Source organism: Chlorocebus sabaeus, chromosome 23 (genome assembly GCF_047675955.1).
Source record: "Chlorocebus sabaeus isolate Y175 chromosome 23, mChlSab1.0.hap1, whole genome shotgun sequence".
Classification (NCBI taxonomy): domain Eukaryota; kingdom Metazoa; phylum Chordata; class Mammalia; order Primates; family Cercopithecidae; genus Chlorocebus; species Chlorocebus sabaeus.
In genome coordinates, this window is record NC_132926.1 from 17026811 (window position 1) to 17098899 (window position 72089).

Consider the following 72089-nt stretch of genomic DNA (forward strand, 5'->3'; position numbering starts at 1 on the left):
GTGTTATATAATTTTCAATTAGGTCAAATTGTCTGGCTAGTTCAGATTTTCCATAGTAATATTCTATCTACTTATTCTAGATTTTTTAGATATGGTACAAAAAGGAGAAATAATTTTAAAGGTAATAAATTAGATTGCATGTTTAAAAATGTACTTTTCAAGCCACCATTAAGAAAGTGAAAACACAAGCTACCAATTAGGAAAAATACATATACAAAATGCATTTCTGATAAAAAAAAAATTGTACCTCAGATAAGAACTCTTAGAACTCATTAATAAGACAAATAACCAATTTAAAAGTTTTTGAGTATTTGAATAGACATTTCACCAAAGGCAACGCACACATGAAAAGATGTTCAATACTGTTAGTTGTCATGGTAATGCAAATTAATATAAGGAGATAACATGTTACTTCCAACAGAATTCCTTCAATTTTTTTTAAATAATTAAAAATTAATTAAAAAATCTAAAAAGCAAACGGTAACAAGTGTTTACAAGGATGTAAAGAAACTAGAATCTTGTACATTGCTAGTCCAGAATTAAAATGGTACACCTGTTTTGGAGAACAGTTTGGTAGTTTCTTAAACAATTAAATATACATTTACCCTAAGACTCAGCTTTCCACATCTAGATATTCTCCCACAAGAAGTGAACATATATACCCACACAGAGACTTGTATGTGAAAGTTCATAGCACCATTATTTATCACAGCCAAAAAGTTGAAACAACCCAAACAACCACAACCTGATGAATAAATAAAATGTTGTGTCCTTACAATAAAATACTATTTTCTAACTGCTATAGTCTGAATGTACCAAACAAAACTCGTTGAAATTTAGATGCCAATTTTACAGTACTGCGAGGCAGAACATTTAAGGGGTAATCAGATGGAATAATGCCATTATTGTAGGAGTGAATACTGATTGAAATGATAAATTTGGTTCAATTTCTGTCTCTTGGGCTTGCTTGCCCTTCTACCGTATTAAATATGTTGTAGCAAGTAGGACCTTGCTAGTTGCCAGTAGCATGCTCTTGGACCCCTCGGCCTCCAAAACTGTGAGGTAAACACACTCATTGAAAAAAATAAGTATTCACTCATTATAGCAGCACGAAATGAACTAATAATAAAAAAAAGTTCTGATTCTTATTACAACATGAATGAATCTTAAAAGCATTTTATTAAGTAAATTAAGTCAGTTTCAAAGTAGCACATATAAGTATGATTCCATTGACACGGCACACTCACAACAGACCATCTATAACAATGGATATTAGGTAAGAGTTTCCTGGGGCTGGGAGGTGGTGAAGTGTTAGGGAGTGATTGCTAATGGGCAGAAGGGAACTTATTGGCATGATAAAAATGTTTTGAAATTGAATTGTGCTGATGTATACAACTCAGTAACTTTACAAAACATAATTGAATTATATACTAAAAATAAGTACATTTTATTGAATACAAATTATTCTTCAATAAAGTTGTTCTAAAGCATGTAAATACAGCAAATAAGAAAACTGGAATATATTCTAAATATTAGATATTAGAAAAATATTAATTTTTTATGTGTAATTATATTATGAATTTGTATAATAAGGCAGTTATTAAAATGAAGTATGATGTCTGTGACCTACTGTCAAGTGGTTCGGCAATATATCACATATATAGGTAAAGGAAATATGCTAAAATATTAATAGTTGTAGAACTACATAGAAATTATACAGGTATTATTTGTATTAGTATTCAACACCTCAAGCTGAAATATTTTATTTTAACTTTTATTTATTTATTTTTTTGAAACAGAGTCTCACTCTGTCACCCAGGCTGGAGTGCAGTGGCACAATCTCAGCTCACTGCAACCTCCTCCTTCTGAGTTCAAGCGATTTGCCTGCCTCAGCCTCCTGAGTAGCAGGGATTAAAGATGTGCACTACCACACTTGGCTAATTTTTGTATTTTTAGTAGAGATGAGGTTTCACTATGTTGGCCAGAATGGCCTTGAACTCCTGACCTCGTGATTTGCCCATCTCGGCCTCCCAAAGTTCTGGGATTACACACGTGAGACACCGCTCCCAGCCTATTTTATTTTTTCTCTGGAGATAAGGTCTCTTTATCTTGCCCAGGCTGGAGTGCAGCAGCACAGTAATAGTTCACTGTAGCCTCAAACTCCAGAGCTTAAATGATCCTCCTGCCTCAGCCTCCTGAGTAGCTGGGACTACAGGTGCGTGCCACCACACTTGGCCAATTATGTAAATTTTTTTATGGAAACAAGGTCTCACTGTGTTGCCCAGGCTGTTCTTGAACTCCCGGGCTCAAGCAGTCCTCCCATCTTGGCCTACTAAATTGCTGGTATGATAGGCATGAGCCACCATGTCCAGCTTAAAAAATCTTATAATAGACACATTGAAAAAATGTTGTATCATATTAAACGCTGGAAAAGCATCAGGAAAAATTAACCAACCAGCCATTCTTTGTGGAAATTCTAACTAAAGTAGAAATAGAAGTAAATGGCTTTACATTTAAAGAAAAAAAACCCAATTGTTATAAACTCTAAGCACATATTGTACTAATATTGTTGAGATATTAAACCTATTTTACAGTAAATCAGAAACTAGAGAGTAATATCTGCTAATATAATTTTAATATTGTATCTACATTTTTAAATGCAATGACAGGAAAATTAATAATTAGAACACATATTGAATTCTTTAATTTTTTCTGGTGACCCAATGACTTCAGTAAAAACGACTAGGTTTAATTTAAAAAATGTGTAAGATGGCTGAATAAAAGTAAAATATAAAAGCAATGAGAGCATTTCTCTAGTCTTATAATAAGTGCTATAAATCAAAGAGAGAATAATTTCATTTATAATAACAAGAAAAACTATAAAATTTAAAAGCCTATTTAAAGGAATATACTAAGGAAAACTGTGTAGGAATTTATCATGAAATAGTAATTTTCCCCAGATTAGCATATAAATTCAATGCAATTTCTATTAGAATACAAGAAGTGGGTTGGGTGTGCTGGCTCATGCCTATAATCCCAGCATTTTAGGAGGCCAAGGTGGGTGGATCACTTGAGACCACGGGTCCCAGATCAGCCTGGCCAGTATGGTGAAACCCGGTATCTACTAAAAATACAAAAATTAGCTGAGTGACATGGTACACACCTGTAATTTCAGCTACTCGGGAGGTTGAGGTGGGAGAATGACTTCAACCTGGGAGACAGAGGTTGCAGTGAGCAGAGAGTGCGCCACTGCACTCCAGCCTGGGTGATGTAGTGAGACTCTGTCTCAAAAAAAAAAAAAAAAAAAAAAAAGAAAAGAAAAAGAAAAGAAAAGAAAAGAAAAAGAATATCAAAAGCGTATTTTGTGAACAACTGAATAAAATAATTTTGAAGCTCAAATGGAAGAGCAAATACCTGTAAATAGCCAAATAAAGCACAAAAAGAAAAATGAGGGAAAAAATTACCTTCCCAGGCAACAGAATATGCTGTAAAGTGTCCGGGATAAATTTAATATGGTGTTAGTATAGAATAATACATATGGATCAGTGGAACTGAGTGGAGAATCCAAAGTTAGACCCCATATATAAGAGAGAGATACACACACACACACACACACACACACATATATATGTGTATATATATGAGCTTTGGTGGTTATTCAACAAGAAAATACTCTCAGTAAATTGTATTGACAAAGCTAGCTGTCCTTGGGGTGAGGGGTGTTCAAATTTCTTATTTCTTACATTTACAAAATTAAATATTATGGATGGATTAAAATAAAACTTTAAATAATATACAATATTAAACTCTTGCAAAAAATAATCATAATAAGGGTGATAGGTACATGGTACACAAAGTGAGACAGAGTATGAGACTGGAATTCCAGAAATTACAAAATAAACAGAGCCAAATTTGAAAATATACAGCTTAAAAGGTACTGACAAACAAACTGACAAAAATTCATACGTAAGTAAAAACATTAAAACAATTGAAAATCAGATGACAAAGGTTGTGACTATAATACCTGAAGAAATTTTCATTGACAAGTTGCACAAAAGAACTCATTTGAGATATAAAGATCATGAATAAACCTTTCACAGAAGAGGAAAAGCAACTAACGTATTAAAATGCTATAATTTACCAGTAGTCAGATAAAACTAAAGTGATATAATTTTTTACAACTACCTACTTGACATAAATTATAAGGAGCTATATAACACTCCATGGTAGGAATGTGTAAAAAGGCATACTCCTGAATTGATAGTGAAAATATAAACATATAAATATGAACGCACTATATAGAAGTGTAAACTTAAGTATGTATACATAGTTGTGTGTACATGTAGGAATAGATAGTAGTGCTTGTACAGCTGTGCATCCCATAACAATGTTTTGATCAACAACAAACTGCATATAGGATGGCAGTCCCATAAGATTATAATACCATATTTTTACTGTATCTTTTCTATGTTTAGATATGTTTAGATACACAAACACTTACCATCATGTTACAATTGCCTACAGTATTCAATACAGTAACATGCTGTACAGGTTTGTAGCCTAGGAAAAATAAGCTATACCTATATCACATAGCCTAGGTGTGTAGTAGGCTATACCACCTAGCTATATGTAAATACACTCACCTGATGTTCCCACAATGATAAAATTGCCTAATAATGCATTTCTCAGAATGTATCCCTGTCATTAAGCAATGCATGACTGTATTTACAGAAAAAATATGCAGACTCATACACTAGGAATTATGAAGGATGGGGTCAAGAAAATAAGACTACACGAAGAATACAAATCCAAATGCATAAGCACTGCTTGCATTCATATAAACTTTCTTCATATTTCTTACTGAATAAAAAAATTAAAAAGGAAAACACACACAGTATTAATATGCAATGTAATATGATCCCAGTGATAATTATTTCATGCCTCTATTATTCCAGTTGCCCTCTAGCACAACTTTTTGCACTCAATCACTTCCCACTTAATTTCATTGCTTGCACCACAGGTTAAGTCTCCTCCAAATCTATTTTCACATTATCATCTTTCTACAAATGGCATCAGAGGTGTTATACCATCTGCAAATCCAGTTCAACTCACTCAAACTATGGTGGAAGATTTTGTATTATCATCTCTCTAAGACATCTTTTTTGTTCCTCAGTTTATTTTACACATGCATTTCTAACCTCAGCTCCTCAGTATTATCCTCACTCCCACCAAATCAATGTTTGCTGTGCCAAATCGCATAGTAGGCTTACTGCTATTTCCTTGATTATTATAGTTCTTTCAAATAAAATATTCCCCAGCCTCCCCCTCAGCAGCTCATGTCATTGATGTTCCTTAAAATACCACTTTATTGCAAATTAAAAGACTTCACCCATCCTTATCCATTGATCCATTTCTGGGAATAGTCATTGAGGGTCAAAAAGATTTAGTGACTAAGATGTTCATTGAAACTCTGTTTATAATAGACACAACATCAGAAACAGCTGTACTATTAGAAGAGAATAAGTTAAATAAATTCCAGCACGTCAATACAACACTAAAGCAGGCATTAAAAATCATGACTATAAAAATCATGGCAGTAAATATTTTAGTGTTTATTCTTAAATTTAGAAAAAAAAGATTTCAAAACATAGTAATTGTTTAATTGATGAAGTTGTGTGTTATGCAACACTACAGAGATAATTTATAAGGAAACGTAGTAATTAGTTTCACAGGGTGGTTTCTTATTATATTCTTCATGAATGAATGATGGTGTCACTGCCAAGACCAATTTGCGAAAAGCAATTCAAAGATACTTTAGCGCACACACACAAAAAAAGGGAGTAGGAGAGTACATGGTGCTAAGCTGGATGGCTTATTTACAGAATAGAACTTGAAGATTTGGAATGGGCAGGTCACATTTTTCAGTAAAGCCTTCCTAAACATTGGTTCTCCTAGTCACAGTTATGTTTAATTATGAATATTTACTTAGAGACAGTGAATTGGAGATTATATTATCTGGCATGTCTGGAGGGCAGATACTTTCTGCTATCAGTTAAATGCAATCGACAGAATTTATGTGAAATTTACATTATCAGGTAAAAATTGTAAAACCTGATGTGATAGATGCCAACCCAATAGCCCTTGGCAAACTTTTTCTTCTGATCTTTAGAAGCATAAAGTCTGGAAAACTAAGTACTCACTTTTACAGACTTCTTTACAGCTGGGTTTACTTATGCAACACAGTTATATACCATGAGATCTAAGTAGAAGTTCCTTGGGATTCTGGGAATTTCTGCTTCCTTGATAATAAGAGACAGATACACCCAGCACTGTCCCTTCCTACTTTCTTCTTGCCTTCAACACAGAGATGATGCCTGGAGCTTTTCAAGCTTCCAGGAGGGAAGGGCCAAGGGGACTCCAGATATTAAACAGAGATTTGCTCAAATAATTTCAAGTGTTATAGTTTAGAGAAGTGCCTCACAGGAAAAATAAAGAGTCTCCAGCTGGTGCTAAAACATTTGATCTAATAAATAATAAACATAACAAAATATGTGAACGCATTTTCATGATAAACATCCAAATAATACTGAAAAGTACATTAAGTGAAAAACACATACCATACAACTTTCCTTAACCCAGATGCAATTCCCTTATCAAGAGGAATAGCTGAAAATAACTAGCTGTTCAAGATCTCTGTATAAGAATTTACATCCCATATATGTATATATGGTTTAGTTTTATATGATTTAGCCAGAAATGATAATGTGTGTACCATTTTGAAACATTTCTTCATCATTTATTAATGTGACATGAAAGTTCAGATGTGTCCATACAGGTGTAATTTCATTCTTTTTATTTGCTATATTGTAACTCATACTATAAAGGCACCACTGTTTTATATTCCACATTGAATGAAACGTAGGAGATATTCAAGTATTTCATGCTATTCAAAATGCTGCTACATTAAACATTCAAGCACATATATTTTTTGTGCATATGTATGTGTAACTCTTTGGACTATGTACCTAGCAGTACAATAGTCAGTGGATGATTAGATAAGCAAATTCTAAATTTTGATAGTTACTGTAAATGCTTTGTAAGTTTACACTTTTATTGATAAATAAGATACTGTGGTTTACTACAACCTTAACAAAACTTGATATCATCTATTATTTTTGGTTATTCCTGTGAATGTAATAAGCAAATTAAACCTACTTTAGTTGGCATTTCTTAAATTATTTTGTCAATTAAAATATATTTTAATCTTTTGCACATAGACTATTCATATATTTTGTCTTCTTTTATATAACTGTCAGTTTCTTATTAATCTTAGTAGCTCTCTTATATTATTGATATTAATGCTTATCTATTTAATAGAGGGGAAATAGATATTTTACCCGAATCTGTCTTTAAATTTTATCTTTGTCAATATGTTTCATTTCTACAAAGTGTTTAATTTCTATATAAATTTATCAATCCTTTTCTTTAGGATTTCAGGTGTACTCTTTTTCTTAGGCAGGCTTGCTCTTACCAGAAGATCACAGGAGGTATTCAAAACAAAGTATTAAACATCCTAATACACTTTTATGTAAATCGTGCATTACTGCTAGCCACCATGAATATTATATAGTACTACACATGCTTGACTGTACATAGCACATATCCTTACATATTTACCAAGAATAGTTCCACAACATGCTTACAAGCAAGCACTCTAATGAACCAACCAACTATAGTACATAACATCAAGATCCAAAGTCCTTTCTATTGTCTTCATATTATGGCCTTAAATTAAACTCTTTAGCCCATTTGGAAAGTATTTTTATATATATTGTAATTTAGAATTTTGACTTTGTTTTCTAAGTAAAAGTTTGGTTGGTGCATTTTTTTAGTTATTATGTCATTATGAAATATTTCAGACATCCAGAAATCACAATGAATATTATAGCAACCAATTAGGTAGCCGCCATCCAGCTACATTTTTAGTCACAATATTTTTTGTTTGTTTGAGATTACAGGAGAAAAAATCCAGTATACATACTAGTTCCTTCCATTTTTTGATATTATTCCCATCTGTATTTAGAGATTATTACTCTTCTGAAGCTGCTGGGCATCATTCCCATTCATATGATTATAGTTTTTCTGCATTTGTATGTAGCCACAAAGATTAAATAGGAGAATTCTCCATGATTTTCAGATTTACATTTAAGTTAGACAGACTTCTAACAAAACTCCAGAATTTCCCTCCCCACCATTTTATTTCCTTGAAATGTCTTGCAGATTATTATATTTGACTACTGAATGACTTTTATGTTTAATCATATCACTGGTTTCTCTGCTTTTTTATTTTTCTTGTTCTATAATTGTCTTTTGAATGTTTAAATCTGTCTTGCTAACCCATATTTTCATAAAACGTTTTAGAATGTGTCTGTGGGAGGTAAGGATTCTCAGTTCTTGTATCACTGAAACTATTTGTGCTTTTCATTCTCTCCTGAATGTTGCTACAGTTCAGTACAGAATTCCATTGTCATCTAACATTCAGTGGTTGTCATGATTCTGCTGGGACACTCTTATTCTTTGTAGTTCATTATTTTGTAAATTCCTTTTAGAAATCTTAAGATTTTCTCATCATTCTTGATTTAATGACATTTCTGCACAACATATATGATGTAGTATTTCATCTACTTTCCATGAGAATTTGCAGTCCCCTCCCGTGAATAGTTATGACTTCATTAGCTTGTAATGTTTTTATGCTGCCTCTGATTATTTCTTTTTCCATATTTTTAATTTCTCTTCTTAGAAATCATGTTAGATAAATAATGATTTTTCTTTCCTTTCTTCATGTAGGCACTTCAAATTCTTATATCATTAAACTTTGTTCTTCTTTATTTTTAGTAAGTTTCTTCTCATTTTCAGGTTTTTAAAAATTTGTCTATTCTATCCATGGGCCTAATTAAATGTTTTCCTATTTGATAATATTTTTATTTCTTCAAGATATTGATTTGCAGGCTATGTGCAGTAGGTCATGCCTGTAATCACAGTGCTTTGGGAGGCCTGGGTAGGAAGATTGCTTGAATCCAGGAGTTCGAGACCAGCCTGGTCAACACAGTGAGACATCATCTCTTAAAAAGTAAATAATAAATAAAATTTTAAAAATATATGTATTATCTTACTTTTAAAATAGTCATTCCCATATCCCTAAGGATATAATATCCACTCCGAATGTTTGAGAATATAAAATAAATTTTTTAAAAAATTTGCATTGGCTCTGTTAACTTTGAGGCTTTGGACATTCTTCCATTTTTCCGTTTGACTGTTTATGTTTTAATTCATCAATTTACTCCTTCAAATGCTTGTTAATTTTGGGTTAGGTGTTAATATTTGTATCTGGGATTCTATATACTCCTGTTCTGGGGTGCTATTTCTAATTACCATATATTGCTTTTAGTGAGTAAGAGTGGACCCCGATTGCTATTAAACAGCAATGTGCCAGTAGTTTGAATTCTGGCTGTGGAGATCCCCGAGTCCCTAACTACTAATAATGTCAGTTGGCTGGCTGGATGCAGAGAATTTTTAAAAATTATTTCAGTCCAGGGATAAATGTTATTCACAGCTTGGCATGGAGGAGGACCAAGGTTTCAAACCAGCCATGTAGCTTGACTGGGATATTTTTCCCAAATATATTGACAGGTTCCCTAGGACTCTTATTGTGCTTCTTATAAACACTGCCCATGAGTGAATGGTTTAAGTCATATGTGGCATCGGAGTCATTTCTTTCAGGTTCAGGCTTTCAGTGTCATGGAAAGAACGCCCATTTGAAAAATTAAACACTATAATATAAATCCTCTCATACTACTTGGGGTAGCCATGTGGCCATGGGTAAGTAAGTTAACACTTCTGAGGAACAATTTTCTTATTTGTAAGAAGTATAATAGTTTTAACACAGATTTGTAGTGAGGGTTAAAGATACTACATGTAAAATATCTTAAATAAGATTTGGTGCATAGCACCTGCTTAAGAAGTGCCCCATTATATTTAAATGCATTAAATATGGTAACTGGTGAACAGTTGTCAAACAATATTTTTTGTTTTGTTTTGTTTTGTTTTGTTTTTTTGAGATGGAGTCTCGCTCTGTCACCCAGGTTGGAGTATAGTGGCGCACAATCTCGCTCACTGCAACCTCTGTCTCCTGGGTTCAAGGGATTCTTCTGCCTCAGCCTCCCCAGTCGCTGGGATTACAGGTGGCCGCCACCACACCTGGCTAGTTTTTGTAGGTTTAGTAGAGACAGTTATTCACCATGTTGACCAAATTGGTCTCCAACTCCTGACCTCAGGTGATCTACCAGCCTTGGTCTCCCAAAGGCTGGGATTACGGGCGCGAGCCACCGCACCTAGCCAAGATATTAACAAAGAGTTTACAGCAAATGTTTGCAAAAATGTGGGTACCATATAGGTAAATGTTATTGGGTTCAGAGACTAAGAAATATTCATTGTATGAGGTGCATTGAAAGCTTCAATGAATAACAGTTTAAGAATTTGGAACAGGCAAAAAACAAAAAAGAAATCCTGCTTTTCAGCATTGACTTTGTATACTGTCTTATCTAAATGCATATGTAAGTGATTGACATTATTACTGCTTTCACCCCAGATTTCATGAAGATAAGCAAGTGTTTGTGATTAAGTATTCTTACTGTGATTTAAAATAATTCATAGTTTATGCAATAACTTTGGATACCTAGCTGAAAGAGTAGGAGAGAAAGTCGCTCAAGAAGCAGTGATTTATGCAGGTAACTACAAAGACAGGTAGTTTATTTGGAATCCAAATACATTTTTCCTCACTATCATTTCGAACTTTCTACAATGTATAGACAAGGGTCAGTTTCTGAGGCTGCACGGTAGATTAGATGCCATGATAGAACTGATTCACTTCCTCCATGGTCAATGTGATTCATTTTTCTAGAGCAAACAAAATAAATAGACCAATTGTGCAGATGGTTTGTGATCTAGATAATCTCACTATCTCAACCAGACCAATAGGTTAGTATCTAATCCATTTTATTAGTTTAATTTACAGAACAGTTTGAAAATATCAATTGGATTTCCAATTTGCTAAATTGTTTTACATGGATTCAGTTACTATACAATTTCTGATTCTACTAAGCACTTAAAAACCAAACAAGAGAAACTACAAACTTTAAAAAATGTTGATAATATGCGTAAATCACATATTTTAAATAGCACATGAATCTGTTCTTTCAAAAATGAAGTGAAAAAACTAAACAACTTTTAAAAATTAAAGAAAAAATGATGGTAGAATTATTGGCTGTTTATGTATACTAGCTTTGAAGTCACATTATGTGAATAAGAGTTTGGATTTACCTATTTAAAAACCGTATGACTTTAAGCAATTTCTCTAAACTCTCTAGGTTAATTTTTTATCCAGTCTGTAATATAGAGATAACAATAAAACACTGCATAGGGTTGGGGTGAGAGCTAAAGAAGACAAGGTACACAAAACATGTTAATACAGCGAAAATAATAAGCACTGAGTAAATATTAGCTATGATTATTTTACTTGCATCCATTAAGCCCTTTTCATTCCACATTTTACAGTAAGAATAATAGACAAGTTTGACACATGTTAAGCAGATTTTGTTTTGACAAATACTTAAACCCGGCAAAGAAATCTCACCCAAAGATGGGCAGGTTTTCTGTATATTTTTTTTCATCCCTGAACCAATGTAACGTAAGAATTGAAGAAAAAAACAAACCCTCTAATTTGGTTCTCCATGTAATCAAGACTGAAAATTAGATCAGCATTTTGGAAAAATAAGGAATTTGTGAAACAAATAAACAATTGATTAGCAAGTAAATAGAGACATCAACTTCTTTATTTTTTGATCTTTTTAACTACAAGTTAAGTTAGAGATGATCAGAGAAGTTAAAATTTAGGATCGGGAAATCTTTATTATCCTTAATTATAATACAGAAACTTACATGCTAGCCGACCTCCTAGTATACAAAATCAAACTATGTTTTAAGTTAAATTTATGTTGACTGGGTCTTTTTATTGTAACTAAGTTCTTTTCACTGTTTTCATTTCTTCTAAATAGCACTGAACACTAAATCACTAAATATAACTAAATATTTTGAGTAGATTCAAGGACTGTATAAAAAACCAGGCATATAAATAATTTATTTTATATATTTTAAGTTCTAAAACAATTGCCGGATGTGAGTTGTTGACACTTAGAGTATAAAACTGTGATGGCTGTTTTTCATGGTATCTTAAAATTTTAAGCTCTTATTTAGTTCCCGTATTTTTGCTTTGTCAGGAAGATTTGTTATTTATATATGATAATGAACTTAATCATTATTTTAACACTTGAGTATAAAGAGAAGAGGACCTGAAGTCTGTCAGGATGATTTAGACAGGTGTTTATACCATATCAGGAGTCAGAGACATTTCCTTCTTCATTTAAGTGTTCACTCCATGAACTGTTCGTGCCATAGAGACCATCAAAAGTTATTCAGTCTGGTATTGGGGGGCGGGGGGAACAGAAAAGGGCTATTTGTAAAACAGAAAGTTACATTTCTCAATTTCCTGAAACTTTACTTAATATTCATTTAGACAATACCTAAATCAGCCATTATTTAGTCATTTTAAAAATACCTTTAGCTTTACTGTTAATTTTTTGATATTCATATTTTTAAAAAATTTTCATCACTTCACCAGCCTCCAGCTTTAAGTACATTAATTTAAAAAGTCCTGCACATAATGAAGCAGTTCGGAAGAGACCAAAACTCCACTGAGAACAACTAAAAAAGCTGAATATATTTTTAAAAATATTATTGGATGCTTAGGAGTACAACTAAAGCAGGCAGAAATGGAGGGCTCAAGACAATAGAGAGAAGATACAACAATGAACCAGGAGTCTACGCTCAAAACTGTTAAGCATATTTAAAGTACTGAAAAAAATTAAATAACATAGAATTCTATATCAATAAAAAGTGGCCTTAAAAAATAGGAGTGGCTCCACTTCGGGGAAAACAGTATGAGGGGCTATGCAGACTTAATTCTCAGCGAAACAAGAAAGCTGATGAAAACTATAAAAAAAAATGCAAACAAAACCCCAAACCCAACAATTTAATATATCTGGCATGGTTTTAAGGGCACAGGGCAAATTGTAAAACATGTATTAATGAAAATCTACTAAAACATGGTTTAAAAAAAAAATCAAGAATCTGTGGTATTTTAGCCACAGCATGATCTCTGCATTTCCACTCCCAACTCAGTTTGATACAAGCTTCATTATGGGAAGATGCAGCCCACAAAACAGAGCATTCTTCCCCTTTACTTCCCAGTCAGGGTTAACTATATCTCACTTGGAGCAGTAAGATACCAACATTTCTTATATCTTCTAACTCTAGGTTGAAGAGGCTAAACTTCTCATGAATACAGCTAAAGGTTTGGGGTTTATTTCATCTACCCAGCTTCCACCCACAGGACAGAGACTTTGTCTCCAAAAATAATCCTAAAAAGACACATAGAAAACAAAAGCTAAGATGGAAAATATCAATCCAGTGATATCAATAATACCATTAAACATGCATTCAATAAATAATTAAGTCAAAGATTGTCAAACTAAGGACAAAAATACAACTATATACTGCCTACAGGAGACCCACTTTAAATTCAAATACACAAATAGGTTGAATTTGCCACTCTAGCAAAGTAACTGAACCCAAAGTCATGGGAAATCCAGCTTGAAGCCGGTCAATCAGAAATTTAGGAGGCCCAGAATTGTGACTGTTGCTTGGGGTTGTGGGGGACAATATTGGGGACCGAGCTCCCAGGCTGTGGGATCTGACACTCTCCAGGTAGATGATGTCAGAATTGAATTAGGGGACACTCGGCTGGTGTTCACTGCTCAGAGTGTGGGAAAAAACACCCAGAATTTTAGTCATGGAAATCTTCTGTGTTGATGCATGTGGTGTAAGAGTAGAGGAAAATCATGGTTAGAGAGAGCTTTATCTACACAATAGTTAAAGGGAAAAAAGAAAGCTGAACCTAGAAATATCCTATGGCTCATCGATTTCAGTTGAGGAGAATACTAAATAGAAATCTGTAAATAAGTACTTAAAAGGTATATGCAAGAATATTCAGAGCTGTGCTATTTCTAATAGTAAAACCTCAAAAATACCTGTATCTATCAGCAGTAAAATGGGGAGATAAATTGCTATATGTTCACACAAAGTATTCTACAGTATGAGAATGAAAAAACTATTTTCTTTATGCAACATAGACAACACTCTCAAACATAATATTGAGTGAAGAAAGCCAACACAGCAAAGTTTATAAATAGATAGAACTAATCTATGGAAAGCAATGTCAGAAGCTAGCATAGTGGTTTCTTTTTAGGTAAATAGGACAGGGACTGAGACAATGTTTAAGTGTGGCCTCTGACATTTTGGTCATGCTCTAGTTCTCAGTCTCGTTGATTGTTGCATGGTGTGTTCATACTGCAAAAATTAATTGGATTTATCATGAGTAAATTCTTCTGTATATATGTCAAAAAAATTCACAGATAAAAATAAATTGAACTGGCTGGGCTCCGTGGCTCACACCTGTAAATCCCAGCACTTTGGGAGGCCAAGGCAGGCGAATCAACAAGGCCAGGAGTTTGAGGCCAGCCTGGGCAACATAGGAAAACCCCATCTCTACTAAAAATACAAAAATTAGGTGGGCATGGTGGCATGCATCTGTAATACCAGCTACTTAGGAGGCTCAGACACGAGAATCTCTTGAACCTGGGAGGTGGAGGTTGCAGTGAGCAGAGATCATGCCACCACTGCACTCCAGCCTAGGTGACAGAGTGAGACTCTGTCTTGAATAAATAAATAAATTAATTAAATAAACTGAACTTATTAAATATATCTACTGATATATTTTACACTGAAGTTTAAAAATATATATTCTTTTGGCTTTTAAGATAAAGCTCACCAATGACTTAATAGAGTTCTGGTGTTTGTGAAAACGGTTACTAAACAACAAGTAATGAACTGGACTTTCATGGTTTCATACTGTTAATATATCTACATTGAGCTATGTTTAAATGATGCAGGCTTTCATAAAAATATAAAATATATCTATACATATGCCTCATTAGATATTTTAAACATTATAGTGTACTTAATTACAAAATAAACTGTCTTAAAATTGACATATTTAGTAAATATATTTTAAATAGTATTTTAAATTAATCACATTGCTTCATAATCAGATCCCTAAATAAAAGGGATAGTTTAAAAAAATGTAAAAAACATACACTAAAAAATAGCTTTCAAGTTGCAGAAACACACATTTTAACTCAAGTATCTACTCAGGGGCATAATCCCAGGTCTTTTATTCTAATTTCTATTCTAATAGATTTTGTGAACAAAATATATACATATATATGTGTGTGTGTGTGTATATATATATATACACTTTTCTATCACCACCCTTAACTAATTCTTTTGAATATGTTAATATTCAGAAGTGTAGTTTATTTATCTGATTTCATTTTTTCATTTTTTTGTTTCCTCTCCCTTCCTCCCTCCCACTCTCCCTCCCTTCTTTCCTCCCTTCCTTTCTTCCTTCCTCTTTCCCTCCCTCCAAGCCTCTCTTCTTTCCTCTCCTCCTTCCCTCCCCACTTCCTTCCTTTCTTCCTTTCATCTTTCCTTCTTTCCTTTCATTAACCTTTAATCTTTTGGTTAAAGATTATTGTCTACAGATGAGGAGGGCAAGATGACAGTTAGCATATACAATGACTTTCTGTAAGTTATCAAAAAGCATCATTTTCTCTGGGGTACATGGTCCAGATCATCTTTGCAGGAAGCAAACAGACTGAATTCAGCTACATTGCCCCCTCATTTTGGTACCCAAGTGAAGGACACAACTAACTGCTGTCTCTGACAGTGATGAAAAGAATGGAGACAAAGCATTGAGAGAGAACCCTTTTCCCCCAACATGTGACTACTAAGTAATTAAGTCACTGGTGATTCTGGGAATGTAAGCATGAAATATAGACTATGACTAGCAAAAACATTAATTAGCAGAAGAATAGAATTTTTGAAATGTCAAAAGCAGAGAAAAATAGAAAATCTACAGAATACTTGAAAACCTTGTTAAAACCCTGGGCAGAAGGACCATAGGATACTGGTCAGAAAGGACTTGAAAAGATGCAAAAAGCTTCCAAATGTGTTTGGGAAGTAAAAATACACCACCTTAAAGGAAAGAGTAATGTGAGGTGAATATAGAAACACACATGCAATTAGACATGAAAATACACCACCTTAAAGGGAAGAGCAGTAAACGTGAGGTGAATATAGAAACACATATTGTGTGAATGCAATTAGACATGAAAAATGGCCAATAAAGTAAATCGAGTGGTAACTTTACAACGACTTCAAAGTCAGCAACACAATAATCTTTATATACGATGTAGCGAAACAATGGGGTCATTTGATGATCCTGGAATGAAAGGTGCAGTAAGGGATAAAAATAGTATAGCCAAAAAAAATTAATTTGCTTCAGTGTACATTGAAAGACTTGAGTGTACGCCAAAAAGAGAAAAAAGGCTTTTTGCTAAATGTGCAGAAGATGGAGTAGATACACCTGATGTAGATAAATCACAGCATGTAGACGGCACACACACAACCATTTTGAGGAAACTGAAGGGTAAAATTTTTACTGTTACATAAAAGGTATGTCTGGTCCTTACAGCCAGGCTAACAAGCTGGAGACATGTGCTTTGCCAATGTAACACTAATCCATAAAAATGGTTCTGGAATGGCTCTTGAATGCCAGAGCCATTCTTTCTTTATTTAATTGCAGATTCCTCTGCACAAGGCAAGCTGGTGGGATCTGCGATTAAAGAAAATGTGGGAGAAAGGCACATACATTTATAAGGAAAAATTTTGTTACGCCTATTATTCATAATTTGATTATGTTAATCCACTTATATAATCATAATTTTATTCTCTATAGTGTTATAGTCTATAAGAGAGGGATTTGTAACACAGTTTAGAGATTTCCAGAAGGGGGATATGGTATAAGAAGAAACATATTTAGTCTTTATTCCTGGCACAAGGCTTCTAAAAGCCTTGGAATTTTCTGAGTGATGAGTGTCTTTTATTATTCATAAAGACTCCTTTTGATCACACCCGAGTTTATGCTAATATGGTAAATTAGGGTGGGATCTCTAGATTATTTCAAGATGAGGATGGTCACCAATTGACTAAAGGGTTGGAAATTTCAGCTTCACCCACCAACCTCTGGAAAAGAGTAGGGGGTGACTAGAGATGAAGCTCTAAAAAATTTTGAACAGTGAGATTTGATGAACTTCCCAGTTGGTGTACATGTCGTGATGCTGGGAGGGCAGCACACCTGAGAGGACATGGCAGCCCTCTACTTCCCACCCATACATCTTTCCTACCCATCTCTCACTTGGGTGTTTGTGAGCTGTATTCGTTATAAAAACAGGAAATGGTAAGTAAGGTGTTTCCCTGACTTTGAGAGCCATTATAGCAAATTGTTGAACCTGAAGAGGAGGTCCTGGGAATATTCGATGTATACCCAATTTAGACAAAAGTGTGTGTAATCTGGGGATCCACTACTTGCGACTGGCATTGGAAGTAGGGGGCAGTCTTGCAGGACTGAGTCCTCAACCTGTGGGACTGCACTAACTTTGGGTGGTTAGTATCGGAATTGAATGGAATCATCAAATACCCAGTTGGTGTTCACACAGTTGGACAACTGGTTGTTGATGTGAAATAAAACCCACACATTTGGTGTCAGAACTGTTGTGAGTAGAAAAACAATGATTCCATTAGAAGATATTACAGCTTCTCCAGGTAAGTAAAGTATATATTCTAAAGCAAGTATTTGACCTGAGTCTTAACGCATAGGATGTATTCATCCTTGGACAGTCTGGAGGGCATTTTGTCAAAAGATAATGGTTGAAAAAATGAGAAATGTAAATATGAAGAAAAAAAGACTCAAATTTATCACTGTCTTTTGTTGTATTTTCATCTTTCCACATATGATACAGTTGTTCACCTAAACAAAAAATAAATTCACATATTTTATAATTAATAACTTGATAGAAGGCTAAAAGATACCCATATCAATAGCTGTCTTAGAAATCATCAATAACCAATTAGACAAGGTATTGAGTAAAGTAGAAATCTAACTCAGAATAGCGACAGAATTTAAAAAGTCATAGAAACAAACTGAGTAAGTGATGTGCAAAATAGAAAACTATAAAACTGGAAAAATAAACATAGATGCAATAGAATTAATGGAGGGTCTTGTCAAAGTAAACAGTAGTAATAATTAAGATAGGGATATTTGAATTCTCCCCTAATTATTTAAATAGAAATCATTGTGAGCCAACATCTCATTTTTTGGTGGAATGTGGGAGTATGCAGTATATGAAATGTATTCTAAATTTCATCTGGAATAATATGTGATTAAGGAATGTCAGAAACATTTTCAAAAGCAATAATAATGAGAAATTGTCTCCACTACTATGATTGTACCAGAAACACAAGTATTGACAGAAGAAAAGTTTCCCAAAGGAGTGGAGGGATGGAAGAGGGGCTCGTAAAAGAAGTGAAGACGGGATGCTGGTTCTATAGAGACGTTAATATTCACAACAGCGTTGTTCACTGTTTCTAGGCATCTGGAACAAAATATTCTTTCAGTACGCATGTTCAGCAATGATAAAAAAGATATGATCTTAAACAAAAGTCAAAATAAATTACTCTTAAAATGGTTGTGCATGGTGGCTCACACCTGTAATCCCAGCACTTTCGGAGGCAAAGGTGGGCAGATGGCTTTAATCCAGGAGTTCTAGGCCAGCCTGGGAAAGATGGCTACAAAAAAATACAAAAAAAAAAAAAAAAAAATTGTGGCATGGTGGTGTGTACATGTCACCCCAGCTATTTGGGAGGCTGAGGTAGGAGGATCCCTTGAGGCCAGGAGGTTGAGGCTGCCATGAGCACTGATTGCTCTACTGCCCTCCAGCCTGGACAATAGAGGAGGACCCTGTCTCAAAGAAAAGTAAAATATAAATTATTCTTAAAATGGACGGAGCCTAAACCTAAGAGGGATTAAGCTTATCAATGAGAAAACATATTGCATCATTAAGATAAACCACAATGTTTGGGATGCCTTCCTAAAATACAGATATTGATGGAAAAGAGATTAAATCGACCTCATGTCTCCTGATGTGGCATCAGAAATGGTTAGATAGATTAGGTATTTCTTCTTTTAGGATCACGTTGCAGTGAAGATGTCTTATGGAACTCTCAGATGAAGCTCAATGGGGAGAAATCATCCCGATGTGTCCCCTGCACTTGGCAAGAAAGAGATGTGGCATTATAACATACTTAAATCATGAAACTCATTTTGGCTGAGAAAGCTGGGTCTTGAAATGTGCTTGCCAAGAGAGTAAAATGATACAAATATGCATGCTGAATAATACATAAATATGAATATATACATAGCCACCCCCACATACCATGTTTGGGTGATAAACAGATGAAAGATTAGTATGGAGCTCCTCAGTCAAAGGGTAGTCCAGGAGGGCTCAGAATGCATTGTTCTTCAGGAAAACAGTAAGTCCCTACACACAATATCATGTTTTCCAGAACCCATTTAATCTGGGTTCAAAGGGATTTGAGGCTCTTGAACTGTTAGGACTTGAAAGATGAGAATGGGCTGCCTATGACACAAGTCACAAATCTTGAGCATATGGAAAGGGCTGACCTGCTGTGCTCCACAAATGAGAAATTTGTCTCTCTTGGCTTTTTAGGAGGTGCTATGTGCTGAGACACTGGGAAACAACAGCTCTACCAGCAAAGCCTGAAGTGACGTGTGTCTTATTCACAACACCTTGCAATTTAAGTTTGAGGCTGAGTCTAATGTGCTAGGAAAGAGGTCAGTTGTCACAAACAGAGGGGAAAAGAGCCCCACAGCTGTAACTTTCACCATCAAACTTCTCAACCAGATTTATATTTCAAATGGGAGGCAGAAAAAGGTTTGAGGAAACAGTCTAGTTTCCCTCTAAACAAGACAAAAGGAAAATATTATGGTGTATTCTACCATGTGAAACTGACAACCCACACTGAGAATCATTACCTTTGAAAGCTTTGGATTTACCTTTGAAAACTTTGGGAGTGGGGTGAAGGTGGGATCTGGTTTATATAAAAAGGATTTGATTTTACTTTATTTAAAAAAGTAAAATAACTAAAGATCAAACGACAAACAATGCTTAACTAACCATTTTCATTTTCTCTTTTACTTGTGATGGTTTACATTCTTTGCGTCTCCTCTCTGAGCCTATAAAATATACAAAATGTTAGTGAGCTGAAGAAGCTGAACTATGTTTGCATTAATAGCGCCTGGCATCAACTTCGACAGGTGACACTTGTTGCCTTATTAGGTAACAGTGGAAATCATTTGGATCTCTAATTGCTCTCAGGAACAAGAGGAAACACCTGCACCCTCAGTCCTTCCTCATCTCTAAGGCAGGCTTGTGGGATTCTTAGCAAACTCACCAGGTTTGTGACTCCTCAGATCAATAATTGCAGTCCTTAAATTCTATTCCCTATGGTGAGTATATTCCCCCGCCTCATAAAGTCATCCTTCACATGTCCCTCTGAAATATATATCTTAATGAAATAATCGGTCCAAACAAATGAGTTTGTCTTCGGATGACACACTGGTCTGCTTTGCCGAAAAGATGAGGTAAAACATGAAGGCGGTGTTGATGATAGTGATTAAAACACCAGCTTGACAGGGCAATAACTATAAAATCTCGCTGCTAGTAATAATCTCTACAATACAACTGCAATACCAGTGCACCATATGTCGCAGCATCGCAATCCATCTCTCCGTGTGTCACTTACTTAAGCAGGTTCCAGAAGAACCTATCATTATTTTTAAGTAGGGGGAAAGGACACAATTCCATCGCTGTACTACATTAGTCACTCTGATTCTAGCCTTCAGCTGACTTATTTATTTTCATGAGAAGGGATCTATAGACTTCAAGCTATTCGATCAGATATCATGAGATGTGTATTCTTCAGATCATTTATTTCTTATTCAGCAGTCTTCTAGAAAGCGTAAGCTTGCTTTTTAATTATGTTGAAAGGGAACAACCAAAAAGTTTCTGAAATTTGTTAGTAATTATTCAATCAACTATATATACATAGTTGGATGTAAGAGGTACTCAGTCCCTACAGCCGGACTAACAGATAGGCTTTAAGACCAGAACAGAAACCAGCAGCACCAGAAAGACAAAACAACAAATTGGCGAGAATCTTCTTTAGAACTTAATGATGATAATGGTAACTTGTCTTTAAGTTACGTTGGACCGTGATGAGGGCAGTCTCTTGACTATAGTAACTATCTCTCCAGGTTCCACATTTGCAAAGCAAGAAATGTTGATAATGAATAAATTAATTGTGTTACTGGAGTGAAAGGGGAAAAAATAATTTTCTCTGGCCATTGTTTGTTGAAAATACCATCCACAAGCTTTTATGCAGTTTATAAATTTAATGTTTTTTGTTTCAGAAAGACCGGTTTTACTTTGTGTATTACATATCATGTTAATAAATTATTGGAGGTAATGGGGCCAGTTGCTTAGTGTTTTGTGACTCAGTTTCTTCCTGTGTAAAATAAGGATGATAATAGTAAAACTCACCTCAGAGGGTTGCTGTGATAATTAAATAGTTAATATATAGTGCAGCGCTTAGAAGAGTTCCTGGATCATAGTGAATGTAATGCAACAGTTGCTACTATTTGTTGTTCTTGTGATTATTTAAGAATTAATTATGGAGTCAGAGGAGACTGAGTTCAAGTCCTGGGCCACCAATTGTTAGCTGGGTGATAGTAAGCCATTTTAAGCATCTGTAAAGTGGGCATAACAACAGTATCTTCCTTAGGCTGGGTAAAAGTAGAAGAGAACACGTGTGATAAGCCACTCCTGTGTCTGGCACGGAGTAAGTTTAGCTGTTTACCATGATGACAATGAAAACATTTTTCAGTTATACTTTTTGTCACATTAAAATAAGAAAATCAATCTATCTAAGCAAATAAAATTGCCTTGTGTTTTCCAAACTTTTAAATTCACAAATTCTACCCAACTCAGTTATCTTTTCACTGAGTACATCCAGATAATCCCCCATTGCCCACATCAGAAATGGGGCTTTCTCAGGATTTGATGCAATGATCTGAAACAACTGTGTATCATGTTAAAGGAACTGGTGCAAATATTTCTAGTCAAATGTAAGGTACAATGTAGCTGGCTTCTAAGGAGGAGACAAGTGGCAACACATTCTTTATGCACTTCTCCAGCAAGGTAGTATTTCAAACTCCCCAGCAGATGGGCAGAAAACATGCAGACAGCTTGTTAGAGAAAGACCCAGACTGTTAAGTCCATCACAGCTCTCTTTTTCTTTCCTCATTAATTCTCTGATCCTTATTCCATTGTATAACTTAACAACTATCTCTATAGACAAAAAAAAAAAAAAAAAAAAAGGTATCCAGTTTCCACTACCACTCTTTAGAGGCTTGTACAGTTTTTGAGGAGTAAACCAAGAAGTTCTCCCTAAATGAGAAGCTGGCAGGAAACTTTCACCTGCTCTGCAGGCAAGCAACACTTTTCAGTGAATCTCAATGAACTCAGTACAAGTGCTCTTTTGTTTCAATGTTTGATGTTACAGGTAGAGAAGATATTTCACTCCTGAGTACCATAGGTCGACTTCCGCATTCACACAGAAACATATCACCAAAGATTTAAAAGGAAAAGATGAAAGAGGAAATGTGAGTATACACAGAAAATAATGCGTTTTAGTTGATTTTTTACACAGATACAACATTAGTTGCCTAAATCAGACTTGCACAGTTGTGCACTAAATCTGTTCGTATACCCCCACATCACTCACTCTGGCTGAGATTGAGCCAGTGGTGTTCCCATGGAGATACCTCACACTGCTCACCTAGGGTTTGTTTTCTAATTAATGATTAATGCCACCTCCTAATTACAGAGAGAAGCAAACTCAATAACTTAAAGGACAGCCGGAATCTTTGAATTTCTGTAACTTACTTTTCAGTCTATTACTAATTTGTGAGGCTAATATGCAACTTTATCTTACATTTTCCTCATCTATAACAGGGAAGAAAATTCTAAAACAAAAAAAGGTGACTTTGGGAAAGGAAAACCTTAGGTTGTATTAAGGCGCCCTGCACGTGTATTTAGGGTGCACCCTAAATACCAGTCCACAGAGATTTTTTGCTGGCAAATGTTTTAAACCAGGGATCTCCAACCCCTGAGCAATGTAACCAGGCTGCAGAGCAGGAGGTGAGCAGTAGGTGAGCGTTTTCATCTGTAGTTACAGCCACTCTCCATCGCTCACATTACCACCTGAGCTCTACCTCCTATCAGATCAGCAGCATTAACTTCTCACAGGACTGGGAACCCTACTGTGAACTGCACATGTGAAGGATCTGGGTTGCATGCTCCTTATGATAATTTAATGCCTGATGATCTGTCCCTGTCTCATGTCACCCCCAGATGGGACTGTCTAGTTGCAGGAAAAGAAGATCAGGGCTCCCGCTGATTCTACATTGTGCTAAGTTATATAGTTATTTCATTATATATTACAGTGTAATAATAATAGAAATAAAGTATATGATAAGTGTAATGTGCTTGAATCATCCCCAAACCATCAACCCTCCCCTGGTCCTTGGAAAAATTTCTTCCACAAAACTGGTCCCGGGTGCCAAAAAGGTTGGGGACCACTCTTTTAAACGGCTTTAAAAGGCTTGGGCTGGACACAGTGGCTCACGCTTGTAATCCCAGCACTTTGGGAGGGTCGAGGTGGGTGGATCACTTGAGACCCAGAGTTTGAGACAGCCTAGTCAAAACCCCATCTCTACTAAAAAAAATAAAATAAAATAAGCCAGGTGGTGGCACATGCCTGTAATCCCAGCTACTCAGGAGGCTGAAGCAGGAGAATCGCATGGACATAGGAGGTAGAGGTTGCAGTGAGCTGAGATTGCACCTCTGCACTCCAGCCTGGGCAACAGAAACTCTGTTTCAAAAAAAATAAAATAAAATAAAATAAATAAAAAATAAAAATAAAAGGCTTGGTTTACTATGCTAATATTTAAGAAATCTTGAGAAGTAGTGATTTAGATTTTGAATCTCTCTTGAAAAACTGGAAAATCTCGCAGCATTAGACCAGAACATCTACATGGCAAATTTATCTAAGTAGCTGTCGCTTCCCCGAGGTGAAACTTTTGCTCTCTAGTTTACCAGAGACTCTCTTGTCTTATCCATCCCACCTCACTCGTTAACTGTACTTAAATGTCCGTGTAGAGTCCAGTTTTAGCAAGCATCCTAAGTCAGAATCCCCACCCTGCAAACCCGGGGTGTCTGATCATTCTTGATATTTGACCAAATCTCTCATCCCCCACTATCCCCTAGTTAATATCTGACCACCCTGGCCATCTTTGAGCAAGAATGCTGTTAGGTGGTTTAGCAGAGAATTACCCTGCCCTCACAGTCATTTTCCGTCCACCAGCCCCCACTTCCCCTCATCTACTCCTTGGCTATGAATGCCCACTATTTCTTGTTGTATTCAGAGTTGAGCCCAATCTCTCTTTCCCTACTGCAAAACCCCACTGCAGTAGTCTTCCATACCTATGCCGAGAGTCCTGAGTGCGTCATGGAAAATTTTTATTCTTTAACTTTAGGCACATACCAGTAGACAAATTCTTCAAAAAAAGTAAAACTTAAAAATCCACAATATAATTGGTTGAAAAGTGTAAAAAACTCAAATCAATAGGTTGCTGATTCTAACACTGAACAATTTGTCCTAATGTTTGGACTGTTAGTTAAGATGTTTCATGTCTTACTAACACAGCTATTATGATCACATCATATAAATCTCTATTGTACTATTTCTAGGTGATTCCTATTTGCCTTTTAAATTATTTCACTAACTTTATCCTTGAGTGTTTCATTTTAATTTTGACTCAGTATATTTTCTATGATTAAATGGAAATGTACATAACATCAGGTATAGGTATTCTGGGTGATATCCACAAATAGGTCTTAGAAATTTATGTTTATCCTGCCAGTAGGTTCATACCTAATTCTGGGTAATTTCTTTTCAATCGGTTCTCAGGTTTTCACTCGCTTTTATAGTTATCTTATTTTTAGAGAGTTTATTCTATTTGATAATATCCAGCTATTTAGTCATAACACTGATATATTTAGCTTCAAGTATTCAAACACTTTAAAGTGTTTGATTTATCATAAGTATTATATTATAAGCTTAAAGTGTTTGATTTATTATAAGTATTTGTGGAAAAAGCACCTCCAATTTACAGATCTTGTACTTGGTTAGCTCAAAACAGCATTTGTAGTAAGTATCAAAGTGGTTTTATTTATTGTATAATATAAAATAAATTTAATTTTAATAATTAAAAAGTAGATCTCTACATATGGCATTAAGTGAGACTTTTTAAAAGAAAAATAACATGATCATATTGTATTCCAAGAGATAATATTCATAGATAATTGTCATGCAATCATCTATGTCTTTAGATATTTTGCAAATATCAACTGTTATTTCTAATTATTAAAAACATGAAGTTGTACATCAAGAGATTAGGTCTATGAAATTACAATTACTTAGGAAAATCAGAGTTAAAAACAACTTCTGCTAAGTCTTGATTTTAAATTCTTATTTAATAGAAAGTGAAATAACCAACAAATGGCTTTACATATTTTATAGGTAAATAAGATTAAATTACTAAGTAATTTTTAAATTATATTTTCATTCCATTATCCCAATTCATCCAAAATAGTCTCTTGAGTCCCTTACTTCAGAGAAAGAGATTACTGAAGTGATTTTCCAGAAGAATCCATGAAGACAGTATTTTAGCCCAAACTATCAAGAAAATTAAGGACTTTGCATGTGCTTACTGAATGAATTACTTTCAAGCTTTGTTCTTAACAAAATACCATAAAATACTAGTCATTTCACCTCCGATAATGCTACTGTAATGTTAAGAAGTCATTACGTGCAGTTTAGTCACTCAATAGATAACTATAGAATAAATGCATGTGTATATAATAGCAATAGTTATGTTTTTGTTTTACTTACTTTCTTATTGTTGCTGTTGTGCTTATTTTAGTGGAAGGTACTGTGCCAAGTAGAATAGTTCCACATGAGGGCAAATCAAAGTAAGTTTACTTCCCTTCCATCAGCATTATTGAATGCCAACATTTCCTGCTTGTAGCAAAAGGCAGTGTCTTGAATTATCTGCTTCCGAGTGCCTATCTAAAACTTTCTAGAAGTTTTAAAGGTACAGGTTAGCTGTCAAATTTCATTGTGCGTAATTTTAACTTGGATCTTGTAAAAATTTGAATTCCACACTGGAGAGGCTAATTCCATAGGATGAAGTCTATAAGGACTTAGAATTTGCATTTTAAAAAAGTAACCCACCTAATATTTTAGCTAGCCATTCTTAGGTCTATTATATAATAAAATATAATAAAACATGAAATGTTTATTATATAATAATATATAATAAAACATGTTATGTTTATTATATAATAATACATAATAAAACATGTTTATTAAATAAAAGTTTTTAAGGCAATACTTGTTTTTCACTCTAAATATATAACAAACTTTAGGCAATAGCTGTTTTGCTTTCTACCTCCATATCCTGCTCTTAAACATTTTATTGAATTACATTTAATGTTAAGCACCTAGCTTTAATTAGGGATATAAGAATTGGCTACAGCAGTTTCTCCTTATTTGCAGGAGATACATTTCAAGACCTACAGTGGATGGGTCAGGCGCGGTGGGTCACGCCTGTAATCCCAGCACTTTGGGAGGCTGCGGCGGGTGGATCACGAGGTCAGGAGATGCAGACCATCCTGGGTAACATGGTGAAACCCCGTCTTTACTAAAAATACAAAAAAAAATTAGTCAGGCATAGTGGTGGGCGCCTGTGGTCCCAGTTACTTGGGAGGCTGAGGCAGGAGAATGGTGTGAACCCGGGAGGCAGAGCTTGCAGTGAGCTGAGATCATGCCACTGCAGTCCAGCCTGGGTGACAGAGTGAGACTCGGTCTCAAAAAATACAAAAAACAGACAAACAAAGAAAACAAAAATACGTACAGTGGATGGCTGAAATTGCAGATAATACCAAACCCTACATATACTGTGTTTTTTCCTATACATAAATATCTGTGATAAAATTTAATTTATAATTTAGGCACAGTAAGAGTTACCAACATTAACATAATTAGGTAGAACAACTATAACAATATACTGTAATAAAAGTTATGTGAATGTGGTCTTTCTCTCAAAATAATCTTATTTTATGTAACATTTTTGGACTGCAGTTGACTGCAGGTACCTGAAACCATGGAAAGCAAAACCATGGATAATGGTGGGTGGGGGGGGTACTACTTCATAAACTATTATAATATTCTTTAAATCAAACATTGATATCATAAAATATGTTTTATTGAAAATGTATGAATGTATTTTAAAATACTGTTTGAAGTCCAAAAGAAAATTGAATGTTCAGGTATAATAAATATAATAGTTATCATTAGTGTATTTCTTCTTACTGTTTATCATGGTAATTAGTTTTCTTTCTCTTGCCATAACAGATGCATATCAAAATCACTAGCAAAGTAGTTTCAAAATCCACAGGACTATCTATTTTTGTAGAATGAAATCTTATTGGAACTATCATCTGGTATTAGTTTTGGAAGTATTTTTCAGATTTATACCTCTTGGTCCCTCAACTAAATTAAAAACCACAGCAATAGACAGTGAGAAGAGGTCATCTCCATGATGTAAATTAATATAATAAAATTATTACCCCGCTCTCAACTAGCTCCTACAACCAGATCTGCATGCATTTATAATCACGCTAATACCAGAAATGCCTGTAGTCCCAGCTACTCGGGAGGCTGAGGCAGGAGAATGGCGTGAACCCGGGAGGCGGAGCTTGCAGTGAGCTGAGATCCGGCCACTGCACTCCAGCCTGGGCGACAGAGCGAAACTCCGCCTCAAAAAAAAAAAAAAAAAAAGAAATGCAAATTCTCCAATAGCACTATTGAGTAATGTTTCTAACTGAGGATTTCATGAAGTCACGAGTGGAGGAGAGAATTATGCCTAACAGAGCAAAATTTCTTCATTTTAATTGTTTTCTTTCTTAAAATGTCTCTATCTCTCTCACAATCATGTTCTCTCTCTTGTTCTCTCTTTCCTTTTCTCTTATTGAAATCCCTCTTTATTCTAAGGCACACAATCCCCCAACTCACAATTTGACATATCATTCTGATGTATAGTAAATGAATTCTCAGACTGACATCCCATCCACTCCCATTTCACAAGAACAAAAGCTCCTCTTCTTCAGATCTACCCTCTTCTTTACAGGTAAAGAATAAATTCATTTTTCTTTCCTGTCAGTAAAATGGAGTCAACTAAAACATATGCCTGACTTGAATATAGTGTATAGTCTATTATGTTAGTATATTTAAAGTTACACGGTATCAAAATAAGAAAGTTGTTTAAAAAAGATCAGAAAATTGGGGCATCAGAAAGAACAAATTTCCCATAGATTACCAAGAACACTTGAATCTGTAGGGGTAAAAATAATAAGTATGGTATTGTCTTACCTTTGCTAGGTGGGGAGAGGAGGAGAAAGGGGAACCTGCTGTTTTGGTCAGACCTCAATCTTAAACATCACTATCAAGTTGACTGACACACTAAAATGGATCTGTACCTGTTGAACTGGTAAATATTCATGATAAGATTTAAACATATTTTAGAAAAAAGCAAATGTTATGATCACTTTGGAATTTTCACCAAAAACAAACAGTCCTCCAAAAAAACAAAACTAACTTTGCTTAATCCTGAGTAGAGTATTTGCTGGAAACCTCCATATCTAAACTGCCATGTTTTTGTGTAGACAGTCATGTCACACTGAAATGTCTTGCGTTTTTCAGCCTTCCTTTCTTTGAACTTTGGTTAGTACAAGTACTTTAAAATGCTAAATACTTTCTAAATACCTAAATTCTTAGGATGATGGGAATGCCTTAGTTCAATACGTCTTTTTTTCTCTAAATAAATGAAGTAGAAACTTTCCTAATATGATGACACGTAAGTTGAACAAATCCAAAAAATGTAAATTATATATTATTTCAAAAAAAAGATTTTTCATAAATACATGTAGCTGAAGCAACCAAGCACTAGGCATAGGCTTCCTATATTTAGGCATAAGCACTGATTTTTCTATGGAAGGTCATGTTTTTTGAAGTGGCAATTCAAGTGGGAGTATTTTGCCCCTAAAGTCTTCATTCAAACTATTTTCCAGTAGTGTCACAAACAGATAAATGCACCTAATTACTAGATTGCACATCCTGATGTATGTTTATTTGACTATGCAAACAACCCACCAAATGTACAATTTTCTCTTCTTAAAAAACGTAGTAATTTAAATGCAAAAGATATGTTAATCAGCATTATCATTAAGATTTTTCGTATGTCAAGTTAGGATGCTTGGAATTATCATTTTGCTGTCAGCAATAAAGCAGCTTACGCTGGAAATCTATTATGGAAATATTTCAACAAACTCAATAAAATGGATCTCAGAGTTCTCCTGACAGAATAAAGCAAGCATGGTGGCAAAAGACAAAATTATAACAAATTTACTTTTAAAGATCTTAATTGGCTTTAATTTGCCACTCTAGAATCTAGCAACACCTCATCCTACAAAACAGAGTTTTCCAATGAGCTGAAGAGGTTGGCTTTAGAGAGAGAAAAGGACTGGGAAAAGCAGAAACAGAGGAACCATAAATTTTTTGGGTTTTCAAAGTTATTTCCCTTGTAAAGGTTAAAGCAGAGGGGACTTAACATGCCAGCTAAAACTGGCCTGCTGGGGAATTTGGCTATTATTTCTCTTCTGATTTCTGGGAAGGTTAGATAAGCCATTTAGTTTTGGCTTGGTTACATGGAAGTTTAGTCTGAGTGACTCTGTTTTGGTTTGGTCTGTTGGACCTAGTGCAGGAGTTCAGCTCAAAACGGTGGTCTCTACTACATTTTATTTTCTTTTACTTTTTTGGTTACTGACTTTAGCTCATTATAAATTATATTTAACAATGGTGCTGGCTTTTATATAATAATTTAGTAGGTACAAACTATTTCCAAGAAGAGTAAGAAGAGGTGAAGCCCAGGATATAATACTGTAGAAAAGAGTCTGTAAAACATTAAGAACAAAATTTGAAAATGAAGGGAATAAATAGAATGGGCTCTTCCAAATTACTGTACAAGTATTTTTTTGAAGTAGAAGTAGTCATTGCAATATGAAAACCTGAAGTTGAGGCGTTTTAATCATACCAGGAGTGGTGGGGACTCAACCAGAAGAACGTACTCCCATAAGCACCTCCTGTGGTAATTGTTATTTTAATTGGCTGAAATAAACTAAAATGCCCTCAGGCCAGCGATGAAGCTGTGTAAGTAGGCAGCTTTATTCCCTTTAGGAAAGAGACCCACTAAGAAAGTTTATACTTTGAATTAAAAAGAGAAAATGGTATTGTTACTCATTTTATCAACGTTAAATTACCTGAAACCTGTTCTCCCATGTCCCCTCCATCACACTTCCACTTGTCACAGAAAAGCTGTATTTTGTGTGGGAAGGAGCTGCTTTTAAACTACTAATTTACCCTCTATTGCTTCCAAACTTCCACCTCTGTTTCCCCACGTCCAAAGCCTTAAAACTGAAAGGTCTTATTACTAGGTTACAAATTCCAATTAATAAATACAATGGGCAGTTACAAATTTGTGGGAACATAGATCCTTTAAAAACTGCAATCATGGCCATGGCCAGACATGGTGGCTCACACCTGTAATCCCATCACTTTGGAAGGCTGAGGCGGGAGGATCACTTGAGGCCAGGAGTTCAAAACCAGGTTGGCCAACATGGTGAAACCCTGTCTCTACTAATAATAAAAAATTAGCCGGGGGTGGCAGTGCGTGCCTATAATCCCAGCTACTTGGGAGGCCGAGGCAGGAGAATCATTGGAACCTGGAAGGTGGAGATTGCAGTAAGCTGAGACTGTGCCACTGCACTCCAGCGTGGGTGACAGAGCGAGACTCCATCTATAAAAAACAAAAACAAACAAAAAACCAAAAAAACAAGAAACTGCAATTATTTCATTCCTGATACATTCAACTGCATGCTTTCAAAGTACAAAGCCATGCATTGACTGATGGTATGGGATTTCAGAGATGAAAATTCCATTCAGTTCAAGATTAAAAATAAGGCAATGAGATGCATGTAAAATGTTATGAACTGGTGGAAACAATAGAAGTAGCTATTTAAGAAATCCAATTATTTTACTTGAGTACAGGTTGAGTTTCAGTTTGAGGGTGCAGAGAAAGAGACCTGTTAGGAATAAAATGTGTTAGCTCGGAAAAGAGAGCATGAAAGCCTGAAGAAGGTTAAGTTGCACTGGGACTCTGCCAAGAGTGAGTAAAAGATTTATCTGAAAGTAAAAACATTTAGCATAAATGACTAACTATATAATCAGGATTTTTAAAAAAGATGAGAGATCAAAAACATAACAGTGGCATAAATCCTGGAAAACTGAGAGAATAGCAAAATTGCTAAATAAAACAAATGAAGTGAAAGATAATTAGCTTACATTGAGGTATGTTGAATCAATGACACATTTATAGTTGTTTAATATTTAGAAATCTACATTGTAGACATTTATGTGTGAGTATGAGTGAAAGTGGTGGGAGTGAAATACAGTTATAGATTTATTTCTCAGTATTCCAGGAGCTAAAGACAGCGCTCTTCTGCCCTCTCAAAGGATATGATGCAAACATTACAGTGAAAACATAGTGTACCTCTATCATTTCAGAAAATTATCTATTGTAAAACCTTATAAATTATGCCAATGGATTAAATATTCAAGTAATATGATAATACTGATAATACTTCTGTAACCTGAAGGACCACGGCTTGATACTGTGAGAGACACTATGATTAACACAACCAAAGTTTCCCCATAGCTTCCAAGAAATCAAACAGTGAACTATTCTTGGAACAAAAGTGAACTTTGAATGCCCTTCCTTAATTTATCCTGTACAATCTTCAAGCCGCCTCCCATGTTGCAACTTTTTAATAAAGGCTTGAACTATTGACTTTGGTTGATGTTTCTCCTTCTACAATCCTTGTAGATGGTTATTCATCCTAAAGATTCAGTGCCATCTTCAAGTGAATCCAAGTCTCACTTCTTTTCGGGTAGAACATATCTATAACCCCTTCTGGAGATTGACAAATTTACCAAGAATCATTCCAGAAGAGAAAAGAAGTCAAAAACGAACAAAAAATCCAACCAAATTTTATATAGGGAATGTAAGAAACAGATCCTTAGAAAAAGTGCTGCTAACCTGGTGTGGCTTTCCTGAAAGTCTGCAAATCACAAAGAAACAAAAAGCCTAACCTTCTGTCATAGCGAGTTTATCTCCCTTGTGGAGATGATGGAACAAGAGTAACAGAAAATTGTTTACTCAGACCATTTCACTCAGACCTAAACTGCTTCTGTTTTTTGCATTCATAAACAGAATAACCTGTCTTTCCAAAAAAAAAAAAAAACAACAAAAAAAAAACAAAAACAGAATTTTTGTGTCCACAGATATTCAGTGGCTAGAGGCATAGAGGCATGCAGATTTATCAAAATGGCTGTCAGCAGACTACACAGTTTAAAGCAGCCTTCTTTAGAGTAAACCATAAGTCACCTGTGGAATTCCAAAAGAGGAGGCAATATAGAAATGAGTACATTTTCTACTGAATAAAATCAGTCCAACTTAGAAAGGCTTTAGTGAGATCTTTCCCATATTGAAAGTTAATTTTATTTTTACATTTTAGAAATAAGGGAAAAATAAAACTCTTTTTCCTATGAAAGGAATTTGTTTAAAAAAAATCTTAAAGAAATGCAGGTTGATGAACATACCTCTGATAAAGATCAAGTTTTCTGACGACTGGAGCCAAGACGAGGATTTCCTGCAGACCAAGCTTTCTTAAAGTGCTTCAGAGTTCCTGTCTGCTATATTTTTAATCTAATGTATCTTCACCTCGAAGCCCTTAATGGTAGTGTTCTGAGGACCTATAAAGGGGGGAAAATAACATTTTAAAAAGACTGCTGAGTTACAGCAAAGTCACCTTGCCTTTGCTTCAGTTGTTGTGCATTCCGGAATATAAAACAGAAACATCTTGTTTATAGCAGTCAACTTGTTCAACGCGGGGAAAGGGTGGAGAGGCTAAGACACATCCAGGTAGTATAAAAAGGAAAAAAATAAATAACAGAGGACTCTTACTGTATACAAGGCCAGTTTGGTTTTGAGAATTGCTTTTACAAAGGATGTTGCTGCATTTTGTTTGAGAATAGGGCTGGCAAGAGTGAGAGGAGTTGGAGGGAGAATGCTGAGCAATGTTATTATTCAATACTTATATAAGGAGTGGCTTCTACATGCAGTTTCAATGATGAACAACAGTAGTTACAGATTATGCCTTTCCAGAGTTTACACTACAACTGGATAAAAATAAGCAAACATGCAATTATAGTGCAATGAGATAAATGTGATGGTAGGTGATGTGCATGATTATGTGGGAGGTTACAAATTCCCTAAACTTGGGAGGCAAGAAGGGTCAGGGAAGCCTTCCCAGTAGAAAAGTCACCCAACCAGGGAGCTGAGGGAAGTGCAGTATTTAAACAAGTTAGAACCTCAGAGCTGCAGGTCCAGAGAGGCATGGACAAGAAAGAGGAAAGTGAAGAGCATGAAGTCTTAAGAAAGACTGGAAAAGTGAGGAGACAAATCTCACCTTGACTTCTATGCCTTGTTTAAGAGGAGCGACTTGAACTTGCAAATTACAACCAGATTTTGAGCAAGAAGAGCAACGCCTAGCAGGCTGTCAGGCTCACAAGAGGCCTTAAGAAAGTCTTACTGATTTATGTTAACCAACTTACTTTTAACTCATTAATAAAAGTTTTTCTAAAGCTAATTTTAAAGAGTTTCCATTTAATGTCTTTGGGGACCTAAATCAAATGAATATATGTAACATATGTAATTTTTTTTTTTTAAAAAGAAACCAGCTTTTATTTTTTAAAGACCGAACAAAGAAACACGTTTTTCTTTGGATTTGGCTAAGCTGGGATGCTGATAAGATGGCTGTTTGCAAATGGACCAGTTTGTGTCCACAGAATGATATATATAGACTCTCATATAAATATGCATACACATATGTATTCACATGTATTATTTTCTCCCTCTTTCTTTTTCTCCTCTCTTTCATTTGTTCTTTCTTTCTTTTTTTAAACTCTTCTATCTTTTGGAACTATGAGGGCAAACCTAAATACGTGGTGAGGTAACTAATTTTTATCTAATGAACATATGCAACAGCCCATTGAACAAAATAATAAATAGAATATTTTAAGTATTAAAGTTTATTTGATATAAAGTGTGGAAACAAAGTCATTTGAGCTACTTATTGGACTGAAACGTGGATTTGCATGATTCTCTATGTAAAGTGAGTTTTTAAACTAAATTTCTTGACAAAGAGGGAAGAGAAGCCCATGTTTGGAATGCATAAGCACGGTGATAACTCTTTGGAGTTTTGTCCTTTCACACAGGAGAACACTAGTCACCACGTGTGCCTGCTTCTCTTTTTGATAGTTTCAGAGCCCCCATCCAATTATCTTTTGCCTTAAACTCCAGACAAAAAAAGAACTGTAAATGATTAGATACTGCAGGTGGTGGGTACAAATGCATAATGTGTTTTACTAACTGTAAGTAGAATTGTTGAACCTATAATGTTTGATCTCATAAATGAACTTTGTGCACTAGATTTAAACTACTATTACATCAACTTGGATACACTGAGTTGTATGCATTTCAATACCTACTTGGTGATCTAAAAATATAATTATTATTACTATTTGTTTTAGAGACGGGGTCTTATTCTGTCATCCATGTTGGAGTGCAATGGCGAGAAAATGGCTCACTGTAGCCTCCAGCTCCTGGGCTCAAGTGATCCTCCTGCCTCACCCTCCTGAGTAGCAGGGACTATAGGTATGTGTCACCATGTCAGCCTATTTTTTTCATATTTTGTAGAGATAAGGTCTCACTATGTTGCCATGCTTGTCTCAAACTCCTCAAGTGATCCTCCCACCTTGGACCCCAGAAACTTAGAAACCTTTAGACTTTTAGACTTAGAAGCTTAGAAACTTATAGACTTAGAAGCTTAGAAACTTATAGACTTAGAAGCTCAGAGAATTAGAGACTTAGAAACTTAGAAGCTTAGAAAAGCCACACCAGGTGGCTATCTAAAAGCACCCACCCAACGACCAAGTGGCCATCTAAAGCACCCGCCTGATGTCCGTGTGGCTATCTAAAACACCCACCCATATTCCTGGAACTCAAACAGAAGAACAAGTCTGGGAAATACCCCGTGCGGGTTCAAACCAGGTTCAAACCAACCAATTAGAGTAAGACATCTTGCTCTGGCCATAACCTGCTCCAATCATCTTGCGCCTCAAGCTTTGTGAATTTTTGTAGTTTTTGCCTTTATAAACTGTCTGTAACAAGCATTCGGGGTCCTGTGGCCAACTTGGGACATAGGACCCTAGCGCGCTAGCAATAAATCTCTCCGCTGTGACTTCCGTGTCGAGTGGTCTCTCGCGGTGACCCCAGCCCAGGAAGGAATCTAAAAACTAGGTTCCTACATTTGGTGCATTGGCCGGGAAAGGGGGTCGCCCGAGGACCCTCGACCCCTCCGGTGGAGACTCAACTGACCTGGGCCACCGACTGACGAACGGACTCTGTCAGGTACTTTCGTTTCGCTCTGTGCTCTGTTTGTCTTGCCGGCTAGCTCTGAGGAGTACTCCGTCTGAATAATCAAGTGGGGAAGGGGGACAGACGTGTCCGGCACCTTCCCCCTTGCGCCCCGGGGGACGCCCTGGTGGTTTTCGGGAGGAAAGCTGACGACTCTGTTGGCCTCCTCAAATCGGTAGGCAGGTCGCCCCGCCGTCTGAATCTTTTGTAATCTTGTGGCGCCACTCTCTGGCCGCACGGCTCCTCTGTGTTTGTTTGGTCACAGTGTTTATTGTTGTCATTTCGTCCTTGTGTGTGCGTGACTTTCTGGACGAAACTATGGGACAGACACTAACAACTCCTTTAGCCTTGACTTTGACCCACTTCCCTGACGTCCGGGCGCGAGCTCGCGATCTCTCCGTGGAAGTCCGTAAAAGACGATGGCAAACTTTCTGTTCGTCTGAATGGCCAACCCTCCAGGTTGGGTGGCCCCAAGACGGAACATTTGACCTCTCCATTATCTTACAGGTTAAAGCAAAAGTGATTAATCCTGGGCCACAAGGACACCAGGACCAAGTGGCCTACATAATCACCTGGGAAGATTTGGTCTGAAATCCCCCTTCCTGGGTGAAACCCTTCTTTCATTCCCCCTCCCCGTCCCAATCTACCCTCCTTGCCGTGGAAGCCCCAAAGAATCAGACTCCGGATCCTCCTAAGCCAGTCCTCCCTGATGGAACTCAGCAAGACCTCCTCCTTTTCGACCCTCCGCCTCCTCCACCTTATGCTTCACCCTCGTCCCTTACCCTATCCCCAATCCCTCCCACTACTCCCTCGGCCCCTACTCTTTCTCCAGCCCCCTCATCGGTCCCTCCCTCGACCTCGCCTCCCTCTCCAACCCCGCCCAAATTAACCCCTAGAATGCCGCCACCAACACCTCGTCTCCGCTTGTGGCGGACTGAAGACCCGGATGGCACTCCCACCTGGCAGTCTTCCCTTTTCCCCCTTCGCACGGTCAACCGCGCGATCCAGTACTGGCCCTTTTCTGCCTCCGACCTCTACAATTGGAAAACTCACAACCCCCCCTTTTCCCAAGACCCTCAGGTCTTAACCTCATTGATAGAATCCATTCTCCTCACCCACCAGCCTACTTGGGATGATTGTCAACAGCTTTTGCAGGTCCTTCTGACCACCGAAGAAAGGCAACGAGTCCCCCTGAGGCCCGGAAAAATGTGCCGGGGCCAGGAGGCCTTCCAACCCAGCTCCCCAACGAACTAGACGAGGGATTTCCCCTCACCCGCCCGGACTGGGATTATGAGACAGCACCAGGTAGGGAGAGTCTCCGAATCTATCGCCAGGCTCTGTTGGCGGGTCTCAAGGGGGAAACGCCCCACCAATTTGGCCAAGGTAAGGACCATAATTCAGGGAAAGGACGAAAACCCGGCAGCCTTTATGGAAAGACTTCTGGAAGGGTTCCGAATGTATACCCCATTTGATCCAGAGGCTCTAGAACATAAGGCTACCGTGGCCATGTCGTTCATAGACCAAGCAGCACCAGATATTAAAGGGAAACTCCAAAGATTAGATGGGATCCAGACCTATGGATTACAGGAATTAGTCAGAGAGGCAGAAAAAAGTGTATAATAAGAGAGAAACCCCCGAGGAAAGGGAGGCCAGGCTAGCGAAGGAGCAAGAGGAATGGGAGGATCGAAGAGACCAAAAGAGAGATAAGCACTTGACAAAAATCCTGGCAGCAGTAGTAACGGAGAAAGGGTCAGGGAGACAGGGGGAGAAGCGGAGGCAGCCTAAAGTAGATAAGGACCAGTGCGCCTACTGCAAAGAACGAGGGCATTGGATCAAGGACTGCCCCAAGCGTCCTAGAGACCAGGAGAAACCTGCCCCTGTCCTCACCTTAGGTGAGGACAGCGAATAGGGGTGTCAAGGCTCTGGAGCCCCCCCCCGAGCCCCGGCTAACTCTCTCTGTAGGGGGGCATCCCACCACCTTCTTGGTGGACACAGGCGCCCAACACTCGGTTTTGACCAAGGCAAACGGGCCCCTGTCCTCTCGTACATCTTGGGTCCAGGGGGCAACAGGAGGAAAAATGCACAAATGGACTAACCACCGGACAGTTAACCTTGGGCAAGGAATGGTGACACATTCCTTCTTGGTGGTACCCGAATGTCCATACCCCCTTCTGGGACGAGATCTCCTAACCAAACTCGGAGCTCAGATCCACTTTTCCGAGGCAGGGGCCCAAGTGTTAGACCGAGACGGCCAGCCCATCCAAATTTTGACTGTGTCTCTGCAAGATGAACACCGGCTTTTTGACACCCCGGTCACCACCAGCCTCCCTGATGTTTGGTTACAAGATTTTCCCCAAGCTTGGGCGGAAACGGGAGGACTTGGGCGGGCCAAGTGTCAAGCCCCAATTATAATTGATCTAAAGCCCACGGTGGTGCCTGTGTCTATCAAACAATATCCCATGAGCCTAGAGGCTCATATGGGTATTCAGCAGCACATTATCAAATTTCTAGAACTTGGAGTTTTGCGACCTTGTCGCTCACCCTGGAATACTCCTCTTCTGCCAGTAAAAAAGCCTGGTACCCAGGATTACAGGCCCGTCCAAGATTTGAGAGAAATTAACAAAAGAACTGTGGATATCCATCCCACGGTCCCCAATCCTTACAACTTGCTCAGTACCTTAAAACCAGACTACAGCTGGTATACAGTACTGGACTTAAAAGATGCCTTCTTTTGTTTACCCCTGGCCCCCCAAAGCCAGGAACTCTTTGCCTTTGAGTGGAAAGACCCTGAGAGAGGAATCTCAGGCCAATTGACCTGGACCTGACTTCCCCAAGGGTTCAAGAACTCTCCCACTCTCTTCGATGAGGCTCTCCACCGGGACCTAACCGACTTCCGGACCCAGCATCCAGAAGTGACCTTGCTCCAGTATGTAGATGACCTCCTCCTGGCGGCCCCCACAAAGGAAGCCTGCATGCAAGGTACTAAGCATCTACTCCAGGAACTGGGTGAAAAAGGATACCGGGCATCCGCCAAGAAGGCACAAATTTGTCAGACCAAGGTAACCTACCTGGGGTACATACTGAGTGAGGGGAAAAGGTGGCTCACCCCTGGGCGCATAGAGACTGTAGCTCGCATTCCACCGCCCCGGAATCCCAGAGAGGTGCGTGAATTCCTGGGAACTGCTGGGTTCTGTCGCCTGTGGATACCCGGTTTCGCTGAACTGGCCGCCCCCCTTTATACCCTCACCAAGGGAAGCACCCCTTTTACCTGGCAGGAGGAACATCAATTGGCTTTTGAGACTCTAAAGAAAGCACTCCTCTCTGCCCCAGCCCTTGGGTTACCGGATACCTCAAAACCTTTCACCCTCTTCTTAGATGAGAGGCAGGGAATTGCAAAAGGAGTCTTAACCCAGAAATTAGGGCCCTGGAGGAGACTGGTAGCGTATCTATCTAAAAAGCTAGATCCTGTAGCAGCCGGTTGGCCCCCGTGTCTCCGCATCATGGCAGCCACTGCCATGTTAGTCAAAGACTCTGCTAAGTTAACCCTTGGGCAGCCATTGACTGTTATTACTCCACATGCTCTAGAGGCCATAGTGCGACAGCCCCCGGACCGGTGGATTACCAATGCATGCTTGACCCACTACCAGGCCCTCCTATTGGACACAGACCACGTCCGGTTTGGCCCTCCGGTCACCCTGAACCCTGCAACGCTGCTGCCGCTACCAGAACACCAACTGAGCCCTCACGACTGTCGGCAGGTGTTGGCAGAAACCCACGGAACGCGGGAGGACCTCAAGGACACAGAACTCCCAGACGCGGACCACACATGGTATACAGACGGCAGCAGCTATCTTGACTCAGGTACCCAGAGGGCGGGAGCGGCAGTGGTAGATGGCCACACCACCATTTGGGCACAGTCACTGCCCCCTGGCACGTCTGCACAAAAGGCTGAGCTAATAGCACTAACAGAGGCCCTAGAGCTGTCCAAGGGGAAAAAGGCTAATATTTATACAGATAGCCCATATGCTTTTGCAACGGCTCATACCCATGGAAGTATTTATGAAAGAAGAGGTCTCCTAACATCAGAGGGGAAAGAAATCAAGAACAAAGCTGAAATAATTGCCTTATTAAAAGCCCTCTTCCTCCCACGAGAAGTAGCCATAATCCACTGTCCCGGACATCAGAAAGGACAGGATCCAGTTGCAGTGGGAAACAGACAGGCGGACCACGTGGCCAAGCAGGCAGCCATGGCAGAAGTACTAACCTTAGCCTCAGAACCCAACAAAACCGAGCAGGATGGACACACCTACACCCCAGAAGACCAGGAAGAGGCAAGAGCCATAGGAGCTATAGAAAACAAGGACACCAAGAACTGGGAAAAAGAAGGAAAGACAGTCCTCCCACAAAAAGAAGCCGTGACTATGATCCAGCAGATGCACGCCTGGACACACTTAGGTAGCCGGAAGTTAAAAATGTTGATTGAAAAAACTGACTTTCTAATTCCTAAGGCAAGTACTCTAATAGAACAGGTGACTTCTGCCTGCAAAGTCTGTCAGCAGGTGAACGCTGGGGCTACTCGAGTGCCAGCAGGAATACGAACCCGTGGCAGCCGCCCGGGGGCTTATTGGGAGGTGGACTTCACTGAAGTAAAACCTCACTATGCTGGGTATAAGTACTTACTAGTGTTTGTAGATACCTTTTCAGGATGGGTGGAAGCCTACCCCACCGGGCAAGAAACGGCACACATAGTAGCCAAGAAGATTCTGGAAGAAATCTTTCCTAGGTTTGGACTTCCCAAGGTAATTGGGTCAGACAACGGGCCGGCCTTCGTTTCCCAGGTAAGTCAGGGGCTAGCTAGGATACTGGGGATTAATTGGAAATTGCATTGTGCTTATAGACCCCAGAGCTCAGGACAGGTAGAAAGAATGAATAGAACAATAAAAGAGACCCTTACTAAATTGACCTTAGAGACTGGCTTAAAAGATTGGAGACGCCTCCTATCTCTAGCTCTATTAAGAGCCCGGAATACGCCTAACCGCTTTGGGCTCACTCCATATGAAATCCTCTACGGAGGACCTCCCCCTTTGTCGACCCTACTTGACTCCTTTTCTCCCTCCAACTCTAAGACTGACCTGCAGGCCCGGCTAAAAGGACTACAAGCAGTACAGGCCCAAATCTGGGCCCCCTTGGCAGAACTGTACCGGCCAGGACATTCGCAGACCAGCCACCCCTTCCAGGTGGGGGACTCCGTCTACGTTAGACAACACCGTTCTCAAGGACTGGAGCCTCTGTGGAAAGGACCCTACATTGTTCTCCTGACCACACCCACAGCCATAAAGGTTGACGGAATCGCCACTTGGATCCACGCATCCCACGCCAAGGCTGCTCCAGAGACGCCCGGACCACCTGGGACATGGAGACTCCATCGCTCCGAGGACCCCCTCAAGATAAGACTCACTCGTACCTAACCCTTTACTCACTACTAGCCCTCCTTCCCCGCGTCGCTGACACCAAAAACCCCCACCAACCTTTTAACCTAACCTGGAGAGTAACTAATTTTAATACCCATGAAGTCCTATATGAGACTTCACAAATTGCCCCTGTGGGAACTTGGTTCCCTGACCTCTATCTCAACCTAGATAAAGTAGCAGGGGTAGATAACATGGAAGGGGGAGCATGGAGGAAACAGTCTAGAAGGGTGTCCATAAGCCGGAACGGGTTCTATGCCTGCCCCGGATTCCGGACAGGAAAAATGAAACAAACTTGCGGGGATATAACTTCCCTGTATTGTGCTAGCTGGACTTGTGTAACTACTAATGATGGAGAATGGAAATGGGCCACAACACCATGGTACATATCCATGTCCTTTGTTAAGCCCTGCACCAGAACCCGGTATTCGGCCGATTGTAATCTGGTCTGCATCAAATTCAAAAAAGTGGCGAAATCTGATGGCCGCTGGATGTCAGGGTTAATATGGGGCCTATATTTACACCAAAAGCCACTGTTTGGGATCCCCATCCAAATTAGGCTACCAGTCAGCCCTGCCTCAGCTCCTGTCTCAATAGGGCAAAACCCAGTTTTACCAGAAGCAAGGCTTCCTCAGCCGGAGGCCCCTCAGCCAAAGGCCCCTCAAGGCACTACCCTGCCCTTGAGTTCTCCGGGCTTAGGTGACAGGCTCCTTAATCTCATAAAGGGCTCTTACTTTGCCTTGAACCAGAACAGGCCAGAATCCACCTCCTCTTGTTGGCTGTGTCTAGCGACAGCCCCCCCTTATTATGAGGGCATTGCCTCCACTAATAATTTCACCAACTCCACTAATCCTACTGGATGTGCATGGGATCAGCATAAAAAGCTGACCCTGGCTGAAGTTTCTGGGTCAGGAATCTGTATAGGAAAGGTGCCCACTAGCCATCAGCATCTCTGTGACAAGACTCTGACAGTGCCTAGCTCCAATCACTATTTGGTCCCTTCCGGGACAGACTGGTGGGCTTGCAACACTGGACTCACTCCCTGTGTATCCACAGCAGCGTTTAACCGCAGCACAGACTACTGCGTGTTAGTACAGGTTGTTCCCCGAGTATACTATCACTCTGGAGACTCCTTTGACCTCCGGTATGAACAGAAAGCTTATAGTAGACCCAAAAGGGAACCTGTCTCACTCACCCTCGCTGTAATGCTAGGAGTGGGGGTAGCAGCTGGGGTTGGGACCGGAACAGCAGCTTTAGTACGTGGTAGCTACCATCTGCAACAACTTAGGGCAGCCATGGATGAGGACCTTAGAGCCATAGAACACTCTATTTCAAAACTTGAAGAATCTCTAACCTCTCTGTCTGAAGTTGTATTGCAAAACCGGCGAGGACTAGAAATTGTCTTCTTAAAGGAAGGCGGGCTCTGTGCAGCCCTCAAAGAACAATGTTGCTTTTACGCAGACCATTCAGGAGTGGTTAAAGATTCTATGGCAAAACTAAGAGAAAGATTAGACAAACGAAAAAAGGAAAGAGAGTCTCAACAAAATTGGTTTGAAAGCTGGTACAACCAGTCCCCTTGGTTCAGCACCTTAGTCTCCACCATCTTAGGCCCCCTTATCCTACTCATGCTCATCCTGACTTTCGGGCCGTGTATACTTAACCGCTTGCTCGCCTTTATTAAAGATAAGTTAAACATTGTGCAGGCTATGGTCCTGACCCAACAGTACCAAGCCCTCAGGACAGAAGAGGAGGCTCAAGATTGAGCCTCTTGGTCACAAAAAGAGGAGGAAATGAAAATAGAATTAGAAACTTAGAAACCTTTAGACTTTTAGACTTAGAAGCTTAGAAACTTATAGACTTAGAAACTCAGAGACTTAGAGACTTAGAAACTTAGAAGCTTAGAAAAGCCACACCAGGTGGCTATCTAAAAGCACCCACCCAACTACCAGGTGGCCATCTAAAGCACCCGCCTGATGTCCGTGTGGCTATCTAAAACACCCACCCATATTCCTGGAACTCAAACAGAAGAACAAGTCCAGGAAATACCCCGTGCGGGTTCAAACCAGGTTCAAACCAACCAATTAGAGTAAGACATCTTGTTCAGGCCATAACCTGCTCCAATCATCTTGCGCCTCAAGCTTTGTGAATTTTTGTAGTTTTTGCCTTTATAAACTGTCTGTAACAAGCATTCGGGGTCCTGTGGCCAACTTCGGACATAGGACCCTAGCGCGCTAGCAATAAATCTCTCCGCTGTGACTTCCGTGTCGAGTGGTCTCTCGCGGTGACCCCAGCCCAGGAAGGAATCTAAAAACTAGGTTCCTACACCCCCAAGGTGCTGGGATTACAAGTGTGTGCCACCACACCTTGCCTAGAAACAGAATTATTGAATGAACTAAATCGTAGTTCTGCTAAATATAACTGAAAATAGTTCAGTTCAAGTTATCAAATTGGTAAACATTAGTTGTTATAAATCCCTAGTATATGATAATACATAGAAATTGTACTGTATCCTTTTATACTTGTAAAGCATATTATGCTAAATTTTAAATGCTATCACTAATTGTCCATTAAGTTATAGTCATATTATATCATCCAACTAAAAAAAAAAAAAACTGCTTCTCAGTCTAAAACCGCCAAAAGAAATAATTCAAACAATAACACGTTTACATTTTTCAAATTTTATGGTTTCAGCCATCAGTGTAACAAACATGTACCATTACACATATCGTATATTTTATTATGTGCCATTAACCGTTCAGAACAAGTGGTTTATTCTCCTCTGAAAGTTGCTATAGGATAAATGTGTTGTGTTAGCCTACCCAGAACCATCTCTCCATCTTCTGTAAGCAGATGATCTCATCATATTTCTTTCATTTGACTATAATTTTGGTGGGACACTTTTTTGAGGTACTGACAAAGGGATGGCAAATAACCCAAATTAGGTCAACCAAAATCTATCTCAGGAATTGTAAGCCTGAGTAAAATGAAGTAAGGATAGAAAACAGTTAGAGTTCATTTATTCTGACATTGGGACCTTGATGATTCTCTTCCTTTGTTTTAGATACTGATATCTGAGGAGTTTTCCTATTTCTAACTTTCTGGAAATCTGGTTGTTCTACTTTTCCATCCATTCCATGAGCTGCCCCACCAACACGTTTTATTTTATTTTTTTTAATTTCAGTAGCTTTAGAGGAACGAGTGGTTTTTGGTTACATGGATGAATTGTACAGTGATAAAGTCTGGTCTTTTAGTGTACCTGTCACTTGAATAGTGTACACTGTACCCAATAACTAGGTAATTTTTCGTCTCTCACTCTGCTCCCTCCCTCACCCCTCCCACTGCATCTCCAATGTCCATCATATCACTCTGTATGCCTTTACATACCCATAGCTTAGCTCCCACTTACAAGTGAGGACATGTGGTATTTGGTTTTCTGTTCCTCATTTACTTCACTTAGATAGTGGCCTCCAATTCCAACCAAGCTGCTGCAAAAGACATTATTTTCTTCATTTTTACGACTGAGTAGTATTCCATGGTGTGTGTGTGTGTGTGTGTGTGTGTGTCTCACATTTTCTTTATCAACACAGAGGTTGATGGGCACTTAGGCTGATTCCATGTATTCAATTGTGACTTGTGCTGTGTGCAGGTGTGTGCTTTCTTTCCTAATGACTTCTTTTCCTTCAAGTAGATACACAGTAGTGTGATTGCTATATCTACTGGTAGATCTAATTTTACTTCTTTGAGGAATCTCCATACCATTTTCCATAGGGGTTGTATTTTAGTTTTTTCTTTCTCTCTCTCTCTCTCTCTCCCTCCATCTCCCCCTTCCTTTTCTCCCTCTTTCTTTCCTCCCTCTCTTCCTTCCTTCTTTCTTCCTTTCAAGTTAGCCATAGATGGTTTCTATTACTTGTAACTAAAGAATACTAACCGATACTAAAAAAGTGATAGCAAAACTCATAGATACAACGTAAGTGCTGAGAGAACTACATTACAAGGCAAAAATTTAAGTACCATAAGGGAAAAAAACAACATATTACAAGGGGTATAATAAAAGAGGCAGAACTAGCTCATGTTTATTAAAAGAACTTTAATGGAGAAAATAAAAGTATGAATAAAATTTTCAGAGGAGATTAGGATAATAGAGCAAACACCAGCAAAGTGATCAAGGGAAGACAATTTTAATATGTAATCAATGGTTAGGAATAACCCTGCTTCACACATATAGAAACATAGAACACATAACGAAATGAGAACAAATATTGGAATGGATGATTTGTTCGTTTTTAAAATAAATATTTATTGTAGTTCTGTGATCCAATGGTAAATAAGACAGATGTGTTTCCTACCTTCAGGAAACTTATATTCTCCTGAAGTAAAGAAACAAATAACTACCAAAAAAAAAAAAAAGATCTTGAACAAACAAACTTATTACTTTAAAAATGCAATAAGCTCTGTGATGAAGAAAACAAGGAGCTAAAATACAGAGTATGGATGGTTGGGTAAGGTAGGGAGTTTAGAAAGGGCTGGAGGAATGTTGTGATATTCTAGATAATAAATGAATTATGATAAAATGAGAGAAATGGGGCTCTCCAGGCAAAGGGGCAGATAATGCAAATGTCCCTGGCACAGGGAAGAATTTGACTTGTTCTCAAAATTAATTAAAAAGGCTCCAGCCAGGTGAGCAAAGGAGTGTGCACTGTGAGATGATGCTGGAAAAACAGCCAGGGACAAGATCCTGTAGGGGCTTAGATTTTATTCTAAATTTGTGAGGAAGCTGAGAGAGGGGTTTGGATTTTATTCCCAATTTGTGAGGAAGCTATTTACATTTTACGAAGATCAACTTCATGGCCATGGAGTTGGGAGCAATTATTATGGGGTGGGAGCAATTATTACACTATACAATAATAGTCTTGAATGATGGGTTAGATTTAGAAGATGAAGAAATGGGAGGAATGAAGGGTAAATCATGGCAGACATAATGGGAGATATTAAATATGAGGATATAGATTTTTTGTTATTGAGTATATAATTTAGAACTCCTGAAAATATTTGTTTTAGGGACAACTGTCTTCCATAATGACATTATTCCTAATGCATATTTCTACTTCTAATCTTCCCCACTATGTATACTTCCTGTCATATGATTTAGCACATAATTACATGCTGACCAGTACTCTGCAATTTCCACTATATTTTATTTCCCAATTTGATTCAGAACATCTGAAGGGCAGGGCCAATTCCACACATTTCTGGATCTTTCACATGACCTAATATATTTTCATATAAATATGAATTAGTAATAATAACAAGTATGTATTTAATTCTTATCATGTTCTTGGTGCTGTTCTAAGAGTTTTACATGTATAATTTCGTTTAATTCTTGTACAAAATCTATGAAGAAAGCCTGGTTATTATTTTATGGTGAGAAAATTCAAATTTGCCATGATGAAGCCACTTGTCCACTTATTATGAATTGATTCATTTCCCTGTAATATTTTTGAAGAAGAAAAAACAAGCACCTGGTCAGATAGGCTGTCATGGTATATTGAAAGAGTATATGTGAATCATATTTTCATGATATTATTCCTAGTCCTCCTAGGAATCCACCATAAATCTGTTGATGGTGATAGAATTCCACATATTTTCCCCATCTGCATTTGCTAGCTGTATATGTCATTTCAATAGAAAGGTTTAATTCAGATCACATGACACTCTGCCTCAGTTGCCCTCTCTTTCAGTTAACGAAGCCAGCCTATATTTATCCCACCACTGAATCAGAGAGATCACATCTTCAGTAGTTGCGACTGGTTCATTTTGTTTGGATCCTAAGCATTTCCAACATAAATATCCATGGAGAAATACCTATCAAGTAATTATTGTGACACAGATGATGATTGTAGTGCAGTTATCTCAACAGATGCCAAGAAGTTAAAAAAAAAAAAAAAGGGGAGATGGTGATATAAATGAAAGAGAAAAACAAACACAATACTAATGGGAATTAGAAGGAAAAATAAAGATTGTCAAAGAACATTACTGATGGGCAAACTATAGGAGGACACCAGAAAAAAAAAAAAAGCAAAATTTAAAATAATTTAGATTCCACCCTGAGGCATTCAAATATACAAACAATAGAGCAATTTTAATTGGGCAAATAGACTCTGTTTGCTTAAAGCGATTTCTCTCCTTAAAACACAGCGACAAGGATGACATCCTTGACTTCTGCTCACAGTCTGTTTTCGTCATCAAAGATTAAATTTTATAAATAGAAAATTCCAATTTATATTTTGGTTTATAGTATGAACTCAAATAAATATGTCCTCTGTGTCGTGGGTGTGACTGACTGGGGTCGCCGTCGTGGGAGATAAAAGAATTTACCAAGACAGTCGTGGGTAAATAAAGGCAGATTGATTAGAGAAAATATGAAGATACATTTTGAGAGAGCAATGGGCAGCATGGCAGAGAGAAGCCTGTCTGCCAAGAGGCAGGGCTTGTAGAGAAGTTTTATAGGGTTATGCCGGAGAGGCTAGGTGCAGGTAGAGTGGTTCTGCTGGGGCTACCTGCAGAAAGAGGTGTTTGGGAACAGGATGCTGTACAAGCGGTTTGTCTGTGGTTAGCCATTTCTTAGAACAATTGTTCTCCCCCACCTTGGAGCCTCCTCCCCATTGTTGCTACCGTATTAGGACTCCACACGCTGTCTCATTAGGAAGAGAGTAAACAATAAGTGGAAGATGATATTAAAACAGATACTATCATGCCACCGATTTGTATGGAAAATTAGACAAGGCAGATGAGAAACTTGGCAAGAACAGGAGAAGTAAAATGGAAGAAGAAGAAAAGGAAAGGAAAGAGAACAGCAGAAACAACAAAACACACACACACATCAATTGCTGATCATTTTGAAAATTTCAAGTGTTCAAGTTAGCTCAGGTTTTCCAGAGGTCATTCATTTTCTGGCCACGTTTGATATCTTGTCCACCCTCTCGTCCCCACTCCTAATTTGGTGTAGGTTGCTTGACTTACAGAAAATTGTGTCATTCAGAAATACTAGGATCACAACAGGCTGATTAATTCACTGTGTTGAAAAGCTGAATTTAGGTGATAGACTATATAAATCTCTCTTACATGAGATGTCAGCTCTGCAGGCTGTAGTGTTGGGAGTTTATCTTAGATTTTAGCTGAGTTTCTTTAGGAGCCCTGGCAAAGCAGGACCACAGAGAAAATGCTATTAGAGTCATTTGCATTTTCTTACTGAAGAGGTGGAAACCTGGATTGCAAGAACTCTGCCAATCAGCATCCACTATTTGGGTGATGTAGGAAAAAGTAGCATAATAACATGGGAATAAAAATGCTTTTAAAATATTTTTAAATGCAGCTCTCATTTCTTCAAAAATTTAGAGAATTAGTCACTTGGCATCTCATTTAATGCTCAAAATTCAATTTAGCCTAAAACATTCTAATAAATATAAAAGACCTTGGAAATATATAAAAATAACATTTTGTAAACATCATATGGCTTCACAAATTGGAGGCAATTTACTTATATTACTTTTTTTCTGATATGTGTTACAAAATATTCTTCTTATTTCTGCCCTTTTACTTCTCTCTAGTCATACTTTGTTTTTTATTTATTTATTTTTTTTACTACAGAAACATTTTGGCGGGGAGGGTGGGAACACCTATCTAGATATCATAGGACACTATTGTTCATTAAGCGTAATTTTAAAAATGCTAACTTGCTTTTCCCTTCCCTGAATAAAACACCATCACTCAGACACTAGGTCAGGAAAATAGGACATAGAAAACAAGCAAGAGTCTACCAGCTGAAGACTAAAATGCAAGAGGAAATTGCTTTAAGAGAAGCCACAGAATTAATGCCTGTACACATTCTGAAACTTTTTGAAAACCAGCCACCTTTTCCACCTGTAGACTGAGCTGTGGCTCTATCCTAAACCTGGCAGGTCTTCTCTATGCCTACAATTGTCTTAATAACTTACAGTAATGTCGGCACACTGTTGTCCTCATAACACAGACTGTAGTACCTGCATGACTGTCCAGGTTCTAAGCTCTGCTTTGCCTCTTACTGGTTTTCAGACATTTGGTGGGTAACTTAACTTCCCTATGCTCCACTTTCTTCATCTGTAAATGGGCATACTTCTCAGGCCTACCTCATAAGACTGTTATGTTAGTTATAAGAGGTTGAGAAACATGCCTCGGGCAGACTAATGCCATATACATGTTTGATAAATGAATATATGAAATTAAAAAGCAGATTAAATCAGTAAATATGAAGTAGGCACCTACACTGTTGCAAGCTGTGTTACAAGAAAGAACAAGATAAAACTGGCCAAATCAGTGGACTTGAACTTACGTTCTAGAGAAAAGGAACAGGAGTAATCTTGTAAACAAATAAACAAGACATTTTTATATGGAGATAAATGCTATAAAGAAATGACTGTTATGTGATAGCAATAGAGGAGAATGCTTTGGGAAGGCCTTTTTGGGACCTGGGATTTGAGGTAAGACCTGAAAAATGAGAGGCTGTTCAGGAATAAGAAACGGGAGCTCTAGGTACTCAGCAACTAGAAGCACTATTTTGCTATAGGACCGAGGAGACCTGGGTGTGGAGCTGGAGAAGGAAGGGGATGGTAGGGTATAATGTCAGAAAAGCAGGCAAGAGGTCTGTTGGTCAGGTCTTGGAGTTTGACTTTTAGTGCAATGAAAAACCACTGCAGGATTTAAAACTGAGGACAAGGGTGATCTACTTTAACTGCCAAAAAATTCCTTTGCTTCTGAATGTCTACTGAAACCATTCACTTAACCCCAATTTATTGACTTACTTTATGCATTGACTTGGTGGTTTGGACTCTAAATTTCATCTTGTTATTGACTCAAAAAATGCAGAAGATACTAGCTGGGAAGTAAATATATATCTGCCATTAAGAGATTTTACTCCAAAGTACTTGGTAGCTACGTTTGTCTAGTTTTACTTATATGTAGTTATGTAAACCTTTTCTTTGACTATATTTCACTCATCCAAATTTTGCATGACAATTCCCTTGTAGTTTCTTGCCAGAAACCCTGGACAGGACCAATTATATGTACAGGCTATAGGCAGCTGTCTACATTTGTATGATGTGTGAGGCACTACACAACATTTAAGCGACAAAGATTTTCTTAATCACTAGTCTATTGTGGTATGTAAAACTCTTACCAATAGATTTATGACACTGAGTTACAGAGGTAAAATGTCAGAGCAAACAGAAGGTTCATATCTTACTGAGGTGAAAGAAAACATTATCAGAGGATAGGGCGCTGTACCAATTACATAGGGAACAGAGTAGATTTGACAGAAGTACTAAGCCATGAAGGGCCTATCCAGTTGGATATCTACTTACAGACATGCATCACTTAACAATGGGAATACATTCTGAGGAATGCATTGCTAAGTGATTTCATCATGTAAACATCATGTAGTGTACTTACACAAACCTAGATGGTACAGCCTACTACACACCTTGGCTATGTGGTATGGGCTATGGGTCCTAGACTAAAAACTTTAATACTGTACTTAATACTGTAAGCAGCTGTAACACAATGGCAAGTATGTGCGTATCTAAATATAACTAAGCTTAGAAAACATACAGTAGGCTGGGCACGGTGGCTCATGCCTGAATCCAAGAACTCTGGGAGGCCAAGGCGGTTGGATCACTTGAGGTCAGGAGTTCAAGACCAGCCTGGTCAACATGGTGAAACCCTGTCTCAACCAAAAACACACAAAAAATTACCCAGGTGTGGTGGCAGGCACCTGTAGTCCCAGCAACTCGGGAGGCTGAGGCAGGATAATCGCTTGAACCTGGGAGGTGGAGATTGCAGTGAGCCAAGATCATGCCACTGCACTCCAGTATGGGCAACAGAGTGAGACTCTAACTCAAAAAAAAAAAAAAAAAAAAAAAAAAGAAAGAAAAAAGAAAGAAAAGAAAAAGAAAAGGTACGGTAAAAATACGATATAAAAAATTTTAAAATGGTACCATCAATGGTGTCTGCAGCACTGGAAGTTGATCTGAGAAAGTTAATGGGTGAATGGGACTGAATGTGAAAACCTAGGACATTACTGCACACTACTTTATAAACACTGTACACTGAAGCTACATACACTAAATTTATTTTAAAATCTCTCTTTAATAATGAGCTTTAGCTCTCTGTAACTTTTTTAAGTTTATAAACACTTTAATTTTTAAAACTTTTAAACTCTTTTGTAACAACATAGCTTGAAACAAATACACTATAAAGGTGTACAAAAATATTTTTTTCTTTATAGTGTTATTTTAGGCAATTCTATTTTTAAGTGTTTAATATTTTTAACTTTTTTGCTAAAAACTAAGACAAAAAGACACACATTAGCTTAGGCCTACACAGGGTCAAGATCATCCATCTCACTGTCTTTCACCTCCACGTCTTGTCCCACTGAAAGGTCGTCAGGAGCAATAGCAAGCATGGAGCTGTCATCTGTGATAGCAATGACTTCTTCCGGAATATCTCCTGAAGAGCCTGCCTGAGGCTGTTTACAGTTAACTTTTTAAAAAATAGAAAGAGTGTACTCTAAAATAACATTAAGAAGTACAGTCAATACATAAACCAGCAACATAGTTATTATCAAGTATTATGCACTGTATATAATTGTATGTGCTAGACTTAATACAACTAGCAGCACAGTTGGTTGGTATACACTGGCATCACCACAAACATGTAAGTAATGATCTGCATTATGAGTTAAAATGACCATGATGTCACTAAGTGATAGGAATTTTTCAGCTCTATTATAATCTTATAGGACCAACATTCTACATGTGGTTCCATGAGATTATAGATTCATGAGGCACATGACTGTATGTATCCTGCCTTCATCTACTCATGATTTGAACCAATATGTGGATGGTCAATCCTTTCTGCATTTAAAATTATCTTCAGAAGTCCTTAATCTTACAAGTCTGTTTTCCCCCATTCTGTTTTAATTGACTCTAACTTTTATCAGTGAGACTCTTTATTTGTAACTTTCTAAAACTGTTCAACTTAAAAAACTATCTGGAATAACAACAGAGATGAATACAGCTTTAAGAAAAGAGAGTCATGCTTCTCAAAATTGAGATTTATGAGAACAAACAATTTAATTCAAACAACATTAGGATACGGTATCTTCTCCCCAGGAGCTAATAATAAAATTACTTTTATACCAATGTCTTAATTTCGTTAGATTTTTCATAGCTCTTTATACATTTTGTGCTTGGTTGCCTAGGAGTCTTAATAGTGTTGGAGGTAGTTTGCTGATTGGCTGAGGTTAGCAATCATAGTAGTTAAATATGTAATGTTTAAATGGATGCCACCTGTGTTTTTTCAATAAAACTAGGTAGTGGAAAAAAACACATTTAACATGAAAAATCCCCATTTTATAGATTCAATAGACTAAACTGATGGGAACTTAATTTCCCTATGCTTTGATGTTTGCATCATAAGTAAAACCAAAAGCGGGCAGATACTGGCATTTTTGAAGTGCAGTTACTATGATCTTACCTAGAATGTTTTCCTCCAAACTGTGTCTGCACATTTAATAATTAGCTTTATTTCCACTTGTTTGCAAATAAGTTTGTACTTAGTTATTTAAAGGACTTGCCACTATTTTCCAAAATAACCATTTTGGAAAAGCCATGTTGGTTAAACCTTAATGACGTTTTTGGTATATTGTAATTCTAACAACAAATTAGGGACTTGGTTTTGGCATTCAGGCACTTTCTTACTCAGATAAGTTGATTAATTCCACTTGTGTCTTATAGCCTTATGAGGTATGTGATTTATTTCATGGCTCTTAATATCATTATCTCTTTTTTATTCTTTTCAGTTTTTATGATAACGACCCTGATTTCTTTAAACTCAAGCCATAAAATTATGTATATGTATAGTGTTAGTTTCCCTGAGTGTATGTTAAATTAAATATTGACTTTGCAAGCTCTTTATCATTTATTATTTACCATTATCAATCTGTGGAATTTATTAAAAAATTGATAAGAATGCCTGATGGTGAAATCCCCACAGGTGTCAAATTGGATGACCCAACCAAGCCAATTACACAATTGATAAATCTGTGGTTACTTTGATAAAATGACACAATTTGCTTTTAACAGGGACTGATATTTTTTAAGGACACTTTGAGACATTTTCTTTGAAGGAATAATGTTCTTCAATTTTAGAAAACTACCTTTTTTTTTTATTCTTTTCAGAAGATTGCCTTCTTGTGAGGCTTGTTAGTCTTTCTGTTCTTTCTGCCTTTTTCCAGAAGTTGATTTCTCATTCTTCGGCACTTTAGAAAATGTTGGGAGAGAATTTCAAGTATTTAAAAAAAATATTTTTAGCAGATTTACCTTTTGTGCAAAGTGTCAGACGGTTCAAGGGGCACCCTGAGCTTTCTCACATCTTTTGTCAGTGGAACAGAATTTCATTCCTAAAGAACAATTGTTCACATTACAAAAATAAGCCTCCTACATAGGTGCCCTTGCCGATAGCCTCCAGAGAAAGGATAAAAAATAAATGATCTTATAGACTGATTAATCTACTCTTTCACCCCACATGAAATCTAGGGCTCTTAGTAAGGTTGTAATGAAGGGTCCTGGGAAAAACGCTTTGCCGTTTTCTAAACAGTTTTTAAACTTCTAACATACAACTGTTTTCTAATTAAACTTATTGTGATCAGAGGTTATGTAAGTAAAAAACAAAAAGTCAAATGAAATAAAGTCATCTTGAGGGGAATGTGAAAAATTCCATTCTTTCACACCCATGAGGTTAAGCATATCAATAGTTTTAGTTGAAAAGAAAGGGTGTGGGGGGGAAAATAGCTATTTTCAATTCAATGCAGTTATCAAACAAAAGCTCTCTTTCCCTCAGTCATCCAATCTATCTGTTCACACATATGTAGTTAGCACAGTTTCGCAAGCCTGGATCCATATTCGAACCACTTGAGGAGCTTCTGAAACTTAGCCAGACATTGGCAGCCTGGGGGTCCAGCAGCAGAGAATCTGCTTTCCTGGGAGCATTAGCGCATGCTAGTGCTTCCCCAAGGTGACCCAGAGTTGAGAAACACTGAGTTAGACTGACACCTCTACTTTTAAGAGGATGCTTGAAAACATCTAAAAAGGAACATATTTTCAAGGAATTTTTCTTTCCAATGAGATTCAGACTTGTCTGGGGATGGCTGGCTGTGTGTTTCACTTGTATTTATCTTTCTAGTAATGCTCTGTGATTTATTATTGTTCTTAGCATCATTATTAGAATTACAGCTTCTGAGACATAGCTTTCAATTAATCAATACATTGATTGATATATGTAGATAGCCTGAAGAAATGCCCAACAAAAGAATTTAAAATATTTTGTGTCATCAGGGCACGTATCCATTTTATGATGAAGACAGTGCAGGCTGAGGAAGTACAGATGACAAAGAGAGAAGGAATGGGTTTGTGCTCTGTTGCATTTCTAATATTGAGGATTAGGGTGAAAGAGATGTTTAGAAAACATGGGCCAAGTCATAAATAGCTGCAGGTGACACCTGTTAAGTCTTGTGCTGTATCATTGAAGACACCATAGTCTTAAACTCTTGACTTTAGTCAGGGAAAACACTTCATATCCATCCATTCCTGCTTTCCCGTTCATTCAATACTCAACCATCACAAAGTTGGGATACCACAGCATGTATTGGATGTTGTTCCTCTTACAGTAGAAAAGAGTGTTTGCAGTAAAATGTCAGTGTACAAGAATACTGGGAGGGAGGTGTGGTTATATCTGCACTAACAACAGAGATTAGTAATAACCTGTGGTTAATTTTTGAACAGTAATGCCTGCATGTCTCAACATTTTATTTTAACAGTGATTCAGAGCTCTGACTCTGGAATCAGACTCCCTGGCCTCTAGGATTTCCTATTTAGTTCTGCTCGGACTTACGATTTAATCCTGAAGCCTCAGTTATTCACAGCTCGAAACGGGGGGTAGTGAGAGTACCATTTTCAGATGGTTTTGTAAAATTACATTCTGGAATCCATATCAAGGGCTTAACAACGTACCTGGCGCGTGGTAAGTTCTCAAGAAAATGCTAGTTATAGTTGTTATTGCCTTTTGCTGTTATTTATTTATTAAAACAAGTAATACATATATGCCTCACTGTATGGCATGAGGTAATGGAGCATCAAGCAGCAAAATAAACAGAGAATGGTGAAACTCAACTAACAGAATTGAAATTTAAGGAGTTACATTTGAAAATCACGCTGAACCTAAAACAACGCCAAAGGTGCATGAATGACCAAATGTGCTTCATGAAAATGGGAATGTTGTAGGAATTCTCATTATCCACTGTGTAAAAATGCAGTATCAATTTTTCAATAATGACAAGGCATGGGAGCTAGACTATTCAAGAAAACTAAGTTAGAAATGCTAATTTTAGCTTTTGTAGGTTACAGTTAAGTAATTCATAGGAATTCAGGAAATAAGTGCTTGTGAAGAACCCAGATATTACATAATCAGAAGCCTATGAAGTTTTTGTAAAGAATATTTTCTAGTTTATATCAAGATACTAGATCCCAGTAGAGGACATTTCAAGGTATCTTAAAGGGAACATCTATTTTTAAATCTATTACATGGCTTCCGTTTTTTTTTTTTGTTTGTTTGTTTTTTTAGCTTCTTGAGGGTCAAAAGTAAAACCAAGAAAAACAAATGTTTATTCAATCAGATTCATATCAAAAACACCCTCAAAGCCTGTCTAAAAGCTAAGATATTTTTTCAACAATTTCAAAAGGTAAATGGAATATTCCAGATGTCCAGAGTGTCAGTCTATAAATGTTGAGCTGAGAATCTGCTCTATGAGTGCATACTGATGCACTTAGGGTGACTGGTCCAGGCTGTGAAAGAGACAGAGAAAGTCCATTACTGCTGATGAGAAGACAGTGAGCTTGATGGAGGATAAACAAAGACAGTGTCTGTAGCTTAAGTTCTTAGATTCCTGCAAAGTATGGGCCATGCCACTTGCTGGAAATGTAAAAAATTAGAGTGAAGTAGGAGGTAGCAAAATGGGCTGGAACCAAGATGGAAACATCTGAATATGTTGAAGGGGAATATTTAAGGTTGGGTGGAGAGGCTATTTGAACAGAGAACACGAAAGATGAAAATGAGATTACTATCTGATCATGTAGCAATTTTACTCTGGTAGTAGGGATTATGCCAGAGCAAGTCCTTGGGTGAACATGTCAATGTTTTGAGTTTGAGTCCTTTTCTATCTACACCGTCTACACTGTACGTTATCTACAATACTGAAAAACCTGGGCAACTCACATGGTGAGCATGCAACAAATAATTGGTAAATGGATGAATTAATCTTTTGTTATATAGGTTAATAACAGGTTACAAATAATAAGTGGAGGAGGAAGTTGTCAAAAAAAGGTAACAATCAAGGAGAAAGAAAGATTGAAGCCAGCAAAATTCAAAATGGTTGAATGGTGGTAGGAAACAGACACTTTAAACAAGAAGAAATATATGTACAAAACATTTCCACAAGTATTTAGAAATAATAACCTTTATCCCATCCAAGAATCTGTATGGTCAGTTTCACCAGGGGACTTCCTTGATGGTGTCAGATAGTTGTGCAATGCATTTTATTAGAAGCAATTTTTGTAAAGAGTTGCAAAGGAAATATTTATGATTTATCTGGATAGATCCTTACCAGCTAGAATTGTCTTTGGATGGAGGGAAAATGATACTAAAAACTTTACATATTTAGGCATAAGACATTTGACTCTAGCTTTGTAGTGAACAGATGAAAGAAACAGCATGGGGAGTAAACTTTATGAACTTTCATTATGTTTGACTACACTATTAATAAAGCATTCTCCCTGGCAAATCCATTGTAGTGTCATATCTATCAATACTCACCGTCCAATATTAATGCCATCGACAATAAAGCAGTGATCACAATTTCACAACTGTTTATAAAGAGCTTATGGCCTTTCATTTGGTAATGAGTTACACACATGGTCGGTGACTGTTAATATGCACCGTGTGTGTGTGTGTGTGTGTGTGTGTGTGTGTGTGTGTGTATCTTTTCCAGGAACCAGGATAAGAATTAAGAGATTCAAATCCTAAATGCCTGTGTTTTTTCTCACTACTTAAAAATGCATCTTTAAAGATGTAAGTAGGAAACTCTTAGAGGAAAAGTGAAAGTGGACAGTATTTTAAATCCCCAAGTAATTATTTAGTGGTTCCAAACACAGATGTTTAACGAGGGAGGTTAGTTTGATGTCTAGCACTTCTACAAGACTCTATTTTTACTTTTCCCTCTATGATAAAAACTGTTTTAACTCATTTAAATCCATAAAATAGAAAATTCATTTCACCTGGTTTATTTCCTTCAATGGCAACATCTTTATTATAATGTGCTTTTGTTGGAATCAAACTGAATTCTTAAGAGGGTCATTTAATTCTGCACACTATTGTGATAATGGGGATAAAGTCTAAGAATACACAATCAAAAATTACAATAATATGATTAAAATCAAATAAGCTGTATTTTATTTGAAATTATATACTGTATAGGAGAAATCCAAGTTAAAAATAGGCACTGCTCCAACATTTTAGCTGAAAATGGAGTATTAGGATTTAGGATACAATTTTATCTATTAAAATATGTTACAAATAGTGTTCAGATTGCCAGGCACATCTCCCAAATTAAATTTAACCTACAATATTATCAATATATGATTTCGTGGAGAAAGTACAACAAATACTGTTGTTACCCTAGAAACAGACATTTTTAAATAGAAATTAGCTTTTTATTCATTTTGATCTTGGGTGCTTGAGGCAAGAGAAGTTTAATTAGATAAACAAAAAATGTCTAAGTTTATCGGTGTCAATTCTGAAGAAAAACTGAGAGGGATCTTTTTTAAGTGCCTACTATGTGTCAAAAGTACTGTGCTAGAAGATTTACATACGATACCTCAATTACACCTCAGACTAACTTCAAGAGTTATATATTTTATCTCATTACAAAGATGAAAAAATGAGGTATATTAAAGTTAAATAATTGTCTTAAGTCACATAGCTTATAGGTGTGACCTATAGGATCTTAAATCAAGTCTGTCAAATGTTTATTCTTCAGACTTTGAGATTTTCTAATTTTTAGCAGTTTAGGATTCTGGATATTTGCAATGGTGAATTTCACTTCTGAATATAACTTTTCTTTTCCATGATAGTGGATCAGAAACACTGTGAGAAGAATACAGAGGAGACAATGCTATGCACTGTCAAAGGAAGGTCTGTCCTCATCATTTTGATCATTTTTCCCTATTGAGGTCTTACTACATGCAAAACGCTATGCAATGCTCTTTACACTTAGCTTGCTTGGTTCCCTAAACAGTTCTGTGAAATGATCCAGTTAGTATCCTTATTTTTCAGCGAAGAAGCTAAGACCCTGAGCACTTAGCTTCTTCAATATGTCAACCATTACTTCAATAAGCAATTGTTAATCCTTTACCAAGATAGGCTGACTTCAGAATTCATTTATCTCATCTACTGTTTTCAAATGCCACACTACCAGCATCCATATGGATCTACCGTATACTTAAGTTCTGTTTCTTATATTCTTTATTAGTGTTTAAAGACTTTTCACCCTCAAAGTTATGATAGACATTTTCAGTTTTGCTAAATCAGTTGGATTTTCTCCCTCCTGTTGTTACATCTCATTACCTGGAACTTCCTTTCTGGGGAGCAGGTGTGTTTATATTCCCAACCAGACTTTCACTGAAAGAGAGCCGGGAACATGGCTAGGCTTCAGACAGTATATATACAGGAAACTCCTAGTGGCTGCTTTGATTATATGGCTGGTATAAGACACATAGGACCTTCTAATGAGAATCAAAGTCATATTTTGGCTCAGAAGTTAGATAAAGAGAGAAAAAAAGACCAAGGAAAAAGAAGTCCTTTGAGGCAAACTTTGAATGTAAAGTTAAAAAGCAAACCTGGGTTCAAGTTCTGTTTCTATGGCATTGTCAAAGCTGGTATTTCTGAACTTTAGTTTTCTCATTTGTTAAAGAAAAAGTAATATAATAATACATTCCATGGAGTCTAGGATGTGCTTTTTCACATTTTAACATCTTTGAAATAAGAACATGTCTTATAATCAGTGATAGGACATAGTCTAATTGAAAAAATATTTTATTTCTTAGTGGCACTTAAATAATGTGTTTTAGAATTGATGGTACCTTAGATTTGGTTAAATATAATATGTCCCTTACCAATTATTATATTCATTTTAAAAAATTATCTGCCATCTAATTCTCCTCAGATAATTTAGTTCTAAGCCAATGATTGTACGCCGATTTTTCTTGACAAATACATGACTGGCTAATTTCAGGGAAAACTTTCTGCCCTAATAGGAAAGCCAGAAAGAAACAGCTTTCTAAACATTGTCATGTTTAACTGTGACTTTTATAACAGGAGGAGACATTTCCTTTCCAGCTTAATGTTTAAAAAAAAAAGTTAGCAAAGCACAAAACCACAAGAAATGCTAAAAAGAGGGATGAGCCATGAATCATGCCCGGAGTGCTATAATCCTTGTTATATATGACAATACATTTTCTTCTTATTAATAGAATTTAGATCGTGAATGATTTGTGTTATATGTTTATGAAAGGGCTCAATGTAACACTGTCGAACACTAGCTAGGTACCAATAAGATTCTGTTTTGAGTCATTTACTTTTGAACTATTTTTATCAATAAATTGAAAAAAAAGTATATAGAAATTATGGTTGTATGTTTATGTCCATCATTGTGCATTTGAAACAAAGTTAGAAAATATTTGATAGGGTCAAAGTTTAAAATAATTCTTATATAGGTGAATAGCAGGAACTCTGAACTCAGTCTTCCTGCATTTGAAATTTGGCTTCAACTCTGCCAGCCTTAGTTTTGTTATAACGTAATGATACTGACACATTCCATGATGGTTCTTGTTAGAAGAAAGTCAGTTGATACATATAATACATGTAAACAAAGTACCTAGCTCATATTGTGTTCACAAATGTTAACTATGATTATTATTCTTAACATTATAGCAATGAAATACAATTTTTTCTTATATATTACTTATAATTTGGTATTTGTCAGGAGGGCAATCTAACATATTGAAGAAGCAAAAAAGTTTTACATTTAGTAGCATAAAAGTATTGTTAGTGAGTTCAATGCAGATGTTGGGAGAACAGGAAAGGAGGGGACAAGGAGGTTATGGAATAAGATGAACCACATTGGGAGTTTCATTAAATAAAGAAGAGAGTTTCAATGGGATTAAATTGTATAGCTACCATCCCTTATGTTTTAGTTCTGGCTGCCCTCTCCATATGATAATGATATTACAAACATAAGCTATATGCAAATGAATTGAACACGGATTAAGAGCCAAACAAAACAGAATCTAGCTCATTTCATCTTGCCAGAAGACTCAGAGTGAGGTTTAGGAAGGGTTTGTGCAGGAGACAAAGGATAAGATTACAAGAGAATGGGCATGGCTTTTACACAACAGAATTATACTGAGATGTCCTGTTCTGAAATTTGTTTGGTACTGCAGAAAGCTTGCCTTGCCTCCAGATGTGGTTTAGCGTAAGCAAACTGTTCATAGATACCTTCTTTAACTGGTGCTACTTTTTCAATTTGGGATGGTTGCTGTATTGAAGGAAACCCCAGGAATGAGATTAGGTAAAAGCTATTCGTCTGGTGAAAAGGATTTTGAAAATCAGATTATCTTCCAGGCTGTGGCCCCTTATTATGTTGATTGCTCTGCCTGCCCCTTGCTTCCATCAAGAAGGACAAAACCTATTTTAAACAATCTTATAGTTGAAAGTAGAGTTATAAAATTATTAAACATATAGTACTTTCTAATCGTTCGCTTGGGAAATCTCTAGTGGGGGTTAGTTGACCGCTACAATTATGACTGTGATGAACAGATTTTAAATCATGTATCAAAGTCCTATCTCAACAGATATTTACTATTTTTATCTTGACTTTTATGCTCTGTACATGGATGCTCCACCATAAAGGGCTATTTTAATTCAACCAGAAAGTGGCACCAGCACAACATGCCACTTTCTGGCTGAATTAGACTTATTCTAGAGGGTAAAAATGTGATGAAGCATGAGTACTGTTTCATAAGAAAAAAGTGAGGCAAAACTTGTGAACATTGAGGCTAAATAATATAATTTGGGGTCATAACAGAGCCACTCAAATATTTGAAATGATACCATTCTGAAGTGTTCAACATATATTATATTGCTACAAAAATTATAAATAGGATGGTTAATTGCAAGTCAAAGAGACATATTTCACTTCAACATCATTTAAAAATTACAAAAAAAAAATCAACTTCCTCATGAGCTCTTTAATAAGGTGCCAAGCATCTTCCTCATCAATGAATTTATCCAAACAGAAGTTGGATGCCATCTGCCAGGATAGCTGTAGAAGGCATTTCTGCATTAGTGCAGGAAGTTGGAAGAGAGAACACTGTGTATCCTTTCCAACTCTAAGTAAACAACCCACATTTACTGAGTGTCTATAATTTGCAAGACATTAAGCTAGGTTTGGAGATTCAGAGAAAAAGGACACAAGCCTGCAAAGAGCTTCAGTCTAGATGTTAAGCCGGGTTATTCAGTAAAATTCAGAAATGGTAAAGCGATAGCGTGGATTGCAGTGGAAGCATAGAGGTGAACCAAAAACTGTGAAGGTAAGGGAGGAAGTGATGAGGTAAATCCTAAAGGATGTACAGAAAACAGTGGGAGAAAAAACAGAGAGATTCTGTAATTCAGTTCAGCACATAAATGTAAAGTATCATTTTGTTCACTCAGTATAAGAGCAAGAGGAAGACTTAAGAACATTCATTGTCTATAACACAGTTGCCTGTACTTCTATGTACTAATATTTAGTTACCCTAAACTAAATTCAAGTACCATTAAAAAACATAATTAGTAAAAATACAAATGTCAGCAGCTTTTCAGTCTGTAAACCATAGGGGAAAATATGTAAATAAAATCCTGCTAAATCATTGCTTTTCTTAGAGCATTGAAATTTAGAAACCACTATTTTAAGTAACCTTGTTTATCTTATCCAATTAAACAAATCCTTAGTAGTTAACAAATCTCTGTACATCTCAGTTGCCATAAAAAAAAAATCCTTATGAAATTCCTTAGGAATGTGGGAACAATAGCATGAGATCCATTTATGATAAGCATACCAAATATGATAATGTTCTATGGATTTCTTTTGAAGAGTGAGTTAATTTGAGAAGTCTGGCTTAAAAAGCTATTAGTAATAGAGCAGACTCCCTATTTCATATATTGTTTTATTATACAATATGTTTCGATTTGAAGTGAAAAACTATAGCTTGTGGTTGCAAGTGATGGCTCATGCCTCTAATCTCAGTGCTTTGGGAGGCTGAGGCAGGAGGAGAGCTTGAAGCCAGAAGTTTGAGACCATTCTGGGCAACATAATGAGTCCTGTCTCTACAAAAATAAAAATAAAAATAAATTAGATGAGCCTAGTGCGCCTGTAGTCCTAGTTATTCAGGAGGCTGAGGCAGGAGGATCACTTAAGCCCAAGAGTTCAAGGTTATAATGAACTATGATTGCACCACTGTACTATACTCTGGACAATACAGCGAGACCGTGTCTCAAAAATTATAAAAATAAAAATTAAAAAAAATACTGTTAAAGCTGTACCTCAATGATTCTTACCTCCTAAAATGTATAAACTTATATCCCATAGTGAATAAGGCTGATCAGTGTAGCAGTTAGGATATTGTGGTAGTGACAGTATGTGGCACCTGAGGCTGGTCCCAAAAGACACTGTGACTCCTGCCTTTCTCTTTCGCATTACTTGCTCTGGGGAAAGCCATCTGTCATGTCATGAGGGTACTCAAGCAGTCCTCTGGAGAGAAGAGACTCACATGGGGAAATGAGGCCCCCTGCTAACAGCCATGTAAGTGATCCATATTGGAAGTAACTCCTCCAGCCACATCAAGCCTTCAAGTGGCTGCAGTTCCTGGTTACATCTTGACTGCAACATCATGGAAAATCTTGAGCTATTATAGAACCAAGCAGCTAAGCTACTCCCAAGTTCCCAAGTCCATACCCAAACAAAAAAATAAAATAATAATTGCTTATTGTTTTTATTGTATTGTCTTAATTGAGATATAATTATCTATTATAAAGTTTGGCAGTTTAAAGTATCCAATTCATTGTTTCCGAATATATTTACAGAGTTGCACAACTATCACCGAGATCTAATTTTAGGACATTTTCATTATCCTAAAGCTAAGTCTGTACTTAACAGCAGCCACTCCCCTCTCTCTTGCCTCCCACCTGGTACTTCTTATCCTTCAGGCCTAGGCAACCACTGACCTCCCTCTGTCTGTATACATTTTCCTACATTGCACATTACATACAAATGGAATAATACAATATGTGGTCTTTGTGACTATCTAATTTCACTTAATAATATTTTTAGGATTCCCCCATGTTGTAGCATGTATTACTATTTCATTTATTTTTATTACCATGTAATAACTTACCATATAGTAGAACATATTTTGTTTATCCACCCATCAGTTGATAGGTACTGGAGTTGTTTCCACTTTTGGCTATTGTGAATAATACTGCTATGAATATTCATTTATAAGTTTTTGTGTGGACATATGCTTTCTCATTTCTCTTGGGTATATGCCTAGGAATGGAATTGCTGGATCATATGGTAACTCTATGTTTAACTTTTTGAGGAACTGCCAGATTGTCTTCCAAAGAGGCTGCACCAGCTTACATTCCCACCAGCAGTGTATGATGGTTCCAATTTTTCCACATCCTTGCCAAAACTTGTTATTATCTGCCTTTTGAAATTTGCCACCCTGGTGAGTGTGAAGTGATATCTCATTGTGGTTTTCACTTTTATCTCTTTAATGACTAATGATGTCGGGCATCTTTCTGTGACTATTAGTCACTCCTATATTTTCTTTGGGCATATGACTATTCAAATCTTCTGCCCATTTTAAAAATTGGTTCATTTCTCATTTATTATTGAGTTGTTTATTATTTTAAGCTGATAATTTTTCAAGTAATTTGATACAGGCTAACAGATAACTAACACAAGCAGTACTTTTACATTTCTTTTAGGAAAATGAGATGATGGTACTTTTTAATTGATTAGAAGGAGAATTTGCTAATGTTTTCTTGGAGATAAAAAATGGTATTTTTACTACAGTGATTGATAGCTACAGAGAGAGTATATAGTTGAAGTACATAAAATAAATTTAATCAGAATAAGAAACATAATTCAAATGCATGCACTCACTTATTATAATAATGAAAGAGCCAAAGAAATTTCTTGAGTATCGTTATTAATCAAAACAATTTTCCCTAACAATACAGAAAAGAAGTGAAAATGTCTGACAAATTTCTTTTAAATTCTCCTTGTCTAGACATTCCTTTGCATATAAAAAATAAAGGACACTTAGCACAAAACAGAAATGCATTTCATAATCTTTTTCAAAACATGCAAAACAAAATCATATTTTTTATTAAAAAGTTATAATTTAAAAGAAGACAATTTTGAATTGCACAAATTATTTGGTGACTGGGCATACATTGTGTTCAGATTTAGGAACCTGATTAAATTAAGCATTTTGTAAACATTTATTGAAACTATATAAAAAATTTAGTATAATTTTTACAAATTTATTTCTGTAGTTTTTTTTAGCCTTTGGTTATTTAATTAATCCCTACAATGGGATAAAAATATAAATTAGAAAAAAAAATAGGTGGCCTGAAATAAGAATGTGAAGTAAGTAAATTTGTTTTAAAGCAACAGTAGAAAAGATTTATGCAGTTCAGTGAAATGTTTCACTTCTCTTTCTCCACTATGGAGGAAATATCCTAAAATCCTGCTATCATAGCAAAGAAATTTTAAACTATCCCTACTATATTTTCTCCAACTATCTTACTTTTAATATAATTTAGTTCTACTTTTCTACACCTATGATAAAAAAAAATCATTCTATTTACTTGGATGCTATCATTGTTACTTAGTGCTTGTGTTCTTTTATTTCCAAATGTCTGTTGTAAATATTAAATTCAACAAATATACACTACATGCTTTCAATCTGAAGTTACCATGACATGTTCAGAGAAAATGGAAATAATTATTGTGTTTATTTTAAATATTAAGTTGGTAAAAGTATACTTAATTCATTAGTTAATTATTTTGTTTGAGACGGAGTCTCGCTGTGTCACCCAGGCTGGAGTGCAGTGGCATGATCTCGGCTTACTGCAAGCTCCGCCTCCTGGGTTCCCGCCATTCTCCTGCCTCAACCTCCCAAGTAGCTGGGACTACAGCTGCTCACCACGACGCCCGGCTAATTTTTTGCACTTTATAGTAGAGACAGCGTTTCACCGTGTTAGCCAGGATGGTCTCGACCTCCTGACATTGTGATCCGCCCACCTCAGCCTCCCAAAGTGCTGGGATTACAGACGTGAGCCACCGCACCCGGCCACTTAATTTATTTTTATAACATTTGGATGAACACAAGGAATTAATCTCCAGAGACTGATGATAAGTGCCCTCTAATACCTCCAAAAATATCAAAAGCATCACCGTATAAAAATATAATAGTACCTTATAATAAAGTATGACAATCTTTATTATTTTGTGAAAGAATAAATGTAAGCAAGACTATATAGGCTCTTTAATATTAAGTATACGAATTCAATATCAGTTCTATATGTGAAAAACGAAACTTTGTGAGTTTATGAAGTTTACTGCTCTGTTTTCAAAGTGTATATGACATTTATCCCTTTTAAATAATTTATTGTAGAACTATGGTAGAATGTTGTTTTTTTAAATATTTCATGGAGATATTAGAATATCATTGTCAGATTATGTCACACCTGATTACACGTTTTTCAAATGTTTCCTTTTAAAGCATTTTGAAAGTGCCCAAAACATAAAATTAACTTACATATTTGAAGTATGATGGGGGAATTACCATTATATTTCGACTCACGCTAAATGGAGTGATTGACATATTTCCTATATTCCTTCACTGAAGGCAAATTTTTATTGAGTGTTGTGAAAATCTAATAATTATGATTGTTTGTGGCCAATCGTACAAACGTCAAAAAAATTTTTATTTTGGATTTTGTTTGTAATTCTGCAGACTATTTCTTTTCTTTCTTTTTTGTTTGTTTGTTTGTTTGTTTTTGAGACTGGCTGGAAGTGCAATGGCTGCAATCTTGGCACACTGCAACCTCTGCTGCCCAGGTTCAAGTGATTCTCCTGCCTCAGCCTCCTGAGTAGCTGGTTATAGGCACGCGCCACTACACTAGGATAGTTTCTGTATTTTTAGTAGAGATAGGGCTTCAATATGTTGGACAGACAGGTCTCAAACTGCTGACCTCCAGCGATCTGCCCACCTAGGCCTCCCAAAGCTCTGGGATTACAGGCATGAGTCACCATGCCCGATCTACATATTATTTCTAATCATAAAGATGTCTGGCAATAATTAAACAGTGGAATTCTAAAGAATGATTTTTTTTTTCACTAAAGAAACTTGATTCACATTCCTTCACTCCTGCATCCTTCATATAGTCTATTTTTCTCTGCATAACAACAATGTATTAATCAATACTCAAAATTAAAACTTTTTACCATTGTCTAAAATACTGCTAACTCTGGCACTGGGACGCTCTTTCCCAGTGAACCTAAAGTTTCACTGCACCCTCTGTCATTTGGCTGTAGCCTTCTATCAGTTTTTAGAATATTCTAGCCTTCTAGCACTAGCCTTCTATCAGTTTTTAAAATATTCTAAATTTTTCCCAATCCGAGGACATTTGCACTCTGTTTCTTCTGCAGAAAATACTTTTCTACGTTTGGGTCCTCCCCAGCATTCATATTTCAGCTTGTCTACAATATTATTTTGACAGACATGCCTCCTCTCCCTAATTTAAATAAATGATTTCCCTCCATTCTCAATCACAGTACCTTATTTATTTCCTTCCAAGCAGTTATCAGAACCTGCAGTGATTGTATTTTATGTTTTTATTTTGGGACTCCCTGACTAGAACATGAGCTGCTACATGCGGGAAGGGCTTTGCCCATCATCCTCTTAGTACTGTCACATGTGTAATGGTAAATATTTGTTAAATGAATAAAGCAACATGGACAAATTATCTAGTTATAACTAAGCTTCCCTGGAGTGATATGATCTCTATACTACATGAGTCATATCCTTAAGTCCTTCCCAGTTTTAAGGCCAATTATGTGATACATGTTTTCCAAATTGAGTAGAAAAATATTTCAGAATGGAGCTCCTCACAAAATTCAATTAATATAATAAAAGTAAAATTCAAAAGAAATCTCTAAAGCCTTCACTTCAGCAAATTGTTTTGTTCTTATGAATTGAATCTGTATTTTAAATATTTTACTTATGTCAAATGCAACATACAGATTTTAATCAAAATGGTAAGGTAAATTCTAGTAGAAGTTACCTCGTGACATTCTTTTTGGTAAGAGTTGTAAAGAAGGAAGGAAAAGGTCATTTTATTTTTAAGTTATTAAAAAATGGATCTAATGATTCCTTTTAATATTCTCATTGTATAAGAGGGTATTTAATTTTAGCTAAAAACTGAGGCTAATAAATTAGGAATCATCATTTTTTTCAAGTGTTATCAGTGACATGAATTTGAGTAAGCTGGAATAAATTATTAACTGTTCAACTAGGTAGCAAAAGTGGATTGAAAAGTTGAGGAGGTAAAGAGCTCTTCATAAAAAGTCAAGATATGTATACACATATATCCATCAAGGTATGCATTACAAATATGTTTTAAGACATCTAAATATAAAATCCAGATGTTAAAATATCCTCACTAGAAATTTAATGCCTAAGAATGTATATGCAAGAGATACAAAGACAGAATAATAATAGGATATAAGATACAAATTTGTCCATTTTGGTTTTTTTAATTAATAGACTAATTTTTACAATCATAAGCCTGAGAGCAGACTGTCAAAATATATCTGTTGGGAAAACTCTCAGCCCACTGAGATGACTGCATTAGCTTTTGTCAGGACAAACAAAAATAAAATTTCCTTTTGAATATATAGAGTATATTGTGGAGGCTGCTACCGAAAGGAGAGAGAGAGAGAGACAGAGAGAGAGAGAGGAGAGAGAAAAAAAAAATATCAAGGTGAATATATCTTATTTATTATAAGCATATTACTTACTGATGATTACTGATGATTTTGCATACCCTAAGAACTTTCTTTACACATTTAGTTCATTCTTTCATACTGGAAAAAACTAAGTCCTCTATTTATTTTTTCTGGCTTCTAAGGATATCTTTATTGAGAACAGTGTCTTATATATATTTTCCTTTATGCTGAGGTTCATATGGAAGGATAATGAAATAGATGTTTTTGGTTATCTCTCCACATAGCAGAGTAAGTAGTTTTAGGAAAAAATAAGCAGGTTCACTGATCTGCTTTATACATGCAAAAAATGATTTAGTATCCCTGGGCTGTAAGCACTCTTTTTTTCAATTAAGAAAATCAAATATTCAAGGGAAACACATCACTCATCCTCTCTTTCTTCACACAACTCCCTCTAATCCTTTCTTTTTAATCCTTATTCCTCTTCCCCTCCTAGCACTGATTGTAGGATGTGGCCCACTGGAGAGTAAAATTAAAACAAAAAAGCAAAGTAGAAAGTCATAAAAAAAAGTATTTAATGATTTTTCCCTTAAAAGAAGACGCATGGTTAATTGTTATAAAAACTGACAAACAAACAAGAAAACCAAACCCTTTCCAGGCTCTTAAAATTTACAACTGTTGCATGATTTTAAGCCCCAATATAATGAGAAGGCTTAATAGATACATGTGACTTCAATGATATGAGATGCACCAATATTCCTTCTATGTTTATTGAGAAAAATATAGTAGCATTTATTAACATATTGAATTATCTTCTTTTTTTTATAGGTGATATGGTTTGACTATGTTCCCACCTAAATCTCATCTTGAATTGTAGCTCCCATATTCCCAACACAGCATAGGAGGGACCCGGTGGGAGGTAATTGAGTCTTGGGAGTGGGTTTTTCCCATGCTGTTCTCATGATATTGAATAAGTCTCAAGAGAACTATGGTGTTACAAAAGGGCAGTTCCCCTGTGCATGCTGTGTTGCTTGCTGCCATGTAAGACGTGCCTTTGCTCCTCCTTCACCTTCCACCATGATTGTGAGGCCTCCCCAGCCATATGGAACTGCAAGTTCATTAAACTTCCTTTCCTTTATAAATTTCAGTCTCAGGTATTTCTTCACAGCAGCATGAAAATGGATTAATACAGTAAATTGTTACCAGTAGAGTGGGGTGTTGTTATAAGGATACCTGAAAATGTGGAAACAACTTCAGAACTGGGCAGAGGTTGAAACAGTTTGGAGGGCTCAGAAAAAGACAGGAAAATGTGGGAAAGTTTGGAACTTCCTAGAGACCTGTTGAATGCCTTTGACCAAAAATTCGATAGTGATATGGACAATAAAGTTCAGGCTGAAGTGGTCTTAGATGGAGATGAATAACCTGGTTAGGAACTGGAACTAAAGGTCACTCTCTACCCAAAGAGACTGGTGGCATTTACCCCTGCCCTAGAGATCTGTGGAACTTCGAATTTTAGAGAGATGATTTAGGGTATCCAGAAGAAGAAATTTCTGAGCGGCAAGCATTCAAGAGGAAGCAGACCATAAACATTCAGAAAATTTATAGCCTGACAATATGATAGAAAAGGAAAACCCATTTTCTGAAGAGAAATGCAAGCTGGCTGCAGAAATTTGCATAAGTAATGAGGAAGCAAATGTTAATCACCAAGACAATTGGGAAAATGTCTCCAGGGCATGTCAGAGGTCTTCAAAGGTCTTCAAAGCAGCCTGTCCCATCACAGGCCCAGAGGCATAGAAGGAAAAAAAATAGTTTCATGGGCCAGGTCCAGGGCCTTGCTGCTCTGTGCAGTCTCGGGAGTGCCCCCTTGTATTCCAGCCATGACTGAAAAGGGCCACTGTACAGCTCAGGTGATTGTTTCAGACGGTGTAAGCCCCAAGTCTTGGCAGCTTACATGTTGTACTAGGCCCACTCATGCACAGAAGTCAAAACTGAGGTTTGGGAACCTCCACCTAGATTTAAGAAGATGTATGGAAACACCTAGATGTCCAGGCAGAGGTTTGCTTCAGGGGCAGAACCCTCATGGAGAATCTCTGCCAGGGCAGTGTGGAAGGGAAATGTGTGGTGGGAACCCCCACACAGAGTGCACTGGGGCACTGCCTAGTGGAACTGTGAGGAGCAGGCTACCACCCTCCAGCCCCCAGATTGGTAGATCCACCAACAGCTTACACTGTGTGCCTAGAAAAGCTGCAGGCACTTAACACCAGCCAAAGAAAGCAGCTGCGGGGGAGGCTGTCCCCTGCAAAGCCACAGTGCTGGAGCTGCCCAAGACCATGGGAACCCAACTCTTGCATCAGCGTGACCTGGATGTGAGACTCATTTTGGAGCTTTCACTTTTGACTACCCCACTAGATTTTGGGTTTACATAGGTCTTGTACCCCCTTCATTTTGGCCAATTTCTCCTATTTGGGACAAGTGTATTTACCCAATACCTGTACCCACTTTATATCTAAGAAGTAACTAACTTGCTCTTTATTTTACAGGCTCTTAGACAGAACGGACTTGCCTTATATTAGATGAGACTTTGGACTGTGGACTTTTGAGGTAATGCTGAAATGAGTTAAGACTTTGGGGGACTGTTGGGAAGGCATGATTGGTTTTGAAATGTGAGGACATGAGATTTGGGAGGTGCCAGGGTCAGAATGATATGATTTGGCTGTGTCCTTACGCAAATCTCATCTTGAATTGTGGCTCCCATAATCCCCACATGATGTGGGAGGGAACCAGTGGGAGGTAACTGAATCATGGGGATGGGTTTTTCCTGTGCTGCTCTCACGATAGTGAATAAGCCTCACAAGAACTTATAGTTTTATAAAAGGCAGTTCCCCTGCATATGCTCTGTTGCCAAATGCCATCTGAAGAAGTATGTATTTGCTTCCCCTTCTGCCATGATTGTAAGTTTCCTGAGGCCTCCCCAGCCATGCTGAACCGTAAGTCAATTAAACTACCCAGTCTTGGGTATGTCTGTATTAGCAGTGTGTGAATGGACTAATACAAAAGCTTACTCTATGCTTTTCATTTTATTCAGTCTTTCAGCTTTGTTTGATTACACATAGACCACCAAATTTCCTTTTTTTAATAGGGAAGAAAAAAACCTTATCAATAAAATTACAATTTGGATGAATTTTGTAGAATGAGTAGTGCCCACCAAAAATGGGGCATAGAAAATAAGCCTTCAAAACATTCTCACATTATAGCAATGAAAAGCATATTGACTAATAGAGAAAAAAAACACATGCATAGGGAAAAATCACCGAGATCTAAAATGGCAATGCCATGTCCAGAAGATGTGGGACTGAGTATGAGTTTCCAA